This window comes from Zingiber officinale, chromosome 8A (assembly GCF_018446385.1).
Source record: "Zingiber officinale cultivar Zhangliang chromosome 8A, Zo_v1.1, whole genome shotgun sequence".
NCBI lineage: Eukaryota > Viridiplantae > Streptophyta > Magnoliopsida > Zingiberales > Zingiberaceae > Zingiber > Zingiber officinale.
The window spans coordinates 80,944,604-81,016,692 of NC_056000.1; the positions used below are offsets into that span (position 1 = coordinate 80,944,604).

At 41.2% G+C, this 72,089-nt stretch overlaps 3 protein-coding genes and 1 pseudogene across 4 annotated transcripts; all 4 read left to right on the plus strand.

Moving 5' to 3' along the window:
• The first annotated feature begins 27,572 nt into the window (after positions 1-27,572).
• Positions 27,573-31,376, plus strand: LOC122009709 (thioredoxin 1-like). Of its 2 annotated transcripts, none has more exons than XM_042565973.1 (2): positions 27,573-28,594; positions 30,798-31,376. In XM_042565973.1, exons 1-2 carry the CDS (start codon positions 28,351-28,353, stop codon positions 31,109-31,111), a joined length of 558 nt encoding a protein of 185 aa, XP_042421907.1. In that variant the 5' UTR covers positions 27,573-28,350; the 3' UTR covers positions 31,112-31,376. The 2 variants fall into 2 exon arrangements, with proteins under 2 accessions (XP_042421907.1, XP_042421906.1); XM_042565972.1 differs by having other exon boundaries at positions 27,604-28,594; positions 30,792-31,376.
• A 1,398-nt stretch (positions 31,377-32,774) lies between these two features.
• Positions 32,775-36,824, plus strand: LOC122009711 (COP9 signalosome complex subunit 8-like). Its single transcript, XM_042565975.1, has 5 exons — positions 32,775-32,995; positions 33,107-33,186; positions 33,280-33,461; positions 36,016-36,123; positions 36,445-36,824. Exons 1-5 carry the CDS (start codon positions 32,912-32,914, stop codon positions 36,585-36,587), a joined length of 597 nt encoding a protein of 198 aa, XP_042421909.1. The 5' UTR covers positions 32,775-32,911; the 3' UTR covers positions 36,588-36,824.
• A 234-nt stretch (positions 36,825-37,058) lies between these two features.
• LOC122009710 (bZIP transcription factor 12-like) lies at positions 37,059-39,005 on the plus strand. The gene is made up of 4 exons (XM_042565974.1): positions 37,059-37,704; positions 37,791-37,862; positions 37,944-37,973; positions 38,664-39,005. Exons 1-4 carry the CDS (start codon positions 37,216-37,218, stop codon positions 38,742-38,744), a joined length of 672 nt encoding a protein of 223 aa, XP_042421908.1. The 5' UTR covers positions 37,059-37,215; the 3' UTR covers positions 38,745-39,005.
• Positions 39,006-54,976: 15,971 nt separating this feature from the next.
• LOC122013174 lies at positions 54,977-55,048 on the plus strand (annotated as a pseudogene).
• Positions 55,049-72,089: the final 17,041 nt, after the last annotated feature.

The following is a 72,089-nucleotide window of genomic DNA, read 5'->3' on the forward strand; positions in this document are numbered from 1 at the left end:
CTTGAATTACACGAAACTAGATGTGCAGAGACATCAAAGGACACAACCCAGACTATGGCGCTAAACGCAACCAACAAGGATGAACCCGAGTCAGACTCCGAAGACGACAAAGAAGCATACATGGTAAGAAACTTTAAAAAGTTTTTTAGATCTAATAAATTTAAAATGCAGAATCAAAAGAATCAAAAAGGTAGAAGAAAGGTGCGGTGCTACCAGTGTCAGAAGGAGGGACACCTAAGGGAAGACTGCCCAGAACTCAAGAAGGTCAAAATGAAGACACCCAAGAAACACAACCTAAAAGCAACTTGGGACGACACTTCTTCATCCGAATCAGAAGCTCAAGAATATGCTGGGATAGCGCTGATGGCAAGTTACGAAGGGCAAAGCTCATCAGAACCTAGCATCGATGAAGGGGGAGTGACCTCAGATGAAGTCAGCGAAGCAGGGGAAGATTCAGGCTTCAAGTCCGATATGGTAAGTGAGGTATGCCTCTTACCCCCTGATCAACTTTATTCTGGCATTAAGGCAATGACTAAATCCATGTATAAATTAGAAAATGAAAATATCAAATTAAAAAATGAAATTTTGGAAACAAAAAGAATTTTAGCAAAATCATGTCTTATAGAGGATTTTGATAAATTGAAAATTGAAAATGAAAAACTAAAAGAAGAAATAGAAAGATTGAAAAAATATAAAAGTTCAAATATTTCTACTTTTAGAAATTATAGAGGTTTAAATTGGTACTATAGATTTCATCAAAGTCAAATTAGAAATATTTCAAAAATCTATGTACCTAGGAAATACTTGGTTAACCCTGTAGGTAGGAACCTCTACTGGGTTCCAAAAATTTGTTTAATTTAAAATTAGACTTAGCATTTTCAGCAAGGAAATTAAACGACTAATTTCATTATGAGGCTTTGTCTAAGGAAGTGGTTGTTGCTCCAATAACCAAGAAGGCCTAGTGCCTCGCCACGACCTGGAAGTCAAGTATCGAAATGAAAAGTTTAATTGACTAACTGAAAAAGCATTAATTTACCTAATGCTTTAAAAGAGTTATTCAATTTGTGTTAGAAAATATTTAAAAATAATAATAATAATAATAATAATAAATTTTTTTTTGACTTAGAAAATTTCTGATAATTATTGACTTAGATATTTTTTATTAACTTAGAAATTTTTCTATGAATATTGTCTTAGACATTTTCCTTTGAAAATTGCCTTAGAAATCTTTTATGAAATTAGATAAAAGATATTCTGAATATTGACTTAGAATTTTTTTTACTAAATATTCTCTTTTGAAACATTGCCTTAAAATTAATTTTTAAGTTTAAAATTAATTGCCTTAGAAAGTTTTATGAAAATTCACTTAAATTTTTTTTACCTTAGACTTGTTTAAAGAACCCCTATTTTTAATGTGATCAAAGGGGGAGAAGAATGTTAAGTCTAGGGGGAGGTATATAAAGTTTTTTTTATGAAATATCTTTGGACTTAATTACAAATAAATTGTTTTTATTGCATCTATTTTTCCCTAGCTTAACTTGGGTTGCTCACAGATCGAGATTGTTGGAACCCCGAGGTGTTTTGGTGTGATCAAACAAGTTAAGTTAGGTCCTGTGTTGTTTAACCCTTGTGTCTAAGTGTGCAGGAACTTAGGAACACAGGAAGTCAAGCGGAAGACGCGGCTAGCGAGAAGGACGGCACGGGAGAGAGCCGACGGGCTCGGTGCGTCCGAGGGACGAGGTGTCCGCGGAAGAGTACACCGGTGGACGAGAAGAACGTGCGTGGCGTTCGAGGGACGAGAAACCGGGAAGGAATGCTGCTCGAGGAGAAGGCCGGAACATGGGTTCGGGTGAGCCCTATTCCGGATGGCCGAGATCACCCAAGCTAGTGGAGCCGGAACAGAAGACCCGGACCGAGACGAGCTGAACCGAAGCGGAGCGACCAGACGGAAAAAGTCAACCAGAGTTGACTTTTGGGGTCCGGGGCGCCCGGAACCATCCGGGGCGCCCGGACCCCTCCGGAGCGCCCGGAATGAGGTTTTTGACCAGATCGAGTCAAACTCGATCTGAACGTTGGGGGATAAAGTTTTATCCCCCCAGGGCGCCCGGAACCCTTCCAGGCGCCCCGACCAAGGCTATAAATATAGCCTTGGTCCAGAAGCAAATCAATTAATCAGAACGACGAACTTGTAATCAACTTCTGTGTGCTTTACTTTTCTTCTTGTACATTCAACGCTGTAAGAGGCTATTCCGCCCAGAGGAGAATCAGATAGTGCGCTTACATTCCTTGGATTAGCAATCCCCTAATTGCAAACCAAGTAATTCCTCTGTGTCTATTTTTCTGTTTTAATTAGTCTCTGTTTTTTAATTACAAGTTCTTTTAAGTTAGTTGAATATCCGAGAAGAGTTTTGGTTTTATTTTGTAGGGCAATTCACCCCTCCCCTCTTGCCGGCCTCAAAAGGGACCTACACCTACAAAATTCCAGTGGACAACTCCGGGAATCTACTGGATCCTGAAGACTGGACAGCTGATTTGAAGAAAAAGGCGTCAACAGAGAATAAAGCAATCAACACTCTACAGTGTGGATTAACAAGAGAAGAACTAAACAGAGTCGGTCCACACAAAAACGCTAAAGAACTATGGGACAAATTGATCGAGCTGCACGAGGGAACGAGCGATGCCAAGGTAACAAAACGAGACCTGCTTTTAAATAAAATTTTTAATATAAAAATGCAGGAAGGTGAAACGGCGAATCAACTCCACGCGAGGATCAAGGACATCCTCAACGGGCTTCATGCGATAGGCCACCGGATGGAAAATAGAGACTTAATAAGGTAGTCATTAAATGCTTTTCCACGTAATAGTTTGTGGGCATCAATAGTGGATGCCTATAAAATTTCTAAAAATCTTTCTAAGTTAAAGTTAGATGAGCTTTTCTGTGAATTAGAATTACATGAACAAACTAATGCTGGAGCCGAGAAAGGTATAGCTTTATTTGCAGGTTCCACCAAAGAAAAGAAAAGCAAGCCTGAATTTGAATAAGACTCCGACCAAGACTTCGAAGATGAAGAACACCTGGTGAACTTGGTAAGAAAAATATTCACCAGGAGAAAAAGGAGCTTCAGCAAAAAGGACCTTCAAAAGATCAGTTCTCCCTCAGAACAAAAGAACGTGACTTGCTACGGCTGCAACAAAAAGGGACACTACAAGAACGAATGCCCAAAACTGAAGTTCGACAAATCTAAGCCAACCAAAAAGAAGGCCCTCAAAGCAACGTGGGACGACTCCTCGGACGAATCGGAGGAAGAAGAGCAGAAACATCAGAGCCACCTCGCACTGATGGCCCGCGAAGCTGAAACAGAAGACGAGTCGGAAGATGAAGACGGGTCTGAACCCGAAACAAGCCACGAGTCCGTACTCGTTTCCGAAGGCCCGAATGAGGTATACTTTAATTTAAACAAAAAAATTTTTAGAATTATTTCCTGTTTAAATAGTAAATTAATTAAAATAGAAAATGAAAATAAATCACTTCTTGAGGAAAATCAAAACCTCAAGGAACAAATCAAAAATTCAAATCCAACTCAAGATCTAACACTTGAGGAGGAGAATTTATCATTAAAAAATGAGATTAACAATTTAAAAGAAATGTTAGAAAAATTCACAACAAGATCAAAAAATCTAGACTTAATCCTAAATAATCAAAAAGCATGCTATAATAAAACCGGACTAGGATATAAGTCGAATTCAAATAAAACCTTCAAATCATTAATAACTCAATACAAATCAACCAATCTAGCTTGGGTTCCGAAAGCGTGCTTAACCACGCAAATATGACTTAATCAATATTATATACCTAAAGAAAAATTACATTATATAAAATCGAATAAAACAAACCAAAATCCAAAATACAAACCTAAATCAAAATCAAAATCTAAACACTTTAAAAATCAACAAAATTATCACCAAGTTAACCATAACTATAAAAAGAATCGACACAAACCTAAAACCAAAATTTAAATTAATAACCAATAATTCAGGGGGAGGCTCCAGAATAACTGGCACCTCCAAAACTAACTTACCCGACAGGGTAACCCAAAACAAACTAACTCGGCAGGGTAATTAGGATTAGAGACCATGTTTAACTTGAATCATGGTACTGGTGAAGTTTTTGGATGATAGTACGTTAGGAAAACTTGAGCATCGCATGTCTAGAAAGATATGGCTTCGATCTGGTGCATTTGGCCAAGTGGAACTGACCGAAGCTACCCTTAAATGAATCATAACCAGTTAGACCAAGATTTAGTACTAAGCTCCGTGGATAGGACTATTCGGAAAACCTCGAAAGGTTGGTTACTACTAATGACGTCCATGTGACTCACCAAGCTTAGAAGTTTATCCGAAAAATGCCTATTTGTGGAGACCAAAGCTAAATCTGAATCTAACACAAGTTAAACCAAAACTCCATAATTAATCCAATTTCATCTCGCAAAATCATAGGATTCCCTGATTGATAATATAGATCGGGTGAGATAAATAAGGCTTAAAAATTAATTTCAAAATTTTAATTTAATTTCAAAATTTTAATTTTAAACTTAAAAAATTAATTTCAAAATTTTAATTTTAAACTTAAAAAATTAATTTCAATTTTTTTATTTTAAACTTAAAAAATTAATTTCAAAATTTTAATTTTAAACTTAAAAAATTAATTTCAAAATTTTAATTTATTTTCAAAATTTTAATTTTAAACTTAATTTCAAAATTTTAATTTTTTAAACTTAAAAACTATTTTCAAAATTTTAATCTTAAACTTAATTTCAAAATTTTAATTTTAAACTTAAAAATTAATTTCAAAATTTTAATTTTAAACTTAAAAAACATTTTCAAAATTTAATTTTAAAAAATATTTAATTCAAAATTTTAATTTCAAAATTTTTTTTAAAAACTTAACTTCAAACCTAATCTCAAAAAAAAAAAAAAAAAAAAAAGTCAAAAACCAGGGGCGGGCGCCCCTGGTATTCCCCTCCGGGGCGCCCGGATAGTGGGCGCCCCCAACCCTTGCCCCACAAACTTTACTTTTGCTAAAGGTTCACTCCAAACCTTAGTGCGAGAGTATTTTAAATCAAATTTTTCTTGCGGTGAAGACGCTGTTGCGATTCAACCGAGGTCGTCAGATCTATATTTGTCGATGGCTCCTCGGTAAAAATTCTTCCCCTCTCTAAAACTTTATTAGAATTTGTCCTCTCATTTTTTTTCTTAGAATATTTTCTTATATATACAGTAGGAAACGAACAAATACTGGTGCTGGACCCTCTAATGCTAGCTCTGACCTTAGGTTTCCCAGATGAACTAAGGATTAAGTTTGAGTCAACCATTTATAAGGCCATTAGGACTACCTGCATAGATAGATCGTTCTTTCTAGGGTCATGTCCCTCCGTTTTAGAGGTTATAGACCACTATAACTTAAGGAACCTTGTCGAATGTACCAGTCCAATAAACATAAGTCTGTGTGCCGAATTTTGCAATAACCTAGTGAAAGTAGACGATCTCACCTATACCACTAGGGCAGCGGGCACTGATATCACATTCTCCCCTACGACTATCCGAGAGTTCTTAGAGTTGCGTCCATCTACTTGTTCCTTTTTGTGCTATCCTCCCAGGGATCTACCATTCGGAGATCCCTACTCACATATTACTCTCGATACGATTTATTCGTATATTTTGGGGGGAGAGCGAGATCCCACTATGACACAGTTTAGGTCGGTAGAACTTCGGGTCCAGGACTACGCTCTTTATAGGGTTTTAGTCCTTTGCATTTTACCACTGACTACTCGGGACATCGCTGTGATGCGCCCATTCCATTCGTTCTTACTCTATGCCCTGAGTCATAGATTAGATATTGACATCAGCCTATATATCTTCTCCACCATTATCTACTCGGTTGGATTCGTGACTGATAGACGAGTCCACATGCCATTTTGTCACATTCTGACAGCCTATATGTCCTCGTTGCACATTGATGTCACTAGAGGAGACATTGCCCATATGACCGAGTTCGATGTTATAACAGCTCGGAACTTCTCCCTAGCTGGTGTCCAGATAGATAGGGATGACGGGACTATGTCTTGGCGGAGGGGGGCACAGCACCAGCCCGATCCAGACGCACAGGTGGACGAGTTCATGCTCGCACTATTTCTAGAGGAAGCCGCACCGGCTCCACCACCGCCCCCAGCTCGAGCACCACGTCACGCTCCCCGCACTCTAGCCGACCGTATGACCGGACTAGAGAGAGCTATGACGAGTCTCCAGCAGGAGAACTCTGATTTTCATCGGGACATACGGCGAGAGGTTGCCGAGTTACGAGCTGCCGGGGACACCCGACACACTGAGCTGATGGCACTTCTCCAATCCTTGGGATCTGGACCACCCCCTTCATCATCTCAGTAGCTCTAGTTATGACTCACTTCTGTAGCTACACTACCTGTAAAATATTTTGGATTTATCTAGTGATATTTCAGACATGCATTGATTATGTTCTATCTTGGTAGCCTAGGAATTTTAAATTTCAAAATTGTTTTCAAAAATAATTTTTTTTCAAATTATAAGTTAAAATTGTGTGTTTTCAAAACTTTCCATTTTTAGATTTTCAACAATAGTTTTGGCCTTAGACTAGTTTTGAATCCTTAGAAAGCATGTACCCATAGGACTAGTTTTTGAGCATCTCACCAACACCTTAGGTTTACCTTGCTTGTGTTTGACAAACATAGAAAGGGGTGAGATGCATAGGCCAACTGTCTGGACTTAAGATGCTTATTTCAGTGCATTAGCATAAGTCTGGACGTTAAATACAAATCAGACAGTAATCAGATTAAGATCATCAGTCAAGTCAAACACTGACTGTTTATAATCACCTTAATCTGACTAACCAAGTGAAAGCTACTATCTTCTGATAGTTAGTTAGTACCTAATTGGTTAGACAGCTGTTTAAATTTAAGTATCAAGTTCAGGGGGAGAAATTAATTAAAATTCTGTGTGTTTAAAAAATATTTTTTAAAACTAACTTATGTTTGAACATTAGCTTACAAAAAGTTAAATTTAACTAAGTGTTTGAAAAACTTGGAAGTTTAATCCCACCTAATTTTTAAACCTGATTTAAAAAGTTGACTATTGCAAATTTAAACTTATTTAGCTTTGTAACATATGCTTGAAAATTAAACTTTCCAAATTTAGCTTTTATCAAATTGGCAAATTTAATCTTACTTGTTTAATTTTTGCTTTGTTTTGAAAAATTGAAGTTGAAAATTTGTTTTTAAAGTACTTAAACTTGAAAAGATTGAAAAACCTGATTTAAAAAATTTTACACGCTTGAAAAGTTAAACTTGATTAACTTTAAATTTATACTTTTCAAAATTCAACTTGTCTCCCCAAGTCAACTTGATTTTTTACTTGGATTTAAAATTGTACTTTTATCTTTGAATTTTGAACCAAACTCATATATTTTTCAAGATTACGTGCTTATTTTTTACATAACTCTACACTATGATTACTTACCCTTGTTTTTTTATGAATGCCAAAGGGGAGGGTTAGGTGGTTAAGTTAGATAAACCAAAATTGAAAACACTAAAACTAACTTTAAAACCGATGTACCTGTTTTTTGCGTTCTTTAACTAACTTAACCAGGTTGTCATTCCATCAAAAGGGAGATTGTTTGTGCGGGGATCTCTAACCTAGTTTTGATGAATGACAAATAGGTTAAGTTAGTTTATTGTCGACACTTTGATCGAGTGTGTAGGGGAAGTCCCGCAGCAATTCGGGCTGACGGATGTCAGCACGAAGTCCGACTAGGTCGGCCAGGGGCCAGGATGGTGGCGAAGTCAATGGTCGGCAGGCTGGCCGGACGCTTGGCGAGAAGTCCGGCTAGGTCGACGGGCTGACTAGATGGTGGCCGAGAAGTCAGACGGTGACGGTGGCCGGACGTCCGGCGGTAAGTGAGGTAAGTCACTAGGGGAGTGGCTGAGGACACGTTCTCGGGAAGGGAACATTAGGCGTCGATCCGGCTTAGATCCCGGATATCTAAGTCGAGATCGTGACTAGATCCGGTCTCGGAAGGCGGAATCTAAGTCATATTTTCTTATTAATTCTATTGTCATAAAGCGTGCTAACAATTTATGTTGCGAAATATATATTTGCCTCGGACTAACTTTCATTTTTGAAGGAAAGGAAGTTTAGAAGCGGAGGTCGCGCCCGGAAGGATCCGGGCGTCGGAGGTGAATTTTATCCAAGCAGGTGCCGCACGTGGAGTTCGATGATTAGACACCACATCGCACTGCGCCGGGAAGGGATCGGCGGGCCCGACATATAAAAGCCCGAGATGGAGCTTCATCAATCATCAATCGAGAACTCTTCTCTGCGGTCTGTTGCTCTACGTTCTGCGGCGCAACAAGCTCAACAAAGTGCTCCTTGGTTTAGTTAATTTCTTTGTCGGTATTACTTTGTTTCACTAGCATTTCGTATTCAGTAATAAGAATTATAGTAATTGCCCAATGAAGTGGGTCAAGGACCACGAGCCTTCGAGTAGGAGTCGTCACAGGCTCCGAATGAAGTAAAAACAACTGTGTTCATTTACTTTTCCGCTGCGTATTTTTACTCAACTTTTCGAATCGATATTCACCCCCCCCTCTATCGAACGATCACGGTCCTACGGGCTGTCCAAGACTCTCGCCCCAATGCGAGTTATAAGTGATCTATGCTCTCACGCCCAATGACCGTCCAGGTCGGCTGTCCCAGACTCTCACCTCAGTGCGAGTTATGCTCTCATGCCCAACGACCTTCCAGGTCGGCTGTCCCAGACTTTCACCCCAGTGCGAGTTATAAGTGAGCTATGCTCTCAACTCCTAACGACCTTCCAGGTTGGCTGTCCTAGACTTTCACCCCAGTGCGAGTTATAAGTGAGCTATGCTCTCACACCCAACGACCGTCCAGGTTGGTTGTCCCAGACTCTCGCCCCAATGCGAGTTATAAGTGAGTTATACTCTCATGCCCAACGACCTTCCAGGTCGGCTGTCCCAGACTCTCGCCCCAGTGCGAGTTATAAGTGAGCTATACTCTCAGGCCCAACGACCTTCCAAGTCGGCTGTCCCAAACTCTCGCCCCAGTGTGAGTTATAAGTGAGTTATGCTCTCACGCCCAACGGCCGTCCAGGTCGGGTTCCAGACTCTCGCCTCAATGCAAGTTATAAGTGAGCTATGCTCTCACGCCAAACGACCTTCCAGGTCGGTTGTCCCAGACTCTCGCCCCAGTGTGAGTTATAAGTGAGCTATGCTCTCACGCCCAACGACCGTCCGAGTCGGATTCCAAACTCTCGCCTCAGTGCGAGTTATAAGTGAGCTATGCTCTCACGCCCAACAACCTTCCAAGTCGGTTGTGCCAGACTCTCGCCCCAGTGCGAGTTATAAGTGAAGAATTACCCTCACATGTGATGACTAGCTTTAGTTTCCTTATTTACTTCCTCCTAATAGTATGAGACAGTTGTTGGGGGGGAGGGGGCTGCAAGGATGACAGATTTCATATTTTTACATAATTAAATATCTCATTCTATTTTTATTTAATCTCTAATAGATCCATAAGCTACTTTAATGTTTCTTATCCTAAAGCCCCTCAGATGCCTCATATAGCATCCACGTTATTGAGCGTGTTGCCTTAGTGGCACCTAGTCATCATCTAGTGAAAATAAAAATTAGATTAGCCCACAAAAATCGTATTGTACAACCTTAGATGATTCCACATCTAAAAAACTAAAGAAAGAAAACTTATTAAATCTTCTAAAAAGAGAAAAAAAATAACAATTAAAATGACAATATGAGTGTGTGAGTGTGTGTCAAAGGCATCAGGTAATAACCGCCAATATCCTCAAAGATCTTCTAAGCCTCTAAGAGGTTAATCAGTTAATTAACTGTTTTAGTAATATAAGGAAGGAAGACTATTCTACAATATTTTTTACTCCCCCTCAAGTTAGGATATAAGTAATGATTAAGTCTAGTTTAAAGTTTAAATATTCAAATTTCTTCTTTGGTAGAGCCTTAGGGAGGATGTCTATTAATGTTTCAAGACTAGTTGGGCAAATAGAATAACTCGAATATTCTTTATTCTTATATTTTCTTTTATGAAGTGACAATCAATCTCCACATTTTTCATTCTATCATGGTACACTGGTTCTTTGCAATACTAATAGTTGAATAATTATCATAGAACATCGTTATAGGTTCTTCAACAATGATCCTTAACTCCTTTAAGACTTTTCATAGTCATATCCTTTTACATATACTATGTGTTATTATCGAAATTTGACTTATGCAATGCATTTTGAACAATAAACTATTTTTGTTATATCATATAACTAAGTTTTCTCATAATAGCAGGAAGTTGATCTTCATTCTATTAGGACCCATGATGTTGCTAGAGTTGATGTATAATATTTTTTTTCTCATGCATTGTGTGTCGATCTAGATGTTAATATACAATGAAAAATAAAAGAAATAAACATAAAATATAACATAGGCACAACATCTCGATTTCATGTGGTTCGGAATCCTCGATTCCTACTCCGTTGTTTAGCACCCTAGTGGTAACACCACTATGCTTTTCTCTTTCTTGGATATCTTTTCAAGATTGATAAATTTTGTATCATCTCTGTTCTTACAAGCAATACAAATAAAAGTATAAAGATACAATAGCAAATATGAATAATGCAAATAAAATAGTTTTATAATAATAAATCTTGCTTAGAGATCTCAAATTTAATAGGCTAAGAGGGGTGTCAAAAATGAACTTGACACGTCAACTAGACTCGAGTCGATTCAAAAAATATCAAGGTTAATATGATAAATCAAATTTTATTGTTTTAGTATGAGTCTAGGGTTTAATGTGTTTTTTAGGATTAAATCAAATTTTATTTTAAAAATTAAAATATTTTTATGCATATCATTATTAAGGTTAGTATGATAATGATGAAGTATTGATATATAAGTGAAGAATTAATAGGAAAATAACAAAAAAAATTATTTCTAATCATATTATTCAGATTGGTCAGGTTATCCGGGTTCAAATTCCAATTTAGAGTTTTTGAATTGTGTTCAGATCGGATTTAGATTGAGATGTTTTTTATATAAAATCCTTACCTTAATCCGATTTGAACTCATCCAATCTATCAAAATTGACACTCCTAACTAAGCCCACTTCAAGCTCCAAGATTGACCTTAAACATTAACTACAGCTAGAAAACTATTGTTTCTTAGTTAAAGACTAACTATATGCTAATTAAGTAGTTCTTACCTAGTTTATCCACATAATCCCTCGATGGTGTTGCCAAATAGAGTGAATCCAAGATTACAATTTAGACATAATCTCTCATACCTCACATTATTTTAGGCCTTCCATTTGTTACACCTTTACGTTGCCCAAGAGCCCACCTTATATTAAGTACTTAGTTGCTTAGATGCATCAATTTATTTAAGCTTGCTTTTTACATGCCACCCTTTGCTAGGCTATCTATGTAATCACCTATTGTTGACCTACCCTAGAGTTTGTCTCATAATATTCTTAGTCCTTTAGATATATTAATATCTTCAAGTTTGTGTTGGTAGAATAGAATTGAGAGACTTTTATTTTCATTCTCAGTCAATTGAATAAAAGGTGATTTCACTCGTTGCGTGAACTAAACATCTCATGATAAAATATAAATCATGATGCACAATGACCCCTAGGTGGGAGGGCAAATATAATCTAGGACGATCAAATCCTTAAAAATTAATTTGTGCCCAATCCGATAAAATTTTCAATTGTGCTATTGGAGAGTACTGATATATGACATGTTTATCACCCTTTTCAAATCAAGCGGGGCGGAATAGTTTTAAAAAAAAAACATAAAGCTTGAAACCAACAGAATTCAATTTGTGTACTTCTTTTATTTTACAAAATTATTATTTACATTTAGTGCTTGTTTTCTTAATCCCTTTTACCTGATGTGCCGGAGAGGCAAACCCTAATCAGGCCAAGCGGATGTCCAATCTAGACCTCCTGACGGCGTCAAAACCCCAGCTTGCTCTGGAATCGTGCCGAAACTTCTACTGCACCGACGGCGCCGGCCACCGAGGTACTGGCGATGACTACTCCGACGGTCCACGAGATTAGTTCGTTGCAGCCCACGTCGGTGATGGCTTCGAGCCTCCTGGCCCCGGATCCTCGCGTCCGCGCATTCTGCGATATCCTGTCGCGGGTGCCTCCGGCGGAGGTGGAGACTGTCCTCTCCCGATGCGGTATCACTCCTCTTTCCGAACACGTGGAGTCTGTTCTCCGCCTCTGCTATGCAACGCCTGCCACCGCCGTCAGGTTCTTCCGCTGGGCGGGTCTCACCCTGAAGCACAGCCCGTACGCCTGGAACTTGATGGTCGATATCCTCGGGAAGAACGGCCTGTTCGAGCCCATGTGGGACGCCATCCGCTCCATGAAGCAAGAGGCCGTGCTCTCCGCCGCGACCTTCGCCTCTGCCTTCGGCTCCTACTGCACCGCCGGCCGGATCAAGGAGGCTCTCATGACATTCGACGATGGTCTCGGTGTCCCAAACTCTCGTCTCGGTCACGAGTTATAAGTGAGTTATGCTCTCGCATGCGACCTTCGGTCGGATGTCGAACCTCGCCCTGATGCGGGTTATAAGTGAGCTATGCTCTCACGCCCAGATCGTCAGTCGGGTTTGAGACTCTACTTTGATGCGAGTTATAAGTGAGCTATGCTCTAACGTCCAACAACCTTCCAGATCGGCTATCCCAAACTCTTGCCCCAATGCGAGTTATAAGTGAGCTATGCTCTCACGCCCAACGACCGTCCTGGTCGGGTTCTAGACTCTCACCTCAGTGCGAGTTATAAGTGAGTTTTGCTCTCACGCCCAACGACCTTCCAAGTCGGTTGTCCCAAACTCTCGCCCAGTGTGAGTTATAAGTGAGCTATGCTCTCACGCCCAACGACCGTCCAGGTCGGTGTCCCACAGTGCCAGTTATAAGTGAGCTATGCTCTCCCAGCGACCTTCGGTCGGTGTCCCTGAACTCTCGTTCAATGCGAGTTATAAGTGAGCTATCTCCTCGCCCATTGGGTTCGAACTCACCTCGATTGAGTTATAAGTGAGCTATGCTCTCACGCTCAACGACCTTCCAGGTCGTCGAACTCTTGCCCCTGTGCGAGTTATAAGTGAGCTATGCTCTCACGCCCAACGACCGGCACGAACTCTCGCCTCGGTGCGAGTTATAAGTGAGCTATGCTCTCGCCCAACGACCTTCCGGTCGGTTGTCCCAGAACTCTTGCCCTAGTGCGAGTTATAAGTGAGCTATGCTCTCCGTGACGACCGTCAAGTCGGGTTCCAAACTCTTGCCTCGATGCGAGTTAAGTGAGCTATGCTCTCCCAACGACCTTCGGTCGGTGTCGAGCTCTCGCCCGACTGAGTTATAAGTGAGCTATGCTCTCACACCCAACGACCGTCTAGGTCGGGATCCAGACTCTAGCCTCAGTGCGAGTTATAAGTGAGCTATGCTCTCACACCCAACGACCTTCCAGGTCGGTTGCCCCAGACTCTCGCCCAGTGCGAGTTATAAGTGAGCTATGCTCTCACGCCCAACGACCGTTCAGGTCGGGTTCCAAACTCTCATCTCAGTGCGAATTATAAGTGAGCTATGTTCTCGCGCCCAACGACCTTCCAGGTCGGCTGTCCCAGACTTTCACCCCAGTGCGAGTTATAAGTGAGCTATGCTCTCACGCCCAACGACCATTCAAGTCGGGTTCCAGACTCTCGCCTCAGTGCGAGTTATAAGTGAGCTATGCTCTCACGCCCAACGACCTTCCAGGTCGGCTGTCCCAGACTCTCGCCTCAGTACGAGTTATAAGTGAGCTATGCTCTCACGCCCAACGACCGTCCAGGTCGGCTGTCCCAGACTCTCGCCCCAGTGCGAGTTATAAGTGAGCTATGCTCTCACGCCCAACGACCTTCCAGGTCGGCTGTCCCAGACTCTCGCCCCAGTGCGCGTTATAAGTGAGCTATGCTCTCACGCCCAACGACCGTCCAGGTCGGGTTCCAAACTCTCGCCTCAGTGCGAGTTATAAGTGAGTTATGCTCTCACGCCCAACGACCTTCCAGGTCGGATGTCCCAGACCTCGCCCTAGTGCGAGTTATAAGTGAGCTATGCTCTCACGCCCAACGATCGTCCAAGTCGGGTTTCAGACTCTCGCCTGAGTGCGAGTTATAAGTGAGCTATGCTCTCACGTCCAACAACCTTCCAGGTCGGCTATCCCAGACTCTTGCCCCAATGCGAGTTATAAGTGAGCTATGCTCTCACGCCCAACTGTTGGGTTCTTTGGGCCACGAAAACTGCTTTTTCGCGTCGCGGAAACCCCGAAGGACCCAAAGTCGTAGATCCGTGCAAAGATTCGTATACAAAATTCGAAAAACTATTTCTTGTACGAGTTCAAAAACTGATCTACTACTTAGATCTACGAGAAAAATGTTTACCCTTGTAGCGATGCCCTTCGCGTTCCCGCTCGTCTAAATGTTGCCGGATCTCAAGACCGTCAAGCGCCGGTCCTCTAGAAGTATCCACACGGACACACTAGATGGAGATGACCAAAAAACCAAGGTGTGCTAGCACCTATGTGGTTCGGCCAAGGGAGGAGAGGGAGAGGGAGAGCTTGAGAGGGAGAAGGAGGAAGATGCACACAAGTGAATGAAAAATGAATTTTTTTTTCACCCAAAAAACCAAGTGGCCGGCCACTTTTCAAAATTCACATTAATTGCAATTAATATGAAACCATAAAATCACATTAATTGCAATTAATATGAAATCATTAAGAGAGTGGCTTTATAACTTCCATGAGGTGGCACCCATGATGATGTGGAACATCATTATTGGTCCACCTAATGCCAACTCACCAATGAGGTGGCAAAAAGGTCAAGTCAAAATTGACCTTTGGTCTTCCTTCTCAACTCAAGTCAAACTTGACTCAATCTCTACCATGGTGGATCTAATCCAACCATTTGATTCGAGCCAACTTAATATAATGAATCTAATTCATTAAATTAAATTGATTCAATGAGTCAAAATCTAAATTAGACTCATTTAACACATGAATCAACTTGAGTCGAACTCAAGTTAGCCCAATTAGGATTACTCTTAATCCAATTTGATTCATCAAATGAATCTAATCCTCTTGGTTCATCATATGAACCTAATCTCCACCTAATTGTCCTAAGTGTGTGACCCTATAGGTTCTTGTAACGTTGGTAATGCCCTAAACCCATTTAGGAGCATAAGTAATGAGCGGTATCTAGCAACACATCATTACTACCCAAGTTACAAGAATGTCGAGATCCGACATCACCTTGTGACTACCAATTGTGACTACTCACAAAATAATGACAAGTGTCCTTCTATCCTAGACATCTAGATTGATCAATGTGAGGCATAGACCGTGTCATCCTCTAATCAATCTAAATCTTGAATTCCAAGTAGACTCACTCGATCAAATGAGCTTAACATCTAATGTTGACTCATTTGGGCATGGCCATGCACTTAGTGGTCTCACTCTATCAAGAATACCGATGTCGCTCCCGTCATATAGAGGATAGATCCCATCTACATCACTCGTATCCCTCTACATAATTATATACCCGGTAATCGCTTTATAGTCCACCCAGTTACGGGTGACGTTTATGAAACTAAAGTACATAACTCCTATGTAGGGATCCATGGTGACTTCAGGTCTAAGGACTAATAGTCATACTAATAGCCACATGAGAAAGTATATGACATTCATAACGATCCATGATACTTTCTCATGGCGGGTCATTCGATACATTCTCTAATGCATACCCATGTGTTACTTGATATCTCTATATCTATGACTTGTGAGATCAAGTCATCGAGCTGACCTACATGCTAGTCTTATTGTATTAACATTGTCCACGAATGCTAATACTGACTAGGAATGATTTAGAGTAGTGTTCCTATATCATCTCACTATCGATTCAACTAATCGATTGATATAGTATGAACCTTCTACTCGAGGACGCTATTATACTTAGTCTATTTGGCACTAATATAAATAAGTATAATAACCAAATAAAAGCCTTTATTAATATACAAGAATATGATATACATGAGTCCATACAATCATCAAATGATTGGCTCTAGGGCTCTAACTAACAATCTCCCACTAGCACTAGTGCCAATCGAGTATAGGCTCTAAGGCCTAAAGACCTAGTGTGACCATCATGCTTCCTCATGCCAAAGCCTTGGTCAGGGATCTGCGATGTTAGCCTCTGTATCAGAAATCTTCACATCTCCTCTATCGATAATCTCTCGAATGAGATGGAGCGCCGTAGTATGTGCTTGGTCCGGTGGTGTGAGCGTTCGCCTGTGCTATAGCTCCATTGTTGTCGCAATAGAGCTCAACTGGTCGCGATGCTAGGAACCACCCCAAGTTCGTGATGAACTTGCGGATCCAATCTGCCTCCTTTGCGCCTCGATGCGCAAAGAATATACTCTTTGTAGAATCATATTGTATCCTGCTTGAACTCTTCGGTGGCACCACCATTAATGCAAATCGAACCACGAGCGATCGGTAATCATCCTGATCGTTTCGAAAGCCGCATCCGTAACCCTTACGGTTAGCTCATCATTGCCTCCATATATCGAAATATTCTTTAGTCCTTCGTAAGTACTTAAGAATATTCTTGGCCTATCGATGACTTTCACGGATCGTGAGTATCTGCTAATGGTACTCAGCATACGAGACATCGGTCAGTACGCACGGCATGGCGTGATCGATCCTATGGTGGGGCATAGGGATCTGATCCATGCGGCCTCTCCCTCTCTAGAAGAGGGACCTTGAGTCTTTGAAAGACTCACGCATGTGACAGTAATCCCTTCTTGGAGTTCTGCATGGCAAATCGAAGGAGTACCTTGTCAATATATGTACTCGACTTAGGCGAAGCAATCTCTTAGATCTATCTCTATAGATATGTACCCTAGAATCGGGATGCCTCACCTAAGTCCTTCATTGAGAAGCAACTCCTAGCAGGTCTTGACGGGTGACATAGGGATGTCCTTCAATGAGTAGTATGTCATCGAGATATAATATGAGGAAGACAACTATGTCCCCTACAACCTTCTTGTAGACACAAGGCTCATCTTCGTTCTTGATGAAACCAAAGTGTTTGATCGCATCATCAAATCGAAGATTCCGGCTCCGAGAAGCTTGCTTTAGTCCATAAATGGACCTATGCGACTTGCCTACCTTTAGATTTGTGGATCTACAAAACCCTCGGGTTGTGTCATGTACACATCCTCGAGTAGGTTTCCATTCAAACGCGGTTTTGACATCCATCCGCCATATCTCATAGTCATGGTAGGTTGCAATAGCAAGCATGATCCGAATGGACTTAAACATCGCCACTGGAGAAAAGGTTTCATCATAGTCAATACCATGAATCGCTTGAAACCTTTAGCCATGCGACCCTTATAGATAAGTCCATCCATATTTTTCTTAAAGACCCACTTGCACCCAATGGGTTTTACCCTTCAGTGGATCAACCAAAGTCCATACTTGGTTGGTGTACATGGATTCTATTCGGATCTCATGGCTTCTAGCCATTTCTAAATCTGGTCTCATCACAACTTCTTGATAGGTGGTAGGCTCATCCTCTATGAGCACAATGTCATCATGGTCGACAAGAGAAATGAGTATCTCTCGGGCTGACGACGCCCTATCGAACTGCGAAGAGGTATGTCTACATGAACGATTGTTGTTCCTCAACTCCTTGTGAACAACATCATCCTAACACTTTGTGGTTCCAGTTCAATTTCCATCGAGGCATCGGTATTGTTCGCATCTTGAACTTCTTCAAGATCGAACGCGCCTCCCACTAGTCTTTCTAGAAACAAAATCCCTTTCTAGAAAGACCCCAGAACTACCTTGTGCTGACTGGGAATGTAGAAGTAATATCCCTTAGTTTCCTTGGGATATCCGATGAAATAGCACTTGTCGGATTTGGGTCCTAACTTGTCGAGACTTGACGTCTAACGTAAGCCTCACAATCCCCTGGGCATCTCTCCCAGTCCATATCCTATATGGTGTCTTTATCATGGCCTTTGATGGAACTCGGTTGAGTATGAAAGTGTAGGACGTTAGATTCGATAGAGGGGAGTGTGAAGATCGATTCGATAGATCGAGTAAAAATACGCTTCGGAAGTACATGAACACCGTGGTGTTCCAGAGGAGTGAGTTGGGATAGAATCCCACACTCAGCTAAATAGTCACGAAACTCATGGCTTAAGTATTCTCCACCTCGATCGGATCAAAGTATTTTAATAAGCTGGTTTTGTACTTCATTCTTGAATTCTTTGAACTTTTCAAAGGATTCAATTTATGGGTACAAGTAACCGTATCTTGAAGTCATCGATAAATGTGATGAAGTATCCATAACCGCCTCGCAATGACATTGAAAGGGCCACATACATCACTATGTATGAGTCTAATAAATCACGCTCTCGCCATGCCCACTAAAGGTTGTCTTGGTCATCTTGCCTCGTAGGCATGACTCGCATATCTCATATGATTCAAAATCAAATGAGTCCAAAGAACCATCCTTATGGAGTGATAGCGCTTGTCATTTATATGACCTAAGCGACAGTGCCAGAGGTAAGTTTGGTTCAAGTCATTCGACTTGATCCTCTTGGTATTTATGTTATAGACAGGGCTCTCTAGGTCTAGAATGTAGAGTCCGTTTATCAGAGGTGTACTACAATAGAACATATCATTTAAAAAGATGGAACAACATTTGTTCTTTATTATAAACGAGTATCCTCTCTTGTCCAAACAAGAAACTGATATTATGTTCTTTGTCAAGGCAGGCACATAACAACAATCGTCTAATTCTAGTACTAGCCCAGAGGGCAGAGATAGATGATAAGTTCCTACAGCAATAGCAGCAACCCGTGCTCCATTGCCTGTAGGTCTACCTCACCCTTCGTCAATGCCCTGCTATTCTTTAGCGCTTGTACATTAGTACAAATGTGCGAAGCACATCCGGTATCTAATACCCACGATGAAGAAATAGAGAGGTTGACTTCTATAACATGTATACCTGAAGTAGAAATCTTATTTCTCTTCTTTTAAAGATCTTCCAGGTATTCTTTGGAGTTCCTCTTCCAGTGCCTTGATTGTCCTTGATATAGGTGACGAAGATGTTCAACCATATCGTAAGCGCTCATCAACTCATGTTGCTTCTGAAGCTCAGAGTTCATGGTTGCGAGCATAAGACAAGACACATCTAATGCGTCATCTTGATGCTTCTTATAAGCATCTTGGTCTGCTCGCGTGGCAGTGGCAGGAGGAGCCTCCGGAATGGGCTGCTCCAGAACGTACAGTTTACGTTCTTGGGTGAGAACTATTCTCAGGTTCCTGTACCAGTCCAGGAAATTTGCTCCGTTGAGCTTGTCCTTCTCAAGGACAGATCGCAGGGAGAAAGTGTTCGTATTTGACGTCATGGTTATCTACAACAGAAAAATTTGCAGAAATAAATATCATATTCTTTTAAAATCATTTAATTAGGCCTTTAATTAAACGATGCTCCCACTGAATTCTATAATTCTTGTGGGACAAGATCCACATCATACTAACCCTTGAGTTAGCTTTGGCTAATACGCCCAAGGCTTAGTATGATCGGTAGGTAACGATTACCAATTACATCTCTATGCAACTCTTGTTTATAGAATCAATATCCGCATTTATATTAAAACTCGAGTTAGCTTTGGCTAATACGCCCGAGAGTTAATATAGATGTAATTTTGACCTATCTTTTCCAACCGTTGGAATAATGCCTATAGTTGACTCGATCCAACCGAGTAACTAGGAATACTCAATCTAATTGAGTTTGTATTCACCCATGCGTTGATAGGCGGGACCAAGATTGTCCCTCCGTACCCTACCAAGATAATATGTATTGCTTTGCTTTGGCAGATTCAACAATACATGTGATCGAGGTAGTGATAGGTATCACGGCACGGTTAGGCATTTAGAGTTGGTTCGATCTAGATCTAATCTAATCGAGAAGGATGCATCTTGTGCACGACTTAGATCTAATCTAATCGCAAGGGTGCATCATGTGCACGACTTAGATCTAATCTAATCGTTAAGGCACTAATTAATTAATTAACTATTAAACATGCATCAGATACATAATAATTAATTAATTATTCTATTTGTGATTTAGTCATGGCCCTACTACGATCTTCTCAAGCCAATGAGAAGATCGAATGGTCAACCTAGGGTCAACAGCTTCTCCAAGCTCCTCCCTTTGACCACCTTGTGTTGCTCGTGCCCGCCTCGGAACTCCGTCTCGTGTGGACCCTCCACCGCTCCAATTTGTACATTACAATTTGAAACTCGAGTTACATTCGAGTCTAAATCTAATTTACAACAAGAATAAAAGACGAGGCACGACGCACAGGTCGTGAATAATAAAATAAATACAACACGCGAAAACACATCACGGCACACAGGCCGTATTATGAATTACAACACAACCAATCATATTGGGTTTTGGGCCATGACTATCACAAAATTAATATATAATTCAAAATTATATATTTTCTTATTTTCTGTAATTTTAAAAATAAATTTTTTTTTTTTTTACAATTTTACAAGTAAAATTTCCCCGCGGTCCCGTTTAGCGGTTTCGGGCGCAATCGCGGAACGGATCCCCTTGCGGGGCCCAGGGGCAGCGCCCCTACCTGCGATCTAACCATCGCGAGGGTTCCTTTGCGATCCAACAGCGCCTAAACCCGCTGTCCCAAAACGATTTGGGCCGAGACATTACCGTTTCGGAAAAATCTTCCCGACGGGTTCGTTTTTAGCGATTTCGGATCGCGAGATAAATCCTTGCGGGGTTAGGGGCAGCGCCTACCCACGATCTAACCATCGTGAGTTTCTCCGTTGATCTAAAGGCACCCGAGTCCGCTGTCCCAAAAGATTTTGGGTCGAAACATTACCGTTTTTGATAGTCGAAGCCTACAAGTGCCGAGACACTTGTGCTTCGCCTATAAGAAAAATTACCCATAAAACATAAAATTGAATTTTTACAGAAAATCACAGAAGTTTTGTTTTCCAAAACCAAAAACTAACTCATTACAAGTCTTTGCCGTGGCTCGATACCATGTTGGGTTCTTGGACCACGAAACCGCTTCGCATCGCGAAACCCCGAAGGACCCAAAGCCGTAGATCCGTGCAAGATTAATATACAAAATTCAAAACTATTTCTTGTACGAGTTCAAAAACTGATCTACTACTTAGATCTACGAGAAAAATGTTTACCCTTGTAGCGATGCCCTTCGCGTTCCCGCTCGTCCAAATGATGCCGGATCTCAAGACCGTCAAGCGCCGGTCCTCTAGAAGTATCCACACGGACACACTAGATGGAGATGACCAAAAAACCAAGATGTGCTAGCACCTATGTGGTTCGGCCAAGGGAGGAGAGGGAGAGGGAGAGCTTGAGAGGGAGAAGGAGGAAGATGCACACAAGTGAATGAAAAATGAATTTTTTTTCACCCAAAAAACCAAGTGGCCGGCCACTTTTCAAAATTCACATTAATTGCATTAATTGCAATTAATATGAAACCATAAAATCACATTAATTGCATTAATTGCAATTAATATGAAACCATTAAGAGAGTGGCTTTGTAACTTCCATGAGGTGGCACCCATGATGATGTGGAACATCATTATTGGTCCACCTAATGCCAACTCACCAATGAGGTGGCAAAAAGGTCAAGTCAAAATTGACCTTTGGTCTTCCTTCTCAAGTCAAGTCAAACTTGACTCAATCTCTACCATGGTGGATCTAATCCAACCGTTTGATTCGAGCCAACTTAATATAATGAATCTAATTCATTAAATTAAATTGATTCAATGAGTCAAAATCTAAATTAGACTCATTTAACACATGAATCAACTTGAGTCAAACTCAAGTTAGCCCAATTAGGATTACTCTTAATCCAATTTGATTCATCAAATGAATCTAATCCTCTTGGTTCATCATATGAACCTAATCTCCACCTAATTGTCCTAAGTGTGTGACCCTATAGGTTCTTGTAACGTTGGCAATGCCCTAAACCCATTTAGGAGCATAAGTAATGAGCGGTATCTAGCAACACATCATTACTACCAACGTTACAAGAATGTCGAGATCCGACATCACCTTGTGACTACCAATTGTGACTACTCACAAAATAATGACAAGTGTCCTTCTATCCTAGACATCTAGATTGATCAATGTGAGGCATAGACCGTGTCATCCTCTAATCAATCTAAATCTTGAACTCCAAGTAGACTCACTCGATCAAATGAGCTCAACATCTAATGTTGACTCATTTGGGCATGGCCATGCACTTAGTGGTCTCACTCTATCAAGAATACCGATGTCGCTCCCGTCATATGGGAGGGATAGATCCCATCTACATCACTCACATCCTCTACATAATTCGTTATATACCCGGTAATCGCCTTTATAGTCCACCCGTTACGGGTGACGTTTGACGAAACTAAAGTACATAACTCCTATGTAGGGATCCATGGTGACTTCAGGTCTAAGGACTAATAGTCATACTAATAGCCACATGAGAAAGTATATGACACTCATATAACGATCCATGATACTTTCTCATGGCGGGTCATTCAGTATACATTCTCTAATGCATACCCATGTGTCAGCTTGATATCTCTATATCCATGACTTCTGAGATCAAGTCATCGAGCTGACCTACATGCTAGTCTTATTGTATTAACATTGTCCCTGAATGCTAATACTCGACTAGGAATGATTTAGAGTAGTGTTCCCTATATCATCTCACTATCGATTCAACTAATCGATTGATATAGGTATGAACCTTCTACTCAAGGACGCTATTATACTTAGTCTATTTGGCACTAATATAAATAAGTATAATAACCAAACAAAAGCCTTTATTAATATACAAGAATATGATATACATGAGTCCATACAATCATCAAATGATTGGCTCTAGGGCTCTAACTAACACCAACGACCGTCCTGGTCGGGTTCTAGACTCTCACCTCAGTGCGAGTTATAAGTGAGTTTTGCTCTCACGCCCAACGACCTTCCAAGTCGGTTGTCCCAAACTCTCGCCCCAGTGTGAGTTATAAGTGAGCTATGCTCTCACGCCCAACGACCGTCCAGGTCGGGTTCCAGACTCTCGCCTCAGTGCGAGTTATAAGTGAGCTATGCTCTCACATCCAACGACCTTCCAGGTCGACTGTCCCAGACTCTCGCCCAGTGCGAGTTATAAGTGAGTTATGCTGTCACACCCAACGACTGTCTAGGTTGGGTTCCAGACTCTCGCCTAGTACGAGTTATAAGTGAGCTATGCTCTCATGCCCAACGACCTTCCAGTTCAGCTGTCCCAGACTCTTACCCTAGTGCGAGTTATAAGTGAGCTATGCTCTCACGCTCAACAACTGTCCAGGTCGGGTTCCAGACTCTCGCCTCAGTGCGGGTTATAAGTGAGCTATGCTCTCACGCCCAACGATCTTCCCGGTCGGTGCAATGACTCTCTCGGTCGGTACCCTTTATATTCGCCGAGGCAAAATACAACAAGCCATGTTCGTGTGCCTAACCGGTCAGTAAGCCATATTTCCATTGTTTTTGCTAAATATGAAAATTGACAGGCATATTCTCAAGCATCTTGGCTCCTCAAGCCTTGGGATCTTCTGGTGAGAGGTAAGAGGAAGGTGGGGTAAGCAGGTTATTCTTATTATTTTTGCTAGAAATGTTAGAGGAACGCAGGTGCTTTATAGAAACACAACGATACCAGAGCAAGAGGACAAGGGGGCTACACCATGAACGAAATCCAAGAAACATGTTTTATTTCGTTAACAAGGTGAACATATTTTAAGGATTTACATGGATACCAGATCTAGAGGCTTGATCCTACCTGGCCAGATGAGCTTGAGCTCTAGTTAGATCTTCCTTAATGAGATCGATGGCGCGCTTCAGTTGGCCAATAGTCTCATCTTTGATCTATCCTTCCTCTTTCAGAAGGGTCATCTCATCCTCGTGTTTCATCTTCAAATGGATAATATAGTGAAGCTGGCTCTGGAAGTCCGATTGAGCTTTAAGTTTGAGAGCAATCTCGGCCCGGGTTCTAGATTTGGCGGCCAGCCAGAGGTTTTCCATTTCATGAGTAAGGGATGCTTGAAGATCTCTGCTCGCAGTCATCTCCAACAAGACTTCCTCTTTCTGAGCCAGTAATTCCGCCAGATGGCCAATTTGTTGAAGTAAAGAAGCAAGTTCGCTGGATTCCGTTGCAGGTTCCACGAATACTTGATACTTTATTAACAGGAGGATAGCTTGAAGAAAAGATGATAGAGGTATACTTGGACCTTTTATAAGGAAGGAGAAGGTGAAGGGATTTCCTCGAAACTTGAGTTGACACTTGGAAAACAGTGTGACATTTATAGGAAAAGAGTATACTCAGAAATTGAAGAATCAACATACACACAGAACAATCCCGTTTATCTCATAGGACGACGAGAAATTCTAAAGGAGATAGACGAAAAACAGGTCAGCAGAAGATGCGAGAACCAAGTCAGGTATCAAAGGGACTTGGGTCTAGTCAGTCGGACTAGAGCCTCCTTCGACTAGACTTGAGGGGGAGACTTGTGATACGGTGCATGAGAAGGGGGTCAGGCGGATGACGTGGTCAAAGGTCAAGCCCATGGGATGATCAGAAGTCTAGCCCCTATGGAGGTCAGAAATGAAGCTTGCGTGGCCACGGTCAAAGTCTCAGCTGACGGGATAATCGAAAGATAAGATTACAAATTGGACAAGATTCAACCTCGATGGCAATTGAGGGCAGGGCCCACAGGCCAGGTAAAGGCGCGGAAGGAAAGGCCTCTGGCGTAGTACAGACCTGGCGTACAGGTCGGGACATACGAGCCATGGATAACAACAAGCAGAAGTAGGTCGGAATACAGATCTGGCGTACAGGTCGGAACGTACAAGTCATGGATAACAGTAGACAGAAGCAGGTCGGAATATAGATCTGGCGTACGGAATGTATAAGCCATGGATACAGCAGACAGAAGCAGGTCGGAATATAGACCTGACGTATAGGTCGGAACGTACAAGCCATGGATAACAGCAGATAGAAGCAGGTCGGAATACAGACCTGGCGTACAGGTCGGAACGTACAAGCCATGGATAACAGCAGACAGAAGCAGGTCGGAATACAGACCTGGCGTACAGGTCGGAACGTACAAGCCATGGATAACAGCAGACAGAAGCAGGTCGGAATACAGACCTGGCGTACAGGTCGGAACATACAAGGTATGGATAATAACAGACAGAAGCAGGTCGGTATGCAGACCGAGCGTACAGGTCGGGAGTGTGCTTACCTAGGATGCAAGTCGGGACTTATATCTCGGGACTTATATCTTCACGACATTGGATAAAAGGATCAAAGAGTATAGGTTGGAATTCGAGATAAGCGGAAGCAGACCGACGTATACAAGTCAGGGCACAAGATACCTTGACAAACGTACAGTTCGAAATGTGTTAGCCAAAGACACGGATCAAGATTTATAGGCTTATAACTCAGGATACTTAGAGCGATGAAACGTGCAAGTCGGGATGTGCCAGCCAAAGATACAGGTCAGGTTGGATAAAATCAAACGTACAACTTTGGAGTCGGGATAAATAGAACCGAACTAAGGTTGGGAGGCGATATCAGATCGGGGTTAGCAAGATATCAGATCGGGGTTAGCGAGTGCAAAGACCCAGCTTAGCGATCACGAGCAGAGGATACCAAGCACTACATGACAAGCAAGCAAGAGAATCGTAACTACCTGTCAGAGAATAATCAGAGTGTCAGGGAATATGCCAACAGTCGGGGCTCATCACCCCTTTGGTCATGCCGTCGGCCTATGAGAAGATGTCGCGTGTCATTCACCGCCAGACAAAGTCTGACAGCCGACATTCCCTGACACCCATCAGACCATAGAAACAGCCGTTGTAGTATAAAAAGTGATGCTTTGTCCCTTACGCAGGTACGTTCACTCGTCATTTCTTACTCGTCTTTACTTTTCGTCCTTTCTCTGTGCTTCTGGGGAAAAAGTACCTGACTTGAGCGTTGGAGGGCCTGACCCGGGGACTTTTTCCCTGGTTTCTGGTCTCTAACGACCCGGGGGCTCGTTTGAGTATGTGCAGAGCCCTAGCGTCATCATCCTGGTCATCACCCTTCGTCATCTGCCCACGTGAATCCTTCCGGAGGGTGCCAGATAGATCGAACGCCGCAGCGACTTTCCGTCAACCTCTAGTACATCGAGGTCCGCCTTCATCCGACTCAGCTTCCGGACAGGATCATAAAGTATTATCATATAAGGTCTTGAAATCGAAACTTAGCATATTCGAACAAATCCTCCCTTATGCCTTGACCATTTGCACTAATGACTAATAGTTATCCGTGATTTACCTCTTTTATATTGCTCTAGGGATGGATTCACGGATGCGCTGAGAGTAAACGAATTATCTTTTATCATATGTTACAAAATTTATAGTCTTTTGGAGTGGTGCGATTATTAAAACATAAGATGTTACTATATAAAATTCTGGAATCAAAACTCGACTCGTCCGAGGTGTGCGAATTCCTTGCCACTAGGGGTGAGCATTCGGTTAATTCGATTCATAAATTAACCGAATTAACCGAAAATCGATTAAGTGTTGGCTAACCGAATTAAATCAAAGTTTTACTAAAACTGAATTAACCGAATCAATTATATTAGTTAACATCGAATTAACTAAATTTGTTTAAAATAACAATAAAAAAAATTTATATAAAATTAATATCAAATTAACCCTCACCCCTACTTTATATCTGACATAAGTGATTATTAAATCTATTTAATTTTTTTTTAATAATAATGAGCTCCAAAATTATTGGGACTCCTAAAATGATGCATTCGATTAAGAGTTATTGATAATTTTAATTATTCATTTAAAATTATAAAAAAATCTTTTTTAATTTAAGTAATCAGTAATTTTTAAGTAGTGCTTTATTAAAAATATCCTTAAAATTTTTATAAGGAACATTTCATTTTAAATTATAAAACCTAAATAAAAATAAAAACAAAAATATGAGATATTTTATTTTAAAAAATAAATTTAAATTTTTGAAAATATTATAGATAGGAAAAAAAAACTACTTAAAAAAGGCAAAGTAAAAAAAACACACGTACAGTTAAAAAAATACGTAAACTTAAAAAATAATATAAAATTTAAAAAGAAAATAATAATAATAATAGTTAATTTTTTTAATAAAAAAAATATTAAATTAACTTATACATTAAAATCTTTTGATAAATAAATTTGTATTATATTATTTAACAAATAAATTTTTATTATATTATTTAGGTGAAATCAAAAGACATTAGGTTATGTATTATTATTATAATCTTAATTATGTGATTACCAGATAATCAGATAATTATATAATTAAGATTATATATGATAACTTAAATCAATTGTACCATAGATGTTTATCCCCAAAATATGGGTAACTCAACTCTTTATTCCGGAGGACATATATAATATAAGTATCCATCTCGGAACATGCGGGAAATGAAAAATGTATTATTATAGTTCTATAAAAGATCATCCGCTCCAACGGATATAGATACACTCATACAATCATCTGAACTCCTTTACTACTATACCATTTTTCATCTTTTCTTAACTCTTATGTTAACTTGAGTATCGGACCTCGACACTCATTTTAATCTCATTGAATATCCACAAATTCCTTTGTAATTCTTTTATGATCGTGTCACTTACAATTTTCTTCATAACAATTGCTCTCTACTGACTTGCCTGGTAATCGTCTCAAATAATAATAAAAAAATTTACTATTTTTATTATAAAATTTACAATTTTATAAATCATAAATTGGCATTCTCAATAAAAGACTATAATTATTAGATATATTTAAATATATTTAAAATATTTAGATATTTTTTTTTTAAAGAATCCTTGGCACACCAATACCCGTCCACCTGTGCGCACATGGACCCCACTTTTCTTGGACTTGTTTCAAATTCCATTGGACCACGCCAAGTTGAGTGCTCCGCCAGAACACGGCGCGCTACTCTTAAAGCACACGCGCCACGATTCCGTTGGCGTCTTTCGCCCCGTTTTATTTCCTCTCTTCTCGCCGGTTGCATCTCCACCCCAATTCGCATGCCATCATGTCCGCCGCTTCTCTCGCGCCAAAGGCCTCCTTCTGGTGCGCCGCATCCCCTGCGAGGGTTCCGGGAGCAGCCGCTTCGCCGTTCGTTGACGCCCCTAAGCTCGGCAGTTCTGCTCCGCGATGTCTCGTCGGTTATAGTGAATCCTCGAGGTTTTCGACGATCGCCGCGCCGAGGAGGCTGAGGCGGAGGTCGCAGAGCTCGCGCGGAGGGAAGTTGGTCGTTTCTGCGTCTTCCAATACTCGTAAGACTCACTCCTTGTTTGAAAAATTACTTATGCCTGCCGACTTCCTGATTTCGATGTCTTTCAAGTTTATGTTTGTGGAATGGCAACAATAGAAAATTTGCTTTATTTTGTCAATTTAGTTACCTTACTCAATTTCTGGTCTTATAGGGTTTCGGAACATATATCCTGACTCTAATCGAGTCCTTTGCTATAGTTTAGGCTAAGGCTAATTGGTGAAAAAACGGGTAATTGCAACTGGAACTGTAATGTGCATTAGGAAATTTGATTCTTTGGAAATTGCAAAGAATATTAATTTGAATTTACAGACAGCGTTTCTATCTTCAGCTTATCTCATGATTGTTGATGCATAAGGGTGAAAAAAAATGCTCCTCTTCATCCAAAATATGCAATCAAAGTTTATGTTCTTACTTTTTACTTATCATTTCTCGTTGAAAAATTTATTTCAATTTAAATAGATTGAAATGGAATACCTACTACCTAGCTTTCCTTTATTGGCTGAATGGATTGCACCTTCATGGTAGATGCAATGAGATGGGACAACTGACTGATAGTAGTGATAATTCTCCAAGCATTGATAGTAATGTTGATAACTTAAGATGTGTGTTTTTTCTCATCCGTCTCTTATATTATCTGTTTCTATTTGCCTTTTTTGTGGAATCTTCCCATATTTCAGGTACTTCATTTCAGTTTGTCTCCTTCCTTTCTGTATTTGTTTGTTTTAATTGTGCAGTCATGCCAGATATCACCACTTAAATTATTTTATTCCCAATTTGGTGACTAGTTTGGTCCTCTGTTAAAATACAAGTTTAACACATTGTGGCATATTTCACATGAAGATTTTTTGGATCATTTTTTCCTGTCAAATTAGATATATTCTTCTTTCATTCTTTGTAAGTTTGAATGTGATAAATAGTTCAGTAGATTTATCATATTTCTTGATTCTGCTATCCTTATATCATTTTTGTTACCAGATTAACTATCATGAGATTAGGTAAAGCTAAACTGCAAGAAGAATTTTTTCCCCCTTGGCAACATCAACTGATTATCTGTCAGCTTTGTGGCCCTCCCCCAAACAAATGTGCTTAGCATTTTTTTTAAAGATTTTGTCAGGAAATTTTAAGGGCTTCATCTTCTTTAACAGTTATGCACTCTATGTGTCCATCAATTTTTGGCATGTGATTTGTCTGAAAGGCAGTGTAATTGCACACATTCATAATTATAGATTCCTAACCATATCGAGAGAGAACAAAAATACAAATCCACTTCAGTGTGTGATAAGTCTGCCCTTCAATGGGTATACAGATTCATGCTCGAACTATTGTAATCTGTATTTGATGAGGCAAAGCCTTATGCTTAAGTTGAAATTATGGCAAGTTACGTAATGATAACTTGAAAATAAGTCTGCAAAAAGGGCTTTCCTTTGGTTGTCCAATTGCAAGGTTTGAGGTGAAGTTTCGAACCCACCTACTAAAAACCTTTTTTTCAATGAAGCTATGCCTATGCAACTAGTTACTTGGATTACCAGTTTTTGATGTATACTGCCAGTTTCAGTCCTATGATAACTGCACAAGTTAAGACAATTACCGAAAAAATAACTCTCATTTTTGGATTTACAAAAACATGAGTTTTTTTTTTTACAAAAACACACCTGGTATTCTTTCCTTATTTTATCCATCCAATTCAAGTTTTCCTTCGATCTGATTGATCACAAACTGATATTAAAATCAGCTGGCAATCTGATTCTCAATTCAATATTGTTTAGGTGAAAGTGAATTGTTTAGACAAGTGTAGATATTCCAAAAATCTCATTTTTGGTCGGTATGAATTATGAATTTATAGATAAGAATTGAAGTGAAAATGATGTCACAAATTTCAAAAAAGACATGGGATTTGTAAAATTACTTGAAAAGCCAGCATAAAACTGTCAGAAAACTCCTGAAAATGAATCTTTAACCAGCATTTATTGTCAACGAGGTAATGGTGTGATACGATTTAAGCAATTAGGATATGTTGCTGCTTATTCTACTAGTTTTTGTCTGAGTATTATATCTTCTTGAAGAAGTCCTTTTAATTTTTGGTTCTATGGTATTAAAAAGAAGATCTACTAACTTTTGATATTTAAATCTCGACGGCCATTTATATAGTCTAATAACTGATGGGTTTATATCAATTTGTTTGCTTGGTTTTGGCATAGCTGAAGCAATCACTGCAACTGCCTGGAATGTCTCTGTTCTTCAAAGTGATTTGCCTGTTCTTGTTGAGTTTTGGGCTTCTTGGTGTGGACCGTGCAGGGTAGTTGCTCGCATACTGGATGAAATCGCACCGGAGTACGAAGGAAGGATCAAACTCTACAAACTCAACACAGATTACTATCCGACAGTTGCATCTGTTCACGGAGTAGATCGCATCCCCACTGTCCTCTTGTTTAAGAACGGCGAGAAGATCAAGAGTATCACTGGCACTCTGCCCAAGTCTTCCTACGTTGAAGCAATCGATCAATTGTTGTATCACTGAAGAGTGAAGATGCTACTGATACACCAAACAATGTTCCTGGAGCAATCTTTGTCTCGCTTTCTCTGCTCGAGGCGAAACAGGAGCCCTGAATCATGTGTTTGCATATATCATTCTTATACTTACCTAACAAATGTAACTCTCAAATTAATTTGAGCCTAAAATGATACCGATGGATTTTTTTTTGGAAATACAGTTTTTATATCAATTTAATTGGTATGAAGATTGAACTACTGTCAATATTATCTTCAGACTCGTGCATTCTTGAGTGGTTGGTGCAGTTCTCATGACCATATATGATGCCATTGTAGTGAAAAAATGATTACAGTCACTTAATTAATATAATATAATGGTAAATTAGAGAAAAATCCCCAATCACAATGTTAACTTTGCATGCAATCCCCATGTCCAAAAAATTTTGTTTCCACTCCCTGCATGCAAAGTATTACTTGTTTCAACTCCCTCATGCAAATATTGATACTTAAATTGCCCCTCAAATTTTTTAGGTACAAAAATTTCAAAATTGAGTACAAAAAGTCTAAAAATGAGTATAATTCTTTTTAAAGTCAGTACTTTATATTAAAAATCGAGTATATTTTCTACCAAAATTATCCCTCTTATTTTTTAGGTATAAAAAGTCTAAAAATAAGTATAATTCATGTTAAATTTAGCACTTTACACTATAATCTAGTACTCTATACTAGGATCGAGTATATTTTCTATCGAAATTAACCCTCATATTTTTCGGTACAAATAGTCTAAAAATGAGTATAATTCTTATTAAATTCAGCACATTAAACTAAAATCGAGTATATTTTGAGATGAAAAAAGAATCGTACTCAATTTGATAGAAAATATACTAGATTCTAAGTTAATATACTTAATTTAAGAGGATTTATACTGATTTTTAGACTTTTTGTACCTAAAAATATCATGGGCAATTAGGTAAAGATGTTTGAGTGGGGAGTGAAAACAAAAATTTTCATGGATGGGGACTGCATGCAAAGATTTGTTTACTAATAGGGACTGCATGTAAAATTACCCTTAATATAATGCAGGGAAGAATTAAATATTTTTATTTGAGTTGGTATATAATTACTTCTTAATATTATCCAATAAAAAAAAACTTACTCATGGTTTTATAGCTTAAAATAAGAACTCATTAAAAGGATAAAATACATATTTATGATATCCAAGTAGAAGTATATTTTTTTATTATTTTAAAAACATAAAAGTATTTACTATATAATTTAATTGAACGGTCTATTATAACTAAATAAAATTATACATGTATCATAATTTTTTCATCAAAATATAAAAACATACTGCCTATAAGTAAACAAGCATACTTTATTAGTTAATTATTTTATACTTATTATAACTAACATACTATTTAATACCACATTTTACAATACTTGTCACAATTAAATGATATTTGTTATAACAATGAAAATACCGACTCTAACTAAAATAAAAATAAGTAATTTATCTTATTATTTAATAATAATAATTAAAGATTCTGATTGATGTATTTTATCTTCGATGGATAATAATTTCACAAGAATTAATATTTTATTGCAACTGCATTTTAAAACATTATTGAAAAAAGAAATAACATTTATGAATTTTATATTGAATTGGTATTCGACCCGACGGCCCTATAAATAGACGGAAGAGCGGATTAACACCAGGAGCAAAATCAAGCTCGAGGAATAACTTTATTACGGCGGTGGCCTGATCTGCAAGCCGTGCTTCCACCGGCGAAGTGAGAGATCGGGAAGGTCCGTTGCTGCCATTGTCGCCATGGATCTCTCCCCAATCCAAAACGCTCTTTCTTCTGGATCATACGCCACCATCGCTGACACCTGCGACGAGCTCATGCTTCAGGCAAGATCTCCTCCTTTTAGGGTTTCTTTTGGGTTTTCGAGATCGACTACTTCCCTTTTTTTTAATACTGAACTTTCGTTCTTATCCACTGTCTGTCCCGTCTAATTTTAGCTTGCTTCTCGGGGAGTCCGCCATCAAGACGACTGGCCCTACGCCGTACATCTTCTTGGATATATCTTTGTCAATGATCTGTGAGCCATCATCTTTCTTCTCCTGGAAACATGTATCCTCGTGAGTCGATTGGTTTGGGTTTAAAATTTTGAGGTTGTTGTTTATTTTTCCAGTAATAGCGCGAGGTTTTTGTGGAAGTCTATGCCCATGGAGAATAAGGAGAGCTCGCCGGAGGTTGTTGCTGTATGGAAGATTGGAAAAAACATCTGGAATCGGGATTATTCTAGAGTTTATGAAGCTATTCGTGAGTTCGAATGGAGCGCTGAAATTGCTGACATGGTCGCTGCTTTCTCAGGTGACTGTCTCTCATTTGATTGTTTTTCCCCTTATGTTGCTATATTTCAAGGAGTCTTTGAAAGTTCCTGGAAAAGGGGTCATTGTTCTTTATGTATCACTGAAGCCATATTACAGAATTGTTTACAATTGTCTTTAGCAATGTCTGCCGTGAAGGTGATCAGTTGTATGAACATGCATAATACTTATTCTAGCACATTTGTTGAATATTAGTACTATTCTTCAAACTCTTCTCTTTTTCATTTTATAGTTTCTTCTTGGCATTGTTTACAATAATTCAACACAGAAAAGCAGACACTACTAACATGAACATGCGTTCAGGTTTATTAAGTAGTAAGATAACACGGATGTTGATATATACAAGAAGTTGCATGTACCCTTGACATACAATAAAATGAGGTGAGTATACCTGACTATTGATAGCCTTCATAGTCAAACATGTGGAATCAATTAGGGTGAGAGTTGAAGCTATGAAAGCTTAAGGGAGATCAAAGAAAATTCTGTTGTGCATAATTGAAGTTTATCTAAATGAGGTGAGTATACCTGACGATATTACCTTTTATAAAACTCAATTATATCCATGTAGCAAGCACCAAAAAGTTGAGACACACAACTTGCAGTCCAGTTTGAGTAGATTAGTTTTTTCCACTCATTGTTTCTCTAGTATTAGCCACTAAGAAAAGTTTTTTTTCCTTCTATATAAATTGGCATGTATATATTTGTCTTTTTACATTTTATATATCATTGCTGCTGCTACTACTACTACTACCATAAAAAAAAAACAATAGACTATATATATGCTAACTACTTAGCATAAGGCACATGGATTATTACATTAAATTTACTACTAAATGTGTTTTGATATTTTAGATACGTAGGAATACTCTTTTACTACTTTTTGCCTTCTGGAAAAGAAACCTTGTCCATATTAGTCTAACATGTTAATGGCGATATGGAGTTTTAATTGCTATGCGACTAGTATTGGCTAACTTCTTTTAGTCAAGACGTTGAGTAGCTGGTTACATGATTCTTTTGTCAACAAAGCTCTTCATCCTTATGAAAGTTACCTAGTCATATATGAACTAAAGTTTACTCTTGGCAAAGCATTTGTTGATCAAATGTCCTACCTTAAGAACACAGAGTAGAAATTCTTCAAAACATGGTTTGAGGATAAGTAAAGATTTAACAGGGGCATTTGACAGGAGCTATTGCATCATATGTAGAAAGGACAATGTTTTTCAATCGATACTTGTAATTTGTCAATTTCTTAGGAAAATTTACTTAGAGCCTTGAAATGAAGAATTTCTTGAATCGTATGTGTTTGATTATCTTGGATATGTTCTTTGTAATTCTATAGGTGGACTAGAGCTTCTGTAATTGGCTAGTGACTTTTTTCTGTCAATTGTATACATATTAGAATGGCCCATGAGCACACATTGATGGAAAGAGGCTGATCTGCCACTTGATTGATTGTGTGTTCTCAAACTCACCAAAAGAGGAAAAAAAATATTAAAAAGATGATCTAATATATGAGATCCTAAACCCTTTAATAAACTCAAAATAACATCATCATTTAGAAAAGTCTAAATTATTCTAAAAATTATAATAAACTTTAAAAAACTGTCACCCTTGTGGTCAGGAACCAGGAAAAATAGTGATCATAATCTGGCAAGTGGTAATTGTCTTCTTTGTTAGACTTTATCTTTAGGGAACTCTCTCCTATGAAAGATTTTTAGACTTTTTTTTTTTTCTGTTATGGAGTTGGAGATGACAACAATTTAAGTTGAAGCTACAAATTTCACAAGCCATAACAAGCATAGAGTCAGATTGACATTTTGTTTGATTTTAAAATTTCTGAAATAGACAATAATAAAAATGGTAAACTGATTAGCAGGTTAGCCCATGAAGTTAATGTTGTAAGGCAATGTTCTTGAGGTTGTTTCAAGGTGATTGTGTCATGGTACCATTCTGGATATTTCTGTATTTCATTTCTTGGATAGATAATTATCCATTTTTCAGTCTTGTTGGTATCTATCTTTGCATCTTTAACCTCCTCTATGTTTTCATTTGTTAACTTGAAACATGATGCTTTTTATGCATGTGGCCAAAAAGAGGCTGAATTACCAAAAAAACATGATGCTTTATGTCTACATATTTGCTGATCCATTATATCCAAAACTTAACATTGATCGATAAGCCATTTAATGACAAAGCACAGATACAATTTTCTCTATTGAGCTTCCTTTCAGATTTGTTCATATTATTCTGCCACAATGCATGTAGCTTGGTCTTTGAAAATAAGTCTATTTGGTTAACAAGAAAATTTTCATGCCAACTAAGATCCTCAATGACGTAGTTTTTGATCTTCTAACTCGATGGTGAATTTTTAATGTGATAGTCTTGTTTGTTGGAGGTGTGATTTCGGAACTTATGTTTGGAATTTTCATGAGAACTTTATGTTTTCTTTATGAGAATACCAACCTCTTGTATATGGATACTAGCTAAATCTATGTTTATCAAACTAATTTCTTCAACATCTTTTTACTATGTCTCAGAGAAGTATACCGAGAAGATGTTTCAGATGTTAAACTCTGCATATTCTACCATCAGTGTTGAAGAAGTGGCTAAATTTCTGGGAATGAGCGAGGACAAAGCGACAAATTGTACGTATTTAAATCTATCTGGTTATCTGAACCTTTTGCTTTCATGTCCTTTTGATCGAACTTTTTTATTTCTTTCACTCAACCAAGAATGAACAAGCTAATTCATATCTTATATGATAAACAATGAATAGTACTCCATCAAGAACGAACAAGCTAATTCACACTACATGTTTTACAAAGGGCCAAAATCCACACCACTCTAGTAATAATGACTGAAATCTGTACCTTTGTTTTGACTGGGTTTACAATTTTTTTCATTCATAAAAGATCAGAAGCTTTCATTGGTCAATGGTAATTATCTTAACATTATTTTGGCTGCAGATTCTTTGCAGCATGGCTGGAAATTGGATACATCTTGTAAGATGCTGACTGTGCAGAAGCCCATCACTGTCACCTCGCAGAGGTTGCTTGGTTCAAGCAAATTACAGAGGTTGACAGAATACGTTTTCCATCTGGAGCACTAAAATCCTCTTTTCTTTTACATTTTGAGGGATAAGATCTACCGTTGCTTTTTAGGTAGCCTAGGCAATTTTCAGGATTTTAATGTACAGAATAGCTCAATGATCTCCGCTTGTACCCCCAGCGATCCTCTGTAGATTGACTAAAAGATTTTTTTTTTTCCTTTTCTTTTACCTGATTCACTGTCTTCTTTTGTCTGCCGTGAACCTCTGTTTCGTTTATAGCTTCTTTTTATCTGTTTAGTGTCTTCTTTTTATCTGGTCTGTTTTGTTTTTCTTCTTCTTTTTATGTGCTCTGGCAAATACCGTAGTACCGTGTCTTGTCCCTTTCCATAAGGCTCGCCTATCGATGTCGCACTTGCTAGTGTACTCTCTCCCTTTCACATGTGCCGTCGACAGAGGTCGATATCTTGATCGCGTGAGGGATCGTACGGTCAAGTTGAAAATCAACGAAATTACAATGTATATATTTGGTAATGCACTCGGAGAGTCCCTCTTCCCCTAACCCAATTGCTAAAAAATCTCCCCGTTTCCAGACACGCCGGAGTCGGGGAGACCCACGTCGGGAGCAGAAGAAACCCTGGCCCATGATGCCTCTGGTGATGCCGTCCTCCTCGATCTGGAAGTAGGGTCGATGAGCATGGACGACTTTTTCCTCAGCTTCCATGGCAGGCCTCCGCCGGTCCCCTCGTTATCCAGAGGAGATCCCCCGCGCTTGCCTTTAACAAAGGAGAAGAATGCGAACGAAGAGTGGAAGGAGGTCCCCAGCGGGGGTGGATTGGTGTACGAGGGCGCTGCTGCGTGCGGAGAAGTCACTCTGGAGGACTTCCTGGCGAGGAACGGAGCGATGACGGCGGCGGACGTTGTCGCACCATTGGAGGAGCAGGAGAAAGCTGGGGTTTCGGTCGATCCGGCGATCAGCGACCGGCTTCGTCGGCAGGAGCAACATGCTCTGTTAGACACCGCGGTGCTAGGGTTTAGGAATGGGGTGGTAGGTGGTGGAAGAAGGCGAGCGAGGAAGAGGTCTGCACTGGATAATCTTGCGGACAAGGCTGATATCCGGAGGCAGAAGAGGATGATCAAAAACAGGGAGTCGGCTGCCAGATCGAGGGAGAGGAAACAGGTGCGTCATCTCCTTCCTGGTTCTTCCCTTCACTTCCAGCTCTGGTGGATTCGATGCTGTAGTGTAGTCTAATACTTCCCTTTCAGGCTTATACCGTGGAGCTCGAGTCTCTGGTGTCACGGTTGGAAGAGGAAAACGCTATCCTTTTAAGCGAACAAGTATTGATTTTCATTTTTTTATATAGTTAGATTCAATTTCTTTATCATTAAATAACATGTTCAAATCTCATTTGATTGCAGGAAGAGCAATACGAGATGAGGATTCACCAGGTGGATGTACTTCTCTTTTTGTGTCCTTTCGCAATGCTATTTTGCCTTTCCATTAGACGTACGTTTATCATGTTTAAGTATGAAAACAAATAGCAACATCTAAAGTTGATGCATGCATCGAAACACTGAAACATTATTAATCTTGAATGGCTTAAATATATGTTTTTGGGCTCTATGTTTGGAAGATATTATCACCTTTGCCACAGTCAACATTACTGATCTGGTAGTTGTGAACAAACTATGATACTTTGAATGAGGTGTAGATCTAATTGACTGCCACTGTGTCTTGTAGAGAGATGTAATCCATTTACCAAACGCCATTATATGATCCTAAATATGCTTCCATTTGAAGACATGTGACACAGAGGCAAGCTGATAGCACTCATCCACAAGATTTTAGATATAACATTCCTTTCTTGCCTTGCCATTAAAGATATTGATCATCAGCTGGGAACATACAGAGTTCAGTGAATTTTTGTTGTGTCATTTATGTATGTGACTCTTTAAGTACCAGCTGAATTTTTTTTTAGGCATCCATGAGGACACTTAGGAAAGTATATGTTGTACATAGAACACCCCAATTCCATTTTTGGTATACAGTTATTTAAAGATAAATTGAGGCATGATTCTAGAACACCAGTAGGATAATGCCTCTGTAGTCTGCGACACTAACTTCTTGGATCTTTGCAGCTTATGGAGAATATTATCCCTATTACTGAGAAGAGAAAGCCACCACACATACTCCGGAAAATTCACTCAATGTTGTGGTAGGGAGCAACTAAGCAAGTTCAAAATCACTCGCAATGAAGTGTGGACTCCGGTCTCATGGCTTAGCACGAACTAGAGATGAGATGTTGCCTACTTATTTACGGTCTCATGGCTTAGCGCGAACTAGAGATGAGGTGTTGCCTAATTATTTACTAGCCTTTTGTTGTTGTAGATAATTGTGTGTTATGTATCTTCCTGACTACTATTGCCCATGTTATCATTGCTTAAATTATGAGTGAGAATGAATCCCTGCTTCCATATATATGTTTGCAGTCAATATCCTTGGTTGATGCATGGATTAATGTTTCACTTGAATGCATATTAGTATGAAAAATTAGAGCATAACCAAATCTATACAAGGTGGAAAAAACCACACTGGATTCGGAAAATGGCCCTGACAGATTTCCTCACTACAAGAGGATCTTGTAGATTTCAGAGTACCAAAAGGCTGATTCACTCAAATCATCTGCAGCTATATTTCTATATACATTCCACTCTCTATTGTATTGTTGTTTGTCTCTCGGTTCTTAATTTGCAGCACGAGCAGGGGAATTGAGGCTCTCGGTGCGGCTGCGCACGATCCGGAGGAAGATCTCTCGCACCTGTCGCTCCAAAGGCTCGAGCCCCTCCGTCAATGCGTCGCAGATCTGTGCCAACTCATCTGCCCTAAGGCTCAGCTCCTTCTCCTCGCCTTCTGCCATGGGGAACTTGATGGCCTGCATCAGCTCCGTCAGCTGCTGCGTGCACCTCTCGATCTGTCGGATCTCCTTCAGCAGCCCCGCCGAGCTCTTCCTGTCTCTCTTCTTCGACTCCTCCACGATCCGCTCGTGCAGGGACGTGACGGCCGACGCCCATGGAAAGGTCCTGGGGACAGTGAAGTGGACCTGGAGGCCGCGGTCCTGGCAGGGGATCGCCGCCACGACGCACCACATTGTGAAGAGGAGCACCGCGCTCGCTGTGTACACGGGCACGGCCAGCCCCGCCGTGGCGACCACCTCGTGACCGCGCGGGGCCGCCAGGTTGCTCCCGATGGCTTGAAGCTGCCGCGCGGCGGACCAGGAGCGGGACACGCTCCAGGAGAGGGAGCGGAATTTGGAGACTTGGCGCCCGGTGGTTTTGGGGGAGGAGGCATAGGAGGAGCCGGAGCCGCTGCTGCGGCCGAAGGAGCGGTTGCGGTGGGAGATGGCGGTGGAGCCGGCGTCCCTGTCTTCCAGCATCAGGACGGCGAGGTCCGTGAGCGCTTTGCGGGCGCGTCGCACCTGCCCCTCGCTGATCCCCCCGCCGCTGCCGGCTGGCCGCAGGGCCGCCACCGCGATCTCGAGGTGCGCCCGCCATCGGCGGATCTGCTCGATGCCGTCGCGCACGGCGTTGCAGATGTCGAGTGCCTTGATGGCGCGATCGTAGTACTCCGCGAGGAGGCGATCCACGGGAGGCCGAGCGACGTCGGCGCCGCGGTCGAGGAGGAGAGCCCGGAACTCCACGTGGCACAGCAGGAAGGCGTGGAGGAGCCGGCGGATCCAGGCGATCGAGAGTAGCCCGTCGCCGTCGGCTGCCGCGGCCGCGGAGAGATCCACTAACACGTACTCGACGCAAGATTGGAAGCCCAGCAACAGCGCGTCCTGCTGCTCGCCTCCGGCGCCAGTGTCCATGGCCTGGTCCCGGCGGAAGCTGAGGATGGAGCGGCTGAAGGAGGAGGAAGCCGACAAGTCCTTGGCGTACATCGTCGCGCCAATTATACCATTCGATTGCTCCAAAGGAAGAAGAGACGAAGGAGACAAGACGCGATAAGGAAGATCCGCCTTTTTTATACATCGAGAATGGGCTGTCCACGTCTGCACTCGTCGCCGCCGCGTTCGAGTACGCGGACCACGGACGCGCGACACGGCTCCGCGTAACTTTGTCCCCGAATCTTAAAGTATTTTTCTTCTTATTGACGAAAAAATCTCTCGATCCGTAGCCACCGTCGGACGGACCAACCAACCAACGAGGGCCTTTTCGGCATTCGGGCAGTTGAGGCGAATGTTGACCGCGTCCAGGATTCCGTTCGGGGGTAGAAGATGCGCCGGGAGATTTGGTGCAGCGGCCCATTCGGGGCGAGGAGGGGAGTTGCAACCGGCAACAGACAGCAGACGACCCGGTGGTGGGTTGCCAGCGAGCCAGTGACACGGACGAGTTTAAACGCCTCGGAAAGGGACGTTACCCGTTACCGAGGGCAAGCGCAATGAAGCAGCCAACGTCTTCAAATTAAATCGCTTCTGTTATTATGATTATTTTTCTCATCGAATTAATTTCCTATTTTTAATTTGTGTTTTTTCTCTCCGTTATCTGAGTTTCCATTTATGTCTAAATTGTACCTACGTCGGCGTGACGTTAAAACGAGATGGATGACAGCTGTCGATTTGACATTGTAATTGGCGACCGGAAGGTAAGCCAAGAATTTTATTTTGTTTTTTTTATTCGGTCAAAGCCATTTTAATTATTTTTCCTTCATTTGTAGTTATAATGGAATGAATATATAATTGAAAAGGTCAACATGTGGAAGAATCCTTCGGCAGTCAAATGGTTTGACAGGAGGACACAAAAACAAAAGAAAAATAAGTCAAAGCGATTCCTTCGAACAATTCCAGTCAAAGTCTTAGATCTTGCCTGTTCTAATGGTGTATAATTGGCCAATAATAATGGCACTTATTGATCAGAAAAGCAACGATTTCATCCATAACATATTATTTCAACTACATGAGATTCCTGTCATCAAGAATATGATGCAATGGTTTGACACTCTGAACGATTAATTAGACATTTAAAATTCAAATTCTATCTACAATGCACTGTATGATTTTTTTTGTCCATTGAGAAGATAAATCTAAGGATTATAGTTGATTGGATAAATCTATATGAATACTTTACAATTTATCTTAATAGTTAGTCGGAAACTTTCATATGGCTAGATCATTCGTCTTCAGGATTAGTCAGTTCAAAGAATTGAATATCTGGTGATCTTGTCCAAAAACGGTGAAGGCAGCTGGCTCGGGATGTGACTCTGCGGTTGATCGTGTGAAAACTCTACTCCGTTCTGTAAAACCAAGAACGTCAGTGTTGGGCCAGGGAAGAGATCTCCGATGTTAGCCCTCTGATATTCAAGTCAGTAACAGGAATAGTAGAAGAATAGTAGAAACTGTAGCAACAAGAGTGTGATCGCAGAATAACACATATCTCCTCCAGTGCATGGACCCCCTTTTGTATAGTGCCCTGTAGCGTATGTGCAAAGCGTGAACACGCTTTTCTATCTTTCCTATAAAAAGACAGGTTAGAAAAGTATCTTTGACACTATTCTTTAACAGAGCGTGCAAATCCTTGATATGACAGTAGAAACTTCCATCGTACGATTTATCTGTTGACCATGCCCTACTGTCAGTGGTACTAACTCCCAGAAGGATACAATGAGCTAAGCAAGGGGTCCCAATGTTTGGCCGAGTGGGGGAGTCGCTCGACCGAGATTCCCTACCCGGTCTGTCTAGGTTATTCTTCTCCACGATCGCTCGATTTGGTAGGTTGTTCCTCGTATGGCCGTATAGGCGGCCAGGTCAGGCTAGCCCCTATAGGGTCGTCACAGTTGGGAACATCTGTTCTCCTCTCTTTAGTCGTTTGATTATCGGGTCGCTGCCTATCGCCCGGCCAGATGAGCGATTTGGTCAGACGAGCCTCCCGACGACACTATGATACTGAGCCCTCCTTTTGTTGAGTGGGCCGCAATGCCTGATCAGACCCTTCAGGCCCGATCGACCCATTGCCACTTGCTCGGTCAACTTTGGTGACCTGGCGATTCTATGTCTTTGACCGCCTTGACTTTGACCTTCCATATCGGCTACTTTTCCCACTTTTGACTCGTCTTTGGTGGACTTCTTTTATCATCGCATCACAAGTCTTCTCCTCAAGTCTAGTCGAAAGAGACTGTAAGTCCGATTGACTGGACAAACAGTGTCTTCAGCGGCCTTTCTGCCCGATTGGACATCATCAGTTTTAGACCCGCCACTCAGCTCACACATTCACTAATCAAGGGTTTATAGTTGTCTCTTGACTTTACTCGAATTTAGAGTTGCCACTCAACTGTGGTAAATAATGTAATATGTAGCTGATTTCTATCATGGGTTTAGAACCACGCTTGGCTATGAGACGGAATGGTTAATCTTCAGTGAGCTACTCTATAACTATGTCTCTGTTCAGCCTCTTTTCAATCTTTATAGTCCACTTAGGATGCTCGTGGGCAATACTTAGTGATTTTTCAACTTCTGGCAGCTCCCTGTGGCGGGTGAGTGCCTCATAACGGTTGTTGACGTCATTCCAATTTCTTGAAGACTGTGCAAATCTCCGATCATTAATGCCGAGTACGCCGCCCATGCCCTTTAATTAAGCCTCATTAATGCTCCCTGTTACAGAGCGCTACGCGTCCCACTTTCTGTCGTCGCACGTTTGATGTGACAGACGGATATCTGCGATTAATGTGATGATAGCCTTTTTAAATTCAACGGTCAGATGGAGGCTTCATTTTCCGAAGGCCTTGATCGGATAGTCTAGAGCGGCCATCACTAAGGTTTTTAAACTCTTACTCCTCTTCATTTTCGATATTATGCAACATCTTCATCCTCGCGCTTGTCTCCTGTCGATTTCCTTCTCGTCGGCGATCCTCTTCCTTAATAAGATTTTCTTCCTCTTCCTATTTTTGTCTATGCTTTTCCTCAGTTTTCCATAGCCTATTCTTCTCCTCCTCCTCCGTCCATCGCTGGACTGTGGTACACTTCCAAGGAATCTGATTTCAATAAGTCCTTCAGATGCAGATGACTTATGATATTCCCGATGACTACCAAATAGCCATCCCTATTGCATATGCACGCCCCCATATGTCGTCGGATGACTTCATTACTTTTTTCAAAGACCAATTCTTGGCTGACTTGTGCTTCCCGATTCACCCATGTTCTCCGCAGTTTGTAGATACTTTCACATCCCTCTGCGCCAATTAATGCCAAACTCCTTTAGGCTTCTGTACGGGGTAGTAATCCTCTTCCGCCTGTACAACACCTTGCTCGCCCCCCATATATTTCATTACTTTTACTATCCCAAGCTCTTTGAGACGGGTACTTTTCTTTTACATGGTCGATCGGGATCTGTATTTTTTGATAAAATACTTTTTTCTAACAAGCATTGGAAGGACCATTACTTTTTTGTTCACCTTCCCGAGCGGCCATCATTCTCGACCAGCTGACAAATGAAGCTGATAAAGCCTCCCTCCTTATGCAAGTATCGTTGAGAGCCGACCTACCTCGAGGCGGCCACTCACCTAGCTGGTCAGAAGTATCATATACACAAGCTGCTACACGAAGGTGTTCTGTATATTTTTGGACTAAGTCCCCTTCGCTCACGGTTGTCCGGCTCATTAGGTAAACTTTTTCTTCCTATATCACCTTAGACTATAATTGATTTCACTTTCGTTTTTGCAGCCGAAGTAATGTTGAAGTCCTTGCTGAGAGGCAAGAGCAAGCTCTCTAATGTCGAGATCAATGCTCACGGTGTAGCTGAACTGGAAGGCTGCGGTCTCTTGCCGGTCGGCAGTTCGACCGACTAGACTGATGATGCAAGTCGAGTGGCTAGAAGTAGTGCTGCCGCCACCACTAGGAACTTCCTTCAGAGCGGCCCATGATTGTTCCAGTAGCTATCCCATCAGAATCGGCCTCAACTGAATCGACTGGCTCTGGCGAACCATTGCTCTAGCGCCAGCGGAGAAAGAGATTCCGCTCGAAGGGTACCTCCCGCTTGGGAACCTCAACGCTAGCGCCTAAGGAAGTGCCTACCTCCCGACCCTCGTCTAAGTAGGGTGAGAGTTCATCTTCTGTCGTCCTCGAGAGGACGGTTGCTTTGCCAACACCACCTTCATCTGACTAGACTCCATCAGTGCTCGAGCTGCTAGTCGGCCAGATTCTAGAGCAACCAATTTCCTTCCTCCACCTCTGGCGGATCTAGCAGCCTCACTTTCCACCATCCGCTCCTCGAAGTCCCAATCCAAGGGCCAGGCGACTTTAGAGCCCATCGATCCGATCGGCCGTAGGCATGTATCGACACTAATCCACCTGTCGACTGATGCCTGGTGCTCTCCGGATGACGATACACATCGAGTGTCCGAACACATGATCCGCGTCCAAGGTCCTTTGTCTAAGACCTGGGAGATGCCAAGGACATGGCGATGACCATTCAGGTTGGGGAGCTCCCTAACAACTTCAGCCATAAATCCACTATGATTTAATTTCCTAAAATGTTCTTGTTCACTTTCATTTCACCATTCTGATTCTCCTTTCTTGCAGTACTGGGTGAAGAGTTTGACGCTATTCTAGAGGTTGGCCTTCCTCGAGCATGAAAATAAGCTACTGCAGGCCTCGATCGAATCGACAGGTGCATTCCGAGTTGCCATTGAAGCACTCACTGCTGAGGTCGATCAGCTGAAGGAGGATTTTGAAAAGTCTTCCAAACGGTTAGTGGGCTTTGAGCGGGCACTGTTAGTAGAGAAGAATAAGAGCCAGGAGCAGGCTGAGCAACTCGAGCGGCTCAACAAGCATTCCCGGGGCTTTGACTCCAAGGTCAAATTGGTGAACACTTGGAAACTTCGCGCCATAGAGGACCTGGAGAAGAAAAAGCTAGAGGCTCAGGCCTTGGATAAGAAGCTCAAGGAGACTGAGACAACTTTGGTGCAAGAACAATCGAGCAAATCAGCGAAGCAATAGAAAATTGACGATCAAGATGCCGAACTGAAGTCTCTGAAGGCCAAGTTGAAGGTGTCCAAGCCCAAGTGGCTATGTTTGAAGAGGACGAGCCCGCTTGGCTAGAGGACTTCCAGGTGAAATACCTCCGCTCGGAAGGCTTCAACCAAATCTTCTTCGATCGGATCCTATGGCTCTTTGATCTCGGCATAGACGACACCATCCAGCAGTTGAAGGATAGCGACCACCTGTCTGTCGATGTCTCCATTACATCCATTCGGAAGGATGAGCTTGTGGCCTCGCTACCTGCGGATGTTATTGCCAATCTAGCATAGTTTTTCTTTATCATCATTTTGTAGTGGGGAACAACTTTTGTAGATATTTCTAAGTACTAATCCATGTGCCCCCATTCAGTGCTTTAAAACTTGCCTACTTTACATCCTGTTAATGCTTTTTCTATATACTTTAGTCACCTTGTGCAATAATTTGGATCTTCCGTCGACCACGACTGAGAGGCATCCCATTGAGAAAAAAAATAAGAATGAGCGCTTAGCTCAATCGAGTCGAGTATCTCCCTAACTTGGCTTTTTCATGTGACGAATCCTTTTCGCTTAGTTATGATTCGCCCGGTCGGGCTGAGAGTTTTTGACACTTGTATTTTTTATTCAGAATTCTCAATCACAACCGCTAGATTTTATAGCCACCGTTCTACTTTTGAGTCAGGGTTTATATTCGTCATTCGACTATTGATTATTTGATGTCCTAGGTTTTATAGTCGTCGTTCGACTGTTGATTTTCTCTCATTCTCGAGTTTATAGCCGTCGTTCGACTGTTGATTATGAAGACTTTCAGTTCTAAAGCCGCCGTTCTACTGTTGATTAGCGGCCATACCCTAGTTTAATGCCACCACTCAGCTGTTTATAATTTACAATCCAAGGGTTTATAGTCACCGCTCGACTGTCGAATTGCCATCGTGCTCGAGTTTATAACTGTCGTTCAGTTGTTGACAGTTTACTCTTAGCTTAAGCTTGGGTTTATAGTTGCTACTTGGCTGTTTGATTATCCATTTTCAGGGTTTATAGTCGTTGCTCGACTGTCAAATTCCATTGTTCACGGGTTTAAAGCCGTTGCTCGGCTGTAATTCTCGCACGCTAGGATTTATAGTCGCTGCTTGGCTTTGGAATCCATAACAGGAGTTTATAGTCATCGCTCGACTTTAAGATCCAGAACAAGGGTTTATAGCCACCACTAAATTTTTTCTTTTCGTCGCCTCCCGATTTTATAGCCGTCGCTCGGCTATTGATTTCATGTTGACCCAGGGTTTATAGTCGCCGCTTGACTGTTAATTTCTATGAGGCTAGAGTTTATAATCGCCGCTCGGCTTTCATAATTTTCATAATGAGAGTTTATAGCCGCTGCTCGACTTTAATCATCACTGCTCAAGGGTTTATAGTCGCCGCTCGATTTTCGATTTACATTGTGCAAAGGTTTGAAGTCGTCACTTGGCTGTTATTCTCGCGCGCCAGGGTTTAGAGCCATAGCTCGGCTGTTATATTTTTCGGCTCAAGGTTTTATAGTCGACACTTGATTGTCGCATTTGCACTATACTCAGGTTTATAGTCGCTGCTTGACTTTTAACTTGGTCGATCGACGCAAGAGTCTGGGACACCTTGGTTTTTACCGATAGGGCTGGAGGTGGTTCGCGCTTCAAGGCTGCTCAAGATTTCACCCGTTCTCGTCTTGCAAATAGTAAGATCCCGAGCTGAGCTTCTGAATAACCTTGCATGGGTCTCCCCATGGCGTCTCTAATTTGGTGACATCGTCGACCGACTTCACTCTCTTCCACACTAGGTTACTGACCTAGAACGATCTCGGATCACCATCCGATTGTAGCTTTGCTTCATTCTCTACCGGTAAGCTGTTAGCCGGACAATGACCTTATCTCTAACTTCATCTATCAAGTCAAGCTCCATAAGCCACTGATCGTTATTTTCCTCGTCATAGAGCTGCAACTGGTCGGACTCTACCTCTACTTCGACCCGCATCACTGCCTCACCTCCATACACCAAGTGAAACAAGGTTATGCTGGTTGTTTCTCTGGCCATGGTGCAATAGGCCCACAGTGTGGTCGAGCTGCCTCTACTTCGACACTTGGGAGTTCATCAACCTAGCTGCCTCTAATGTGGTCGAGCTGAGTCCGAAGCCCTCTGAGGATCTCTTTGTTGGTGACCTCCACCTAGCCGTTACTCTATGGGTAGGCCACTAACGTGAAAACCTGCAAAATATCATAGCCCGCACACTACTCCCTGAGTCTTCGCCCTGCAAACTGTCTACCGTTGTCTGAGATGAACTTATGAGGGATGCTGAATCGACAAAAGATATTTTACCATATAAATTTGATAACCATGTGCTCGGTTATCTTGGCGAGCGGTTCGACCTCCATCCATTTTGAGAAATAATCGACTACCATCAATAAAAATCTTCTTTGCCCGGTCACCATGGGAAATGGTCCAACAATGATCATGCCCCACTGGTCGAACGGATAGGACACGGTGTATGCCTTCAGCTTTTCAGTAGGTTGGGGTAATATATTCTGATACTTTTGGCGAGACATGCGTATGCCTATCATCTAAGCGGCGTCGGCCTGCAATGTTAGTCAAAAATACTCGGCCAACAGGATCTTGCGCGCCAATGATCGACCGCCCAAATGACTATCATCTGATTCGATGCACTTGAGTAGCGGCCTTGAGAAAACCCTCTTGTATAAGTGACCTCCAATTAGGGTGAACCGACTGACCCTACTTTTTAATAACCGAGCTTCCTCTGAGCTATTTGGTGTGGCACTTGATCGGAGGAACTCGACTAGTGGCATCCTCCAATCACTTGGTATGCCCATTCCAACCGTCCTATTGATATGTGCCACCAGCAAAACCAACTCATCTGGCTTATCTACGATGACCGGTGTTACTCTTCTGTAAGTGCACGGATTCGTCATCAGCAATAAAAATATCGATCCCACAGGGACTGGCTATAAGCATTAGCAATCACTCACTTATGGTTAGCTAGACTACCAATGGTCTTGATCAAGCTAAGGGAAAAGAAAGGTCGAGGGAGAGAGTCGAGAGTTGCAAGGTCGAAATATTCATTTGGTGATGAGGAGTTCTAAGGGGTCGGTTTCGTCATGGTAGTATTGATGTGTCTCGATTTGTCTTACTCTCGCCGTCCTTATTCCTACTATTGTCGGATGCTAAGCGGATATTCTCAAGCGCCAGAATGGGGTAATGCCCTAAGAAGTTCTATCACGGTTTACCCCTGTCACTAGGGCACCTCGGCAAATCTTGAGGATATAACTCTAACTGGTAAATTAAGAATAGTGAGTAGAGCTAAGCCTGGTCTCTCGCTCCCTTGGGAAGAATCTGCCTTCCTCTCAAGGAGCTACCCTAGATGTCCGTGGACGGGTTATCCCTATCACTAGGGCCCCTCGGGTATACGATCTAGAGGTAATCCTCTACGAGGTTGACAAGTTCTTCACAATCAAAAGTAAGCAATTAGCAATTGAAACAAAGCATGAAAGTTCATCCAACAAGTATAAACACAATATGAGTTTTACATCAATCCGTACCACGACTACTCCCTAATCCCAGAACGAGAGATCTACTCCAAGAATGCTAGAGAAATATCCGAAAACATAATATAGACAAACATATAATTCTCAGCAAGTAAGAGGGAATATGCTTATCGGATGTCGAAGAGTGGCTTTCGGATCCAACTCTTTGCTTCTAGAGTCGATGTGGTGGTGGAAGTTCACTGAACGGCGGTCCAAAGTGACGTAGAATTGCTCCAAGATCTTTTTCTACCTGACGGCTCGCCTCCCCTCGACAAAAAGGGTTAAAACCCTTATATAGCCGTGCATGGTTGCACGACCGTTGCTGACTGGTCACTGTTTTGGTCGCACGCCCGTGCAGGGTTTCACAGTCGTGTGCTCTTCCTCTCCTGTCTGGCCACACGGCCGTGCAGAGTTGCACGGCTGTGTTATCTGGTTAGTTTCGGTGCATCAATACTCTCCGTTCAAGCTCTGAAAATCCTTCCTGCCAACATAAAATCAAACAAAGAGCAGATATACGAACAAAATAATAGATATGATGAATACAAGGTAAAAGGTGCGATCATGTGAAGAATATATGTGCATAAGTCAAGTGAATGTGCGCTAAAACATGCGTAGAAGATCATAATATTTGTGCACATCACACCCCCAGACTTGAACTTTTGCATGTTCTCAAGCAAAATGCTACAAACTATGTTCATGAAATCCTACAGTGTTTCATAATCCTCAGTGCATTCGCCTAACTCTATCAACTAGTTTCACTGATAAGCATGACTGTGGAGTAACCTAAGTATGGCCTAAACATAAGTCCTCTGTGCTCGGTGCGATAAGTAACTCAAGCTCTTCAAGTTTCCATTCGCTGTCCTAGTTAAGTCGTCATACAATTGAGTTCCTAATGTTCCCGGTGATAGACACTTACCTGCCACACACTTAGTTCGTTTTCCTTAAATTACACAAGGTCTCAAAGGGTACTTCTCAGAATCAAGAGAAACATAACATTCATTTCCCTAGTAACCTAACTCGGTCTCAAAGGGGTGAATTGTTAGTTTCCACTCACGACAACTGTTTTTTTATCCCTTATTATTATTATTTTTTATTTGTATTTTATTATTATTATTATTATTATTATTATTATTATTATTATTATTATTATTATTATTATTTTTATAGTGCTATAGAGGTGTAGCACGTATTACACATGTAATGCATATGTTGAGATTTAGATTTTTTCGAATGAACTTCCATGATCCGAGGTTATCCAGTAACCAAAATGTAAATAAGGAATCGCCATGGGAACACAAGTACTAAACAATTTGGATGAATCATAACTATTTCAAAAGTATGTTTACCATTCAAGCTTAAGTACTTAAGTGTAGTAAAAGTAAGTCCTTAAGGTTAGGCCAAAAACTTATACCAGACTCCGTACAATACTTAGCTTATTTCATGCTACTAAAGATAAAGAAAGGAGATACACTAAACATACTGACACAATCTGGACCACTCATGAACAAAGAAAATGCTGGACATTTTGCTATTGGATAAGTGGCCGAAAAAGTAGACGGTTGATGTTCTCAAATATGCCACATGTAAGAAAATGCAAATAATGTGCAAACAGAAACAAATAAAATGCAAATAGATAGAACTAACTAAATAGATAAAAGAAAGCAAATGAAATGTGCAAAAACAAAAGAAAGACTCTCAACTAGACTCAGGTTGTGCAACAACACCCCCCCCCCCCCCCCCCCCAGACTTAGACTTTTCATCGCCCCGATGAAATCAAAATGGCGGCGGGGGTGGGGGATAAGGAGGTCCTTGATGTGGCCCCGGGGGAAATCTAGGAAAACCAAGGATATGACCTATGTGCTGATGATATTGATACAAAGCGTCTACTTGGTGTCGAATGATATCCATATCATCCATGAAGTTCCTCATTCTCTCCTGGTCCACCTCATAATCTTGTACGAACCCCGTCACCTGACTATAGAAGTCTCTAGTGAACTAAAAATGATCTCACACCTCTCTAAATTGGTCGTCAGAAAACTTGAAGCTACCCTCCAACAACTGTTGTTGGCCATTGTGCTTCTCGTGAAGGGATTCTAAGGAGGTACGGAAGTCAGAAAAATCAAAACTAGAGGGTCCCGTGCTATAGGCAAAAGAGTGTCTGGGAGGTTCCGGATGTCTAGAAGGCTACGGGAAACCTGATGACGAGGGTTCTTGGTGGTATTCGGGTTCTTCTACTATAAAAGGTACATTCTCGGGGACTGGATCAGTGATCACCCAATTCGCAGGATTGCGAACTGAAGTGCGCTCGGGGTAAGGAAGGGGTAGAGGGAAACCACAAGCCCTAAGAAAGGAAAACTCATTCTCATCCCGACAAATCATCTTCATTGCAAGACAAGAATCGATGTCGATCTTGTCATTGTCATGAATAACTTCTAGTCCATCAAGCTCACAACCTAAATTATGTGCTATTGGAGTAATCAATCCACCAAACACAATTATCCCCGAAGATGCCCTAGCTGCCCTTACTAAGGTTTGCAGGAAATGAGACCCGAAATCAAAATCAACTTTCTTCAACATTGCCCAAAGAGAATAGAGTTCAATCTTTTTAATCGCCCCGTCACTATCTCCTCAACCAAAGATTGTTTTGCTCATTACTCAGTGCATGTATCTAAAGGTCGGGTTTTGCATGCGGGATGTCTTGGCTCTCAAGGGTTCATAAGGGTCATTCGATTCGGTTATCGACCTCCAAAATTCATTTCATCTAATCCCACTATCAAATCCTCGAGCACCTCCATTAGGTAAACCAAAACAATCATTAAAATCATTGACAATCCACCGAACTTCTTTGTTCATCATCCTAAAAGTTATGATCCCTATGTAGTACTCTTCAGATGAATATTTAACATCAAGCGAACTCAAAAATTCAAGGACTAGACGAGGGTAAGTCGGTGCATGACAGTACATTATATCGTTCCAATCTAAAGAGCTAATCATTCAATCAATATCATCCCTAATTCCTAGCATATCCATAGTGGCGGGATCCATATATTTTGTGCATTCAATTCTCCTAGCGACAAGGTTATCATATCTAACTTTTTGATCTTGATTTCTAAAAATAATATTAAATGTATTTTCGTTACCTTCGTCGCGTGCTACTATCTTCCCTTTGCCTTTTGATGATGAAGCTTTCTCTTTGCCTTTGTCACCTCCCGGTGCATCTCCTTCTCTAGATCCACTACTTCCTCGACGAAGTCTCTTCAAGATCTGCGATATGGCGAGCTTAGAATTCCGTGGAGATAAGCCCTTGAGGATAGGAGCAGAGGAGAGGAGGAGTAGAGGATTAGCTTCTTTTTCCAAAGTTTTGGCTTGGGAATGTGTTAGATCTAGATGTAGATCTAAGGAAAAGTGGACTCTAGAGGGAGAAATTAGGGTTAGATGAGGTGTATTGGGGAGGGGAAGGTTTTTGGGAGAGAGGAAGGTAGAGGCTAGGGTTTCTTGGAGGAGGTAGGCGGCGCCGCACGGGATGGGGCACGACCGTGTCTTATAGACACGACCGTGTCTTATAGACACGACCGGGTTAGATTAGATTGCACGGCCGCGCCGAATGGCACGGCCTCTTCTTTCCTCCCCTCGACCGAGCTCGCACGGCTGTGCCAAATGGCACGACCCAGGGCTTCCTCCTCTCTGGATTCTCTTGCACGACCGTGCCAAATGGCACGACCACTTTCCTTCTCTTCTCTGCACCAGCCACACGACCGTGCAAGGGTGCACGACCGGTGGCTTCTGCTTCTCTGCAAGCTCCGCACGGCCATGCAGGGTTGCACGACCACCTCCTTTAAGTGCGGGACGACTCGTCCTCTTGTTGTTTTGGCTCCTTTAATGCATCCACGCCCATGAAACACTCATGGCCAGCTTATGGAGATTATGCATATCCTGAAAATAAACATGAATTAAGTAATGCTACTCGACTGAATCTACTTAAGGAAATAAAAGGAAATAAAATGGACGACGAGACATTAATCAAAATGAAAAGAAAATCCTTGGGTTGTCTCCCAAGAAGTGCTTGTTTTAGGTCTATAGCTCGACCCCATTTCAGTCAATGTGGACTAAACCCATTGGAGGACGACTCTCCTTCTAGGGTTGATGCTCCAGCCTGCGCCTTCAGTTTCGCTCGTGCAGGACAGATGTATTTCTCACTTCTTGCTGGAGGGTAACACTCATAGAAACTGTACCCCTCCTTCTTTGTATGTGCTGATTTTGTGAGAATTTCCCTAGGAGAGGGGTTGCATATGGAAGAATTGGACAAATCAAATTCAATCTTTCCCTTACCGATCTCCAAGGACAACTTATGACTTTACATCGATGATGGCCCCAGTCGTGGCAAGGAATAGTCTTCCAAAGATGATCGGTATCTTGGGATCTTTTTCCATGTCCAAGATAATGAAGTATGTAGGAACTATGCATCCACCTACTTCAACTGGCACATCCTCCACTATTCCCATCGGGTATCTGCATGAATGGTCAGCTAGTTGCAGTGCCATCGTGGTCAATTTAATGTTCTAGAAACCGAGCTTCTTGCATAGAGAGTACGAGAGCAGGCTGACACTGGCTCCCAAGTCACAGAAAGCTCTTGGTATAAGTTCAGAACTAATTTTGCACGGTATGGAGAAACTTCCTGGGTCCTGAAGCTTGGGTGGAGGATTCGCCATAAGGAGGGTGCTGCAATTCTCTGTCAGTGCTATAATCTCGAAGTTGCCCTTCTACCTTCTATTGGATAAGATTTCTTTTAAAAATTTCGCAAACTTCGGCATCTGGTGCAGCGCATCTAACAATGGTACTTCAACGCAAATCTCTTTGACTTTTTTCAGAAACCGGTGGAACTCTTCATCCCTTTGGGATGCTATAAGATTATGAGGAAAAGGAATTGTGCGATTTTGTGGGGTAGTCTGAAGAGCTTCTTCAGTTTTTTTAGTAATCACTTCTCCATCCCTATTTTACGTCTGATTGGGCGTTAGGGGAGTGGGTTCCTTTTCTGAGTCAAGCTACATCTGAGTCATAATTTGGGGGTTTCCCACAGTACGTCCACTCCGCAACTCAATGCGATTGCAATGTTCCACCGGATTTAAATCTGGTTTTCCTGGGAATGTACCCTGTGCTCTTGAGACTGACTGAGCTATCTGGGCTATCTGGATGTCTTGCATCTTCTGGTTTTTTTTTAGTTCTCCAGCCTCCGAGTCAGTTGTTTGATCTCGCTCCTCATCTCCTTTTGCTCCGAGAGAGCTTCCTCAAGTATCTTTTTAATCCTAGACAGCTGTGTAGGTTGCTGCTATTGATGAGTCTGTTGTCCAGGTTGGTAGGTCTGGTGTGCTGGCCCTTGGTCCTGATTATTTCGGTATGAAAAGTTGGGGTGATTTCTTCATCCAGGGTTGTATGTGTTGGAGTATGGATTATTTTACCTCTGATTGTAGCCTGTTATTGCATCGCATTGCTCAAGATGGTTTATCTGTGCTTGCATTGGCCCAAGGGGGCAAGTGTCTTGAGCGTGGTCCGCACTTTCGCAGATATCGCAAGCACAAACTATTGCATTAGCTATGTTGCTACCCATGACTTCAAATTTCTTAGTCAGGGCGTCCAGCTTCGCAGACATGAGTGTGAATGCATCCACCTCGAATTTCCCTGACGCCTTCATCTGATTTCCTGAGAAAGCACCGCTAGATCTCTCAGATGCCCATTGATGGTGGTTTAGTGCCACATTCTCTATTATCTCTTCAGCTTCATCAAGGCTTTTGTTCATTAGTGCTTCTCCTGCCGCAGAATCCAATGATTCCTTCGTGTGATAATTTATTCCATTGTAGAAGGTGTGTAGAACCAGCCACTTCTCAATGCCATGATGGGGGCACTGTCTCTGCATGCTCTTGAACCGGTCCCAGGCTTCAAATAGGGATTTTGAGTCTATCTACTTGAAGCTGGCAATCAGGTTCCTCATGTGGGCAGTCTTGCTTGGGGGGTAGAACTTGTCTAAGAATTTCTACTCACATTGCTCCCAAGACGATATGTTATCTGCTGGTAAAGAATTCAACCACTGCTTGGCCTTGTCTTTTAGAGAAAATCCGAAAAGAAGCAGTCTCACCGATTCTAGAGGAACCTCATTCACCTTCATTATGCCATAGATTTCATAAAACAACTCTAGATGATGATTCGGGTCTTCGTGTGGTCCCCCTCCGAATTGATTTTGCAGGACCATGTGGATTACTTCGGGCTTGATCTCAAAGTTGTCAGCGTCGATGGGTGGTCGGGTGATACTTGATCGGACCCCTCGTGCACATGGTACCGCATAATCTTTCAGCAGTTTATTGGCCATTCCTGAGGGTTCTTTTGCTGCTTGGAAAGCTTTCAATAAATTCCTTCTCCTCAGAAAAGTCCTGTCAATCTCTGGATCAAATGGTAGCAGCTGTCCTTTAAAGGTTAGCTCTACGCATGCAGAAGAAAAGAGAACAAGATAGAAAATATGACAGCAAAAAAAAATGCAGTAAGGAAGAAGAGTGAAAATATTTTATTATTAGTAGACTTTTTTTAAGCAGAGAATAAAGAAAACAAAGCCTAGTCTAATCCTATATGACTTAGCTAGTGTTATGGACGCAGTCCCCGGCAACAACGCCAAAAACTTGTTACGCTTCTGCAAGTGTACGGATTCATCGTCAGTAATAAAATTATCAATCCCACAGGGACTGGCTATAAGTACTAGCAATCGCTCACTTATGGTTAGCTAGACTACCAATGGTCTTGATCAAGCTAAGGGAACAGAAAGGTCGAGGGAGAGAGTCGAGAGTCGAGAGTCGCAAGGTCGAAATATTCACTTGGTGATGAGGAGTTCTAGGGGGTCGGTTTCGTCGTGGTATTATTGATATGTCTCGGTTTGTCTTACTCTCGCTGTCCTTATTCCTGCTATTGCCGGAAGCTAAGCGGGTATTCTCAAGCGCCAGAATGGGGTAATGCCCTAAGAAGTCCTGTCACAGTTTAACCCTGTCACTAGGGCACCTCGGCAAATCTTGAGGGCATAACTCTAACCGGTAAATTAAGAATAGTGAGTAGAGCTAAGCCTGGTCTCTCGCTCCCTTGGGGAGAATCTGCTTTCCTCTCAAGGAGCTATCCTAGATGTCCGTGAACGGATTACCCCTGTCACTAGGGCCCCTCGGGTATACGATCTAGAGGTAATTCTTTACGAGGCTGACAAGTTCTTCACAATCAAAAGTAAGCAATTAGCAATTGAAACAAAGCATGAACGTTCATCCAACAAGTATAAACACAATACGAGTTTTACATCAATCCGTACCACGACTACTCCCTAATCCCAGAACGAGAGATCTACTCCAAGAATGCTAGAGAAATATCCAAAAATATAGTATAGATAAACATATAAATCTCAGCAAGTAAGAGGGAATATGCTTATCGGATGTCGAAGAGTAGCCTTCGGATCCAACTCTCTGCTTCTGGAGTCGATGTGGTGGTGGAAGTTCACTGAACGGCGGTCTAAAGCGGTGTAGAGTTGCTCCAAGATCTTTTTCTCCCTGATGGCTCGCCTCCCCTCGACAAAAAGGGTTAAAACCCTTATATAGCCTTAGGGTTTGGCCGCGGCGGCACGACCGTATAAGGGTGGCACGGTTGTGCCCTTCTCTCGTTCTGTGCGTGGCTGCACGGTCGTGCAGGGTCGCACGGCCGTGTAGCCCCAGGGCTCTGTCTCCTGGGGCACGACCGTGCAGGGGTGCACGACCGTGCAAATCTCCTTCTCTGCCTGGGGTGGCACGGCTGTGCAGGGTTGCCTGCACGACCATGTGCTGATTGTCACTATTTTGGCCGCACGGTTGTGCAGGGTTGCACAGTCGTGTGCTCTTCCTCTCCTGTCTGGCGACACGGGCGTGCAGGGTTGCACGACCGTGTTGTCTGGTTGGTTTCAATGCATCAATACTCTCTGTTCAAGCTCCGAAAATCTTTCTTGTCAACATAAAACCAAACAAAGAGCAGATATCCAAACAAAATAATAGATATGATGAATACAAGATAAAAGATGTGATCATGTGAAGAATATATGTGCATAAGTCAAGTGAATGTGCGCTAAAACATACGTAGAAGATCATAATATTTGCGCACATCAACCGGATATAAAAAACTTGCTAACTTGGTTAACTCATCAGCATATTGGTTGTCCGTCCTGGGTACTTTCTGTATGATCACCTCTTGGAAAGCTGCTTTCAATTTCTCGAAAGCTTCAATATACAACTTATGTCGGTCGTTATTTATTTCAAACACTCCTGATAGTTGCCGAGTCGCTAGCTAGCTAAGAATCCGAGTGGATGAGAACTTTTGTGGATCCCACATGTCAGGCTGTTTGTAGGCCAGCTATCAAGGCATCATATTCTGCCTTGTTGTTCCTGGCCTTACAGTCCAGTCGCACAGACAGTTCCATTCTATCCATGTGCGATGATATTAATAGGATACCTATTCCATTGTCTTGCGGTTGGACGAGCCATCCATATATATCTTTTAAGTCGCGTCCGACTCGATCTTCTATACCTCAGTGATGAAATCTGCCAAGGCTTGAGCCTTGATCGTCATTCAGGCTTGATACTGTATGTCAAACTTGCTTAGCTCGGTAGTTCATTTGATCAGCTGTCCAGATGTTTCCAAGTTAAGGAGGATTTTTCCCAGCATGTTGTTAGTCAACACCACTATGGGATGTGAGAGAAAGTATGGACGAAACCTTCGAATGGCGATGACTAGCCCGTACATCAATTTTTTGAGTCAAGTGTAGCGGGATTCTGTATCTTTCAATATATGACTTAAAAAATACACTAATTGTTGTTCAGCGCTGTTTTGCCACACTAATGTCGAGCCGATCACTCACTTTATGGACATCAAGTATATCCAGAGCGACTTGCCGGCGATGGGCTTAGCCAATTCAGGTAAGGAGGTTAGGTATTTCTTAAGCTCTTCTAGCGTCTTATCACATTTCGCGTCCCAGTAGAACTTTGTGCTCGACATAGAATCTTGAAGAACAGGTGGCTCCGATCGAACGATTTTGATATAAAATCTCGATAGTGCAGTGATCCGTCCAGTCAATTGCCGGGCCTCCTTCAAGTTATGGGGCGAGGGCATGTCCTGCAGTGCCTTCATCTTGCTTAGATTTGCTTCTATCCCCCTTTCGGTCACATTGTAGCCGAGGAAGCGTCCACTCTTAGCCACAAACAGACACTTACCCGGGTTAAGCTTGATCCCGTACGTTCGCAAGGTCCACAGGTCTCTTCGACGTCAACATAAAGGTCAATTGCTCGGAGAGATTTTATTAATATGTCATCTACATATACCTTCATATTACGACCGATCTACCGCAAAAACACCTTGTCATTAGCCTTTGTTAAGTGGCACCGACGTTCTTCAATCCGAACGGCATAACGGTGTAGCGTAGGTCCCATCAGCTGTGATGAAGCTGACATTATCTTGATCCTCCTTGGCGAGTGGAACTTGATGGTAGCCCTGGTATGCATCAAGCATGTATATCAACTCGCAGCCTGCCGTGAAGTTCATCATTTGATCGATGCACGACAAGGGATATAAATCCTTCGGGCATACTCTGTTCAGGTCACGAAAGTCGATGAAGACCCGTCACTTGTTGCCTAGCTTGGAGAGCAGCACCATGTTGGTCAACCAACTCAAGAATTGGACTTCGCGAATATGGGTGGCTTCTAGTAATTTTTCTATTTCCACTTGGATGATTTAGTTCTACTTTGAACTGAAGTCCCTCTTCCTCTATTTCATCGGCCTGGCATCTGGTCAAACATGCAGGTCATGGTATGTCACACTCAGTGAGATGCCTGGGAGCTCATGAGTCGACCAAACAAACACATCATGTTTTTTCCTAAGGCAAGCTACCAGCTCATGAGCAGCTACCACTCAGTGAGATTTGTCGCAACAAAAGTTGTTGCTTTCAGTTTGCTGGGGTGGATCTGGACCACCTCTTTTTCATTGTAGACCAGCGCAGGAGGCTCTTCCATAATAGCGTTTACCTCTAATTGCTGTGTCTTCCGAGCAGCCTTTGTCTCGGACTTGGCCAACTCAATGTAGCACTTTCGAGTGACCAGTTGGTCGTCTTTGATCTCACCCACCTTATTGTCCACTGGAAACTTGATTTTCTGGCAGAAGGTGGACACAACTACATGGAACTCATTCAGGGCTGATCGGTTCAATATAACGTTGTAGGCGGATGACGCATCTATCATGATGAAGTTTGTGGTCCTTATCCACTTGAGTGGCTCCTCTTTGAGTGATATGGTCAGCCGAGCTTGGCCGATTAGTAATACTTCATTGCCCGTGGACCCATACAACGGAGTCATCTGGACTACAAGTTGCTCCAGTCGATTTGCAGCTGATCGAACGTCTTCTTGAAGATGATTCACCGAGCTACCTATATCTACAAAAGTTCGGTGAATATTATAATTAGCTATTACTGCTCGGATAATCAGGACGTTGTAATGAGGGACCTCCTCCCCCTCTAAGTCTCGAGGACCAAAACTGATCTCCGGTCTCTCGGCCTTCTCCCTGGTTCACCCAACGGTGTGAATATATAATCGTCGGGAGTGTGATTTCCTTGCCCTGTTGGAATCACCATCGGTTGGCCCTCCAGCGATCATTTGGATATCACCCTATGTGACGTTGCTCCTATTCTCCTCCTTTCGAGCTGAAGGTCGAGCTCGCTCGGCGGACCCCCGGGCGGGACTTGCATTACCTCTACGTTGATGCTGGTGTTGACGATGCTCGGCCGTCGACCTTTCTTCTTCCCGTCGTCCACTTGATCGACCTCGATGATGCCGATTAGGAGAGGGTGAATGACGGCTATATCCTAGAGGAGCCGATTGACTTGAAACTAGCCTTAAATTGTAGCAGTCTCGGGTACTATGTGTTGCCGAGCGATGGTAGGAGCAAAACAATGGTGTCCACGGCCTGCCTTTCACAGCCTCCAACCACTCTGCTTCCACGTGCTACATAACATGGGATCGGGGCTCATGGTGCGGCTGAGTCACTCCCGCTTGGGGGCCTTTTGGTGGTTGATGGGTCTGAGTCGACCGACGCTCAGGTGCACCTTCCTGCTTGGGAATAGTTTCCTTTTTTCGAGCTAATTGGCTCTCCTCCACGTTGATGTATTCACTAGCCCTCTAAAGCAGCCGGTCGAAGTCCTTTGGTGGTTTTTGGATGAGTAAGCGAAAAAACTCGCCCTCTGTAAGTCCCTGCGAAAAGACACTTACCAAGATCTCAAGAGTGGCCGATGGGATGTCCATGACCGCCTGGTCGAACCTCTTGATATAGGCCCTCAATACTTCCTTAGGTCCTTGCTTCACAACGAACAAATTAACATTCGTCTTCTAGTAACGACGGCTACTAGCAAAAATAGTGTAGAAACGCTGCTCGAAAGTCCTTGAAGCTATGGATTAATCTGATCAACAGACATCTGAACCACCTCTGCGCGGATCCAGAAAGAGTGGTGAGGAACACTCGGATTGTTCTCTATCCGTTCGACCTTGTTCCTCTAAAGGGGTGTCGAGCAGTGCTTGATGAAAGGGGATCAATGCATTTGGTGCATCTCCAAATGTGCAAGTCGACTTGTTGTTTGGCCCGTGAGCAGTAGTGTTTTTTGCTTGGCCTAGATGGATGGCTTGTTGGCCAGTTGCTGACACCGGGTGTTCATTAACTTGGCGATCGGCTAACGTCTGCTGCTGCTGCTCCAACATCTTGGTCGCTCGTGCTTGTATAAGCATATCCAATTCTTCTTTCATCAACGTCATGGTCATAAGTCATCTAACGTCCTTCATCTTCACGTCTCGGATACAAATTAAGTTCCCACAGATGATGCCAATATAATCCTGGCTGAAAATGATGAAGATAGTTAGCTAGGGATGTGGCTCTGTGGTTGACCATGTGAAGACTCCGCTCTACCTTGCAAAACCAAGGACAAGTGTCAAGTTAGGGAAGGGGTCCCTGCGTTGGCCCTTCGACGCTCAAGTCAGTCATTGGAATAGTAGAAGAATAGTAGAAACTGTAGCAATAAGAGCATGATCATAGAATAACATATACATCTTCCAGTGCATGGACCCCCTTTATATAGTGGTCCTGTAGTGTGCGTGCACACTTCTCAAAGTGCATGCATGTTTCCTCATCTTTTCTATGAAAAGATAGGTCAGAAAGGTGTCTCTGACATCATTCTTTAATAGGGCATGCAAATCCCTGACATAATAGTAGAAGTTTCCGTTGTACGATTTTCCCGTTGACCATGCCCTGTTATCAGCGGTACTAACTCCCAAAAGGATACAATGAGCTAAGCAAAGGGTCCCACTGTTTGACCGAGCAGGGGAGCCGCTTGGCCGGGATTCCCCGCTGTGTCGCTGTACGTTGTTTTCTCCACGACTACTCGGCTCGGTAGGTTATTCCTCGTTCGACCGGATAGGCGGTTTGGTCGGACTAGCCCCTATAGGGTCGTCATAGTTGCAAACATCGATTCTCCTCTCTTTAGTCGTCCAACTATTGGGGTCGCTGCCTATTGCTTGGTCGGACGAGTGATCTGGTCGGATGAGCCTCCGAGCGGCACTATAATACTGAGCCCTCCTTTTGCTGAGTGGGCAGTAATACCCGAACGGACCCTTCAGGCCCAATCGACCTGTTGTCACCCGCTCGGCCAACTTTGGTGACCCTGCGATTCCATGCCTTTGAACGTCTTGACTTTAACCTCCACGTTAACTGCTTTTCCCATCTTTGACTCGTTCTTGGTGGACTCCTTTTACCACCGCATCACCTAGATAAGGAAAAAACTATATAAGATTCTTAGGCAATGAGGGTCTCTAGGTAAAGAGAGTTCAAATCTCATTCAAGACATTACATTTGTTGAGAAGTTTGAATTACTTATGTTGCTAGATCGTCTGTCATGATTCATTTGTGTTTTCTGATTTATCTTGATAATAAGTGAAAAACTTTCGAGAGGCTAGATAGATTACTTTTAGGATTAGTTGTATCGTAAAAGTTATATATTTGGATTATATATGAGATCCTTGCATGTATTTTCCTTCATTGAACTTCAAACAAGAGCATACTATTTGAACTCGCCCTATATATGTCAACCTAATTCGATCGATCGAGATCGCTTAATTCAATTCATTGTCGATCTACAATTAATTTATAGAAATACTTTTATGTTTCAACCGTCTGCTTTCTAGTTGACTAAAGGAACCTTCAATCCTAATTGATTAACACATTTTGCGTAGCTTGTAAGTCGACCTAAACCTAAGTCATAGTTGAAAACACGACCTTCAAAACCCTAAATTCACTAATGTTCAATACAAAATTATGAAAACAAAGAGCTTTAAAGTCAAAATTTGAGACTTATTTGACACTAACGGGCTAATTAGGCCCAAGATTAACCTATGGGCCATATTGGCCCAATATTGAGCTGCTGGACCTCGTATTGTTGCTTTGTTCAACTATTGTGTGATTTCAAATGTTTCAAAACACTGTTTAACATTTTTTTTTCCCCAATCACTATTTAAGGATATTTAAGTGTATATATCACTATCACCTTCTTGAATCCTAACAAGTTGTGGTTTCCTCGATCAAACGAACAAGGACCGATAATTTGTCGAAGGAAGTTGTGGAATTCTCAAAAGGCATGCTAACTTTTAGATTTCTTAAAACATACACTTATTTTTCATTTTACTCAATTATTATGGTATTACATTTAAAAAATAACACCACTATTGTACTATATTTCAAAAATTAGTACCAATGTATAAATCTTAAAATTAATACCATATTGGGGTTGATTTTTGAAATATAGTACCACATTGGTGCTGTTGTTTGAATGCAACGAAAGGGATAAAATGGAAAACAAATGCACATTTTGAAAAATTTAAAAGTTAGATGCGTCTTTTTGACAATTGAGCTTTTTGATCAATTGTTGAATAAAGAACCTTTGTAAATCAGACAAATGCACCTCAATCGTCAAGTAAATTCAGTCAAATCGATCCTACAATTACAAATGGGGGCATTCAAATGAACAAGCTTCCATTCAAGCACCACCGTCGCAAAGCACATCATCTAAGTGACTCCCGCGAAGGCCTTCTTCACACAAGTCGCCATCCTCCTTGAATTATGAGAAACCCTTAGCGCCACCCTCGCCACAAAATCACCCAAACGTCCATATCGTTGTTATTTGGCCAAATCCAAGAGTAGGTGTGGCTTCATATCAACCCTCCCCACAAGAATCCACAGATCGAGCCACATTAGACAAGGCATGTGGAGCCCTTTCGGTGACTGAAATTTAGTACTGAAATACGATCTATGCTCTCTTAGGCTTCTGCCTTCTGTCGTAGTATTCTTTTAGGGCACTTTGAAGTCTTCTGTGCCTCCTTTTAAGGATTCTTACCCTTGTTTAGTACTCCACATCTTATTCCCCCATTAGTTCCTATTCACGTTAAGTTGGTGCCTACTTGCTAGCGAGCTATGGACACCATAGCGCCAAATTCTACCACCCCAACAAAAACAAAATTGAAAAAGTCAGTATTCTGGAGAAAAGATGGAGGAGAAAATTTTTTTCATTGTGAATGATACTTTAGTTTCTTATTATATCAAAATATTTTTGTATCTAAAAGGTTAGTCCAGTGCACGAAACTCCAGCTATGTGAGGTCCCGAGAAAGGATATATTGTATGCATCCTTATCATGCTTTTTATAAGAAACTATTTTTAGGATTCGAACTCGTGACTTTTGATCATAAAATAATAATTTTATTATTATACCAAGACTCTCTTTCAATTTTTTTTATTTAATTTAGTCAAAACTATCTGAACTTTTCTATACATGATATTAACTGATCTGCTACAATAATTATAATTATAATAAGAAACAAATATTGTAGTAGCTAATAATAATGCTGCTGCAACAATATTGGATGAGAGATATTTTGGGGGAAAAAAAATCTAATGAGGCACTAAATTTTTTTAAAATATTCTTTCGATTATTTATATAATTTGAGATGAGCTAATTTTTTATTGTTTTCATTATCTTTAGGTATATTGGATTTTCTGATCTACTCGAGTTTAGCAGTGGAGGTGATACCATTGTGGATTTTTTTCTATCAGTGATATTGCACTTCCTTTGAGATTCAAATTAAATACAATGTTAGGTTAGTCTTGTTAGGATACTCTGATGATCTAGAGGGGGGATTAGCTTCAATCGTTTCTTCAATAATGAGTTACAGCGAAAAACACTCGAAGTAATGTTGACACCTGGATTTACTTGGTATCCGTCTCAACGAGATGACTAATCCAAGGATTCACACAGAGTACACTCTCCACTGTAAAAATAATCTTCAAAAACACTTCAGAGGTGAAGGTTACAAGCTCACATACAAGAAATACAATGCAAACAAGAAGAAATACACAATACAAATGAAAATCTTACTTTCTTGTAGCTTCTAAACGACTCTTCATCGGTTGGAAAGTGCACCAACACTTGTCTTCTAAAGCTCAAGGATCGGTGGTAAAGAGTTTCATTTGAATATTTGTTGTCGCCTTTATATCCCACGAATTAGGGCTCCCAATCGATTGTCCTTACCCCCAATCGATTGCTACATTAGATCCAAGTGCATCAAGCTGTCCAAATTTCGCAACGGCTATTTTCTTCATCACTTAAGCGATTAGCCAATCAATTACAGGCCTTCTCAATCGATCACCCAATCAATTACGAAGCCCATTGTTCGCTCGTGAGCTTCTCCCAATTGATTACCCAATCAATCATGCTCTCATGAGCAAGCTATTGTCCTTCGCGAAAAACTCCTCTTAATCGACCAATTAATTAATCAAGAGCTCCTGTTTGTCGTGAAGAAGTGCGCCCAATCGATCATTTGATCTATTGGTGCAGGTCTTGATCGACTACCGAATCGATCCAACACCTTTCTATTTCGTGAACTTCTCCTCCCAATCGATCACCTAATCGATTGAGTTTAACCTTGATTCATTAGCCAATCGATTCGAGTCCTTTCTGCTTTGCGAAGACATGCTCCTAATCAATTGGCCAGCCCTAACTCACTTAACTCGAGTCTATGATTCCCTTGCCCAACCTTCGATCAACAGTGACCTGTTGGTACTTCTCTACCAAGTGTTCGGTCAACCTTTTGATCCACTTGGACTTTGCCAACTTCTTGTTGGACTTCCAATCACCAAGTGCGATCCTTCTTGACCCACTTAGAGTTTCCTCTTATTTAGCCGTAGTTAGGACTTTACCTTATTAACGTGTGGTCCTCCTTGACCCACTTGGATTTCCTTTTACCTAACCACAGTTAGGGGCTTTCCTTTGCCAACGTGCGATTCTCCTTGATCTACTTGGATTTTGTTTGTCTAACCGTAGTAAAGACTTTCCTTGCTAACATGCAGTCCTCCTTGACCCACTTGGACTTTGTTTGCCTAACCGTATTTAGGACTTTCTTTTGCCAACGTGCTATCCTCCTTGACCCACTTGGACTTTCCTTGCCAACGTGTGGTATTCCTTGACTCACTTAGACTTTCCTTTGCCTAACCCTAGTTAGGACTTTCCTTGCTAACGTGCGGTCCTCCTTGACTCACTTGGACTTTCCTTTGCCTAACCACAGTTAAGACTTTCCTTGCCAAAGTGTTGTCCTCCTTGACCCACTTAGACTTTCCTTTGCCTAACCCTAGTTAGGACTTTTCTTGCTAACATGCGGTCCTCCTTGACCTACTTGGACTTTCGTTTGCCTAACCACAGTTAAGACTTTCCTTGCCAAAGTGTTGTCCTTCTTAACCCACTTAGACTTTCCTTTGCTTAACCACAGTTAGGACTTTCCTTGCCAACGTGTGATCCTCCTTGACTCACTTGGACTTTCCTTGCTAACATACGATCCTCCCTGACCCACTTGAACTTTTCCTTTGCCTAACCCTCGAGTTAGGACTTGCCTTGCCTAACCTCCGATTAGGACTTTACCAGTCAAGTACTGGTCCTCCTTGACCTTTCTCACATATTTTCTAACAACATATTATCCAAACATGTTGTTCATAACATATTATCCAAACATCGAAACTCAAGCTCAAATCCTTTCAAACTTAGTCAAATTGGTCAACCTTGACTCTGTAAGAGTGTATACTAAAAGTCTAGCTTTTTGAATCACATTGGTCAATATCTACATTTATATGCTAAGTGTAGTTGTTCAATTAATTTATATTGTAGATAACATGGTGTGTGGTGTCACACACAGAAGATCATGTTATCGGTGCTTTATAAATTATAAACAGTAGCTCACGACTAAGATGGATAGGAACAAACCATTGGAATAATCGTAGTGTAATTTGGTATTAGTTTATCTTAACTATAAAATTACACTAGTTCACTCTGAGTGTATTGAGTAGGACCATTTGAGGTAGTTTCTTTTTATACTAACTAGATAAAAGAACAATACCTCTGTTATTATGGAAGTGTGTGCTCTTAATCCTAATATAATAACAAGCACATATATTTAGTATTTATTTCTTTGACTTATCAAAGGGTGAGATTTAACTCGATAAATCAATAGGCTCGATAAGTTGGGAAATAATATTACTTATAGTGTGTGTTGTTGATTATGGAAGGAAACTGTGCCCTAGTAATCTAAGTTGATAATATCCCCAAGAGGAGCTCATAAAGATTGTCATGTTAAACCCTACAGGTGGACTTAGTCCGACATGACGATAAAGTTGAGTGGTACTACTCTTGGACTAAGACATTAATTAAAATGAGTTGTCAATAACTCAATTAATTAGTGGACATCTGATATCTTAAACATAGGGAGATTAACACACTCATGATAAGAAGGAGCCCATAATGTAATTTGGGATTGGTGCGGTGGTGCAATAATAACTCTCTAGTGGAATGAGTTATTATTGATGAACTTGAGTTGTGTGTTCGGGGCGAACACGGGATACTCGAGCTCGTCGGGAGGCCAAAACCAATTTCTCCTCTAGGTCCCTGTTGTAGCCTCATTAATGTCTCATATCCACTCATGAAAAACCCATCTTGGTGTCTAAGAGGGGGCCGACCCATGGCTTGGCCAAGCCATGGGGCCGACCACTTCCTCCACAAAGGGGCCGACCCCTTGCTTGGTGCCCAAGCAAGAAGGGGGCCGACCACTATATTCGAAGTTTAGGGGGCGTTTTGAATTTTTAAAATCTTCTCTTTGTAGACATCTACAAGTTTTAAAAGAGGGATTTTAAATTTATAAAACTTTCCTTATTTGAATTAGGCCACATGGTTTAAAAGAAAGTTTTAAAAATTTTAAAACTTTCCCTTTTTAACCATCCACATGGTTTTTAAAAAAGAGAGTTTTAAATTTAAAACTTTCCTTTTTATAACCATGTTAAAAAAGGAAATTTTAGAAGAGAAGTTTTAAAATTTAAAACTTGGTTTTAATTTTTAAAACTTTCCTTTTTTAACATCCACAAAGGAAAGAGAGCTTGTGAAATTTTATAAGAGGATTCCTTCTTTTGTAAATTTTATAAATTTTTTTTCTCTTCATGATGATGTGGCCGGCCGCCCTTACTTGGTGTCCAAGCAAGGGGCCGGCCATTAAGAGTATAAAAGAGGAGAAAAGGAAAAATAAAAGGGGGAAAGGAAATCAAGAGGAAGATTTTATTTTTTGTAAAAATCTTTCCTTATTTGCCTTGGGCAAGTATTATAAAAGAAGGGGAGGAGAGGCCTCATGAGAAATTCTAATCTTTTCTCTCTTCTCTCTAGTCTTCTCCTAAGGGCCGACCTTTGCTTCTCTTCATGCTAGGGCTGACCACCTCTTGTGGTTGCTTTGTGTGGACGGATACAAAGAGAAGGAGAAGAAGAGGAGAAGTAGGGATTGCATCAATTCTTATTCTCTTGCGTGCGCTCTCTCTTGTGGTCGGCCCTCTCCCCTTTCCTTTCCCCTTGCTCTCTTTGTTCCTTGGTGGTGGTTGTGGCCGAAACTTAGAGAAGGAGGAGGAGCTTTTGGGTGGTGTTCATCTTGGAGGTTCGTTGCCCACACGACGTCCAAGAGAAGGCGAGGAATACGGCAGAAGATCAACAGGTCGTTGCATATAAAGAAACGTATAACTAGTAATTATTTTTCGCATCATCCTAGTTTTTCTTTGTATGAATTCCAAACACAAGAGACATATAATTCTAGAGTTTCGAATTTGTAATTTGAGTTTGTGTTTTCTTTTTGTTTTTTGAATTTGTGATTCGATTATTCTTTTTGGTTAAACCTAGAGTTATATAAGGAAATTAAATATTAGATTTCTTTAAAAGGCTTTGTCTAGGCGGTGGTGGATGATCTCATACCCAAGAAGGACTAGTGCCTCGCCATGCAGTCCTGGAAGCCAATTTGGAAATTAATATTTAATTGAATTTATAACTTAGGTAGATTTAGATCAATAATGTTAAGCATCGTTTGCGATCCAAGTCTAAACCATTAAGAACAGATAAGTTAAATTTGGAATCAATAATGTTAAGTTCTATTTGCAATTTCTAATTTAATTTCTAAAGAACACAATAGGTTGTTAGGAAAGGTTTGACACTTGTATAAAATTTTTGTACAGTGAAATCGGTACGATCTTCCTAGGACCAATCAACAGACCTGGGGAATGATTGCACCAATAATCTTAGAACAAATTTAACTTTAAGTACTATTGATAATATTAAATTTAAGTTTAAGTGCTTAAGATTATGTTTAATATATGCACGCTTAGTTTTACCGTTTTAATAATGTTGTAAATTTATTTCTCATTAGATTATAATATATATATGAATAAAGCTTGGATGTACAATATATTAGAAAATAATTTATCACACAAGAATATTTCATGAAGTTGAAGAGTTTGTGAAATTTATAATGAGTCATCCTGAGTGTATGAATGACGACAAGTTATCCATGTAATCATTGCAAATGTAGAAATGAAACTTTTCGCGATGAGGATACCATGAAAGTACATATAGGTATAAATGGATTTGTTCCAAATTACTACAACTGATATTGTCATGTAGAGTCTTATATGTTTGAGACAATTGGACTTTTTGTTGCTTTGTCATCTGACCCTTCATTTTTGTAGGAGGAATCATCAGCTAATGATAATGCTGTTAGGTTGTATACTAAAAGTATAGCTTTTTGTATAAATATTTATTTTGAAATGAGAATCACATTGGTCAAATGTTTGCATTTAGTTAAATGCAGTTGTTCATTTAATTTATATTGTAGATAACATGGTGTGTGGTGTCACACAGAAGATCATGTTATGAGTTCCTTATAAATTGTAAATAGAAGCTCACAACTAAGATGGATTGGGACAACCCATTGGAATGGTTGTAGTGTAATTTGGTATTAGTTTATCTTGATTATAAAATTACACTAGTACACTATGTGTGTATAGAGTAGTATCATTTGAGGTTGTTCTTTTTATACTGCCTGCATAAAAAACAGAACCTCTGTTATTATGGATGTGCGTATTCTTAATCCCGATATAATAACAAGCACATGTACTTAGTATTTATTTCTTTAATTTATCAAAGGGTGAGATTTATTCGTTAAATCAATAGTCCCGATAAGTTGGGAAATAATATTATTTATATGGTGTGTTGTTGATTATAGAAGGAAACTGTGTCCTATTATTAGGATGATGATGTCCCCTTGAGGAGCTCATAAGGATTATCATGTAAACCCTGCAGGTGGACTTAGTTCCGACATGAAAATGAATTTGAGTGGTACTACTATTGGAGTTAGATATTAATTAAGTGAGTTGTCAGTAACTCATTTAATTAATGGACATTCGATATCTTAAACACAGGGAGATTAACGCACTCATGATAAGAAGGAGCCCATAATGTAATATGAGATTGGTGTGGTAGTTCGATAATAACTCTTTAGTGGTATGAGTTATTATTGTTGAACTTGAGTTGGGTGTTCGCGTCGAACACAGGAAGCTCAAGCTCATCAGGAGGCCAAAACCAATTCCTCCTCTAGGTCCCTGTTGTAGCTTCTATATATAAAGCCTCGCATCCACCCAAGTCATCGTTATAGCCGGCCACATCCTTGCTTGGTGCCCAAGCAAGGGGTCGGCCACCCCTTGCTTGGTGCCCAAGCAAAGGGCGGGTCAAGATGGGTTTAAAAGTAGATTTTTAATTTTTTAAATCTTTCTTTTTTAACCATCTACAATGTTTAAAAAAAAGAGATTTTAAATTTTAAAAAATTTCCTTTTTTGAAGCCATCCACATGGTTTTAAAAGAGAATTTTAAATTTAAAAAATCTTTCCTTTTGTAGCCATCTACAATGGTTTAAAAGAGAGATTTTATTTTTGTTAAAACTTTCCTTTTTTGTAATCATGATTTAAAAGAAATATTTTAATTTTAAAAATATTTCCTTTTTGTAGCCATCTACAATGTTTAAAAAGGAGATTTTTAATTTTAAAACTTTCCTTTTGTAGTCATCCACAATAGGAAATTTAAAAGAGAGATTTTAATTGTTGTTAAAATCTTTCCTTTTTAGCCATTACCAAGGATTATAAAAGAGGATAGATGGTACCTTAGACGAATCAATCATCTACACAATTTCTATTCCTCTTCTATTCTTATTGTGGCTGACCCCCTCATATTCTTATTCTCCCCTTGCTTTCTCACCTAAGGTCGGCGACATCAAGAGGCTTCAACCATCTTGTGGCTGGCGGGTTGCAAGGAAGAAAGAAGAACAAGAGGTGGTGTTCCTAGCTTTGATCCCTTGGTGGTCGAAAGTTTTGGAAGAAAGAAGGACTTGGGTGTGTTGGTTGCTACTCGGAAAACCTAGAGGTTCCACTGTACAAAAATTTTGTACAAAGGTCTGAACCTTTTTCCTAGCTACCATGTGTTCTTTTAAATTAAATTTTGGATCGCCTGCGGAACTTAACACGTTTGATCCAAAACTTAATCTATTTGTTCTTTTAGGTTTTAACTTGGATCTCCTGCGGAACTTAACACGTTCGACCCAAGTCTCCTTAAGTTATTAATTCCATTAAATACTAATTTCCATAAAAGGTTCCCAGTACTGACGTGGCGAGGCACATGACCTTCTTGGATATGGGAGCAACCACCACCGACTAGACAAAACCTTTAATAGAAAGCTAATATTTAATTTCCTAAAATAACTTTAGGTTAACCAAAGAGAACAATCAAATCACAAGGAAAAGAAAGAAAACAAAAGAACACAACATCAAAAAACATATTCGAAATACTAGATCATAAGCCTCTTGTATTTGGTATTATTTCCATAAATAACTAGCATGATGCGGAAATAAAAATTACTAATTATACCTTGTAGAAAAACCTCTTGATCTTCTACCGTATTCCTCTTCTAACCTCGGACGTTGTGTGGGCAACGATCTACCAAGATGAGAAACCACCAACCACCTTCTTCTCCTCCAAGCAAGGTTCGGCCACAAAGGAAGAACTTTACCAAAGAAGAAAATCAAAATACTAACCAAGCTCCAAGAGATGCTAACTTTCTCTCCTTCTTCTTCTTCTTCTCCAAGTAGTATCCGGCCACCACAAGAACTCCAAGAGAGATGAAGTATTCGGCCACCACAAGAGGAAGAGAGGGAGAGGGTAATGGCCGCCACACCAAGGAAAAGAGGAGAAAACAATAAGGGTTGTCCCATGAAGGCACCCTCACCCTTCTTTTATATTCCTTGGCCTAGGCAAATTAGGAAATTTAATTACAATAAATTTTCCTTAATTTCCTTGACTTGATTTAATTGAGAGAAATAAAATAAAATTTCCCAAATCAATTTCAAGTGGTCGGCCACATCATTGGAAAACAAAAGAGGACAAGTTTTAATCAACAATTAAAACTTCCTAATTTGTTTCCGGAAATTTTAAAAAATAAAATTTCTCTTTAAAATCTCTTCATGGTTAATAAAAGGAAATA

Bases quoted from the DNA above. Each gene is read 5' to 3' on its own strand.
- LOC122009710 (XM_042565974.1), top strand. From the start codon at position 37,216: ATGAGCATGGACGACTTTTTCCTCAGCTTCCATGGCAGGCCTCCGCCG. The intron at 37,705-37,790 runs GTGCGTCATCTC...CTTCCCTTTCAG, and splicing joins GATCGAGGGAGAGGAAACAG to GCTTATACCGTGGAGCTCGA. The intron at 37,974-38,663 runs GTGGATGTACTT...GGATCTTTGCAG, and splicing joins ACGAGATGAGGATTCACCAG to CTTATGGAGAATATTATCCC.
- LOC122009711 (XM_042565975.1), top strand. From the start codon at position 32,912: ATGGATCTCTCCCCAATCCAAAACGCTCTTTCTTCTGGATCATACGCC. The intron at 33,187-33,279 runs GTGAGCCATCAT...TTATTTTTCCAG, and splicing joins TATATCTTTGTCAATGATCT to TAATAGCGCGAGGTTTTTGT. The intron at 36,124-36,444 runs GTACGTATTTAA...TTTTGGCTGCAG, and splicing joins CGAGGACAAAGCGACAAATT to ATTCTTTGCAGCATGGCTGG.
- LOC122009709 (XM_042565972.1), top strand. From the start codon at position 28,351: ATGTCCGCCGCTTCTCTCGCGCCAAAGGCCTCCTTCTGGTGCGCCGCA. The intron at 28,595-30,791 runs GTAAGACTCACT...GTTTTGGCATAG, and splicing joins TTCTGCGTCTTCCAATACTC to CTGAAGCAATCACTGCAACT.